The sequence below is a fragment of the Primulina eburnea genome, chromosome 9, assembly GCF_022965805.1.
Source record: "Primulina eburnea isolate SZY01 chromosome 9, ASM2296580v1, whole genome shotgun sequence".
Lineage (NCBI taxonomy): Eukaryota > Viridiplantae > Streptophyta > Magnoliopsida > Lamiales > Gesneriaceae > Primulina > Primulina eburnea.
Window position 1 is genome coordinate 1,072,453 of NC_133109.1, and position 55,266 is coordinate 1,127,718.

The following is a 55,266-nucleotide window of genomic DNA, read 5'->3' on the forward strand; positions in this document are numbered from 1 at the left end:
TGATACCATTTTGTGAAGCGCGGAGGATCAATTAAAGAAAATAGAGAATAAGGGTAGTTTTGTCAATTCTATAGGTTTAGGGAGTTAAAAGAGAGTTTTTGATGGCTAGGGAGTTAGGAACAAGTTAAGTTTGGGTTTAGGGATTTAGGAGCAATTTCCCCTATTATTATCTTATAACGATAAAAATGAAAGAAAAAATTAGCGTGGATAAAATAGATACATGTGTATGTATGTATGCGGCACATAGCGGGAATGAGAATTGCTTGTCCTTTCGATTTCGCGCCCCTTAGAAAAAGCTAATTAAGCAGTCAGCGACCAAGTTCCCATCTTCCCTCAAAACCCAATTCCTCCAAATCTTCTACCTTTCATTCATCATTTAATTTTTGAATAGGGGGGACTGTTGATTCAGCTTCCATGGATGGATTATCGAGCATTTGCGCTGGTATTGGAACACTGGAAGAAGACGAAAACGGGAATCGCATCGGTTACGAGAAGGGGGAGTATTGCTCAGGTGCTGTTTTTACCATCGTTTTGTTTTCATGGATTCTAATAAGTATTTTTGTTTGTTATTTAGAGGATTTAATTTAAATAGCCTTTAATTTTTTGGGTTTGGCAGATAACTTGAAGGATTTATTGAGGTTCTTAAGGCGGGATGAACCCGAGAAGCGAGATGTGTTCAAGCAAGTTTGCAAATGGAATATTGTGGGGAAAGATTTGATCCCGATTATTGAGTATTGCCAGGACGATCCAAATTTGATGCTAAATGCTGGTAATTAGCTTACAATTTTGCAACACTCTGGTTTCTTGATTGGAAGTGTAAAATGAGTACTTTTACTTATAATCTTATTTGTTTGTTTCAATATATATATTTTTTTTTTGCAGTGAAAATTTTGGTGTTTCTAACTATGCCTGTTGAGCCTACTTCCACTGATATACCACAGCAGATAGAGTATCTATGGGGACTGAAGTCTGCTATTACCTATAGCGATATAGTTCCAGTGGTGGTTTCTCTGCTGGAACGTCCCTTGGAAAACTTGGAGAAGTAAGTGGTGTTTCCGAATATTACTTGTTTTTCTTCTTCATATTTGGGTATGTGAACTGATTTTTTGGAAAATTGCGTAAGATTGATCTATTGACATTCATTTACGATATTTTTAAGGAATTTGGGTATGGTACTGTTTGTTGGGTCCGGTACCAAAACATTACATCACTGAACTCCAAAATTTACTCTCGGGAAAATAACTAAATGTAGGAGTGATGGATAGTATTTGGATAAAAACACAAAGCTAGAAGTTAAAATAAATTATGCGTTCTAGTTTTCTTTATTTTTTTGAGGCCTTCGAGTTTTTCTTCTATTTGAAATCCTCAATATTTGGCTTCAATATTTTTTTTTTGATAAGAAACTAATTTATTAATAATAAGAGATTAAAAGTTTACAAAAAGTAGTGGACCAGTGATCCACAAGAAGGAGTAGTGATTTTCCTAGTCCTTAGAAACACTAAATCAGCACAAAATAAATTTCCAATCCCTAGCTATATCTGATAAAAGTAAATGTTTAAATATTGTTTAGAGCTTTATTCTTGAATTACCAAATACCCTTTTATTTTGGGCCTACTTCAAGAAGTAGTTAAGCAAATGTTAGTCTTCTTAGGATTGGGAAGGGTAAAAGTCACTTGTTTCCTGCTGTGATCTCATTAATAATTCGACTAATAGATTCTTTTATGTTGAAGATACTCTAGCATGTTTAACTTTAATTTCCAAGTTTAATGTCATTGTTGCATTCTCGATTTTACTTGTCTACATATTAATTTTTTATTTGAAAAAAATCTGTCTGAGCTGGTAACTGACTCCACCAATAAATAGTGAATCTTTCACAGATGATGACTGGAAATTGGTCCAGCTTGTCCTTACATTATTTCGAAATATTCTAGCTATTCAAGACATATCAACTCAGCAGAGAGCTGTGGGTTCTGCTTCTCAATTCTTATCCCTTCGAGAAAAGTTCCTAGAACTGTTGTTCAAGGAGAATGTCACGGACATAATAATAGCATTGTCGCAGCACACTGGTGGTTCTCATGGGAACCTACGCCAAGACAACTTGCTTTTACTTGAAATTTTCTATTATACATTCAATGGTCAAGAGCCAGAATCAATTGCTAAGATACATTGCAAAGGGTCAAAGGTTTGTTTCTTGTTAATCTAAGTTATGCATATATGATTTTCAAAACAAGCCATAATGAAATTAATTTGGACAGTAGTCTCTAAATTGAAATCATCTAAAGAATGTATGGAACATTACTGAAAAGATCTAAATTATCTTAAAAATTGGTTCTATGTTGGCGACTTTTTTTTCTCGTTGCTCGTACATTAGTTATATTTTGATAGTTTTTCCTTCTCTTAAGTTGAATGTGTCTGGCTTAAAACCTTCTTCACCTCTACGTAGAATTGCCCATAAATCAGGATTTTCAGAAAGGCCGATCCCTAATTGTTTTGAAAGTTTAACTACTTGCCTTATTATTCAAATACAAATAAAGTTGCATTTTTTGTGGCTACTGTCAAAACATGCTATGATGTAACCATCATGATGAAACTTAAAGCAGCTCTCTCAACCACTGCTAATCTACTTCTATGTTCTATTATTTCTCATTTTCTTGCATTGTTTCTATGTATCCGGATAACCATTTAAGAAGAAATTGCCACATGGGTTGTGTTTCTTTATTTCAGTTTTCAACAACTGACTTCTTCTCTTGTACTGATGACAAAAATTTAGTTAGTGGGGGCTAAAATATATTTCATATAACCTAACAAAAGGGCATGAGCATATTTTATATCATAAAGTGCTTATTCCTTCAAGATAAAATTGGACTTTTCGGATGTGACAAAAAATTGAGGAAAATATTTTCTGGGGGCAAAGATGACATTGATTTTCAAGATCATAAAGGCATTTCCATTGAACAAGAAAGCCAAGAAAGGGTTAGCTGGAGCACTGGGTTATATGTTGATCTTGTCGGGCTTTCAATCATGGATAAGCTGTCATCAATTTTATTACTTGCTTATTTTTCTGTAATATTTTGCTTGTTCCAGGCTTTCTATTTATTGCACTCCCCTCCCTCCATACATGCAAATTCACATGTGAGGTAAAGTGTGTGCTTGTGTTTTTTATTTGCTCACCATAGGACACTAATGGAAATAAAATCTTGGTGGTAAAATTTTCATTAGGTGGAAGAAGGTGATGAAAATTCAATGACCAGCCTCCATTCAATAATGAAAGAGGAACAAGAGAAAAGAAAGTTGGCTAGATTACGTAATCTGAGTTGCTATTCGCAGTTTACTGGAACATATACCCGGGTCACTCTGGTATGAGCTTTATTCGTATCTTTGATTTTCAAATGAGTTTTTTATGGTTAAGAGATCTATGCTTTTGCATACTTGAAAACAGGATGGTTCTAAAGCGCCTTTCAAAGGAAATCCTTGTTCTGTTTCCAGTGATGTTCTGCGAAAAGCCCAAAAAAGTCACCGAGGTCCGGCAAGAAAAACAATCTGGGACCATGGACAACTACCATCTACAAGACATCAAATCCTGGAATTTCTTTATGAATTTATAAACCAATTTCTATCAGGGGGATACAATGGTAGTAATTTTTCAACTGCTCCAATTATTTCTGCTCTTCGCTCTTTCTCATACTTTTTGTCTTGTACAGTTGTACATAATCTCATTGTGCATTTCATGTTTATCAGTATTGATGCAGTCGATTCTAGAAGATATTGAGAAAGAACATCAGGAAATCCAGAGCACTGATGTTGTAGTTTTCTTTCACGTTGCTCAATTTGTCACCTCATTCCAATATTACAAGTCCTTAACTTCAAAGGTACGAAGGCCAAGTCCTAACAAATATAATTTTGACTAAGAACTTTGTTGTAGTTAGAAATCAATATACAGCTCTTTTTTTTTGTACCAATCAAAGATGCTTAGAAATTTGTTTTGGTACTGAGTCACAGCATTCCTCTCTCTTTCCCTCTCTCCCTCTACAAAATTGAAAGATATTTGAATCTTGAGGTTTTGTTTGCCGCCTTGGTATTATGCATCTAAGTTTTGCACCGCATTCTTGTCAGGATTTGTATTCCATTGTTTAATTCAATTGCAAATTATGTTTTTTTGCAACCATTAAGTGTGATATTAAGATGTAAGGATCGAAAAAAAGTTCTTCGAAGTGCACTCATACTCATTGTGTGGTGTCTCATCAACCTGGTTACTATTCGGAGATTTCAGTGTTAAGGTTAATTCATTATAGGGGACTTGTGGCAGGATTCACTTTTACTCATTATATGATGAGACAAAATTATTGCATTAAAAAATCATCAGATATGGAGATTTCAGTGAATAAGGTGATGCAACCATTGCTGATGATAGTAATGACAATTGCATTGTATGCTGCTTCTGTTGATCTGTTCTTTGTTGTCTCGGTCAAACTCATATATTATTTGTTTGACACACTAAAATTGTGTACAATTGCCAAGATTAACGTGTTCTTGTTGGATATTTGAATTTAAAATAAGGTTATGATAGTAATGACAATTGCATTGTATGTTGCTTCTGTTGATCTGTTCTTTGTTGTCTTGGTCAAACTCATATATTATTTGTTTGACACACTAAAATTGTGTACAATTGCCAAGATTAATGTGTTCTTGTTGGATATTTGAATTTAAAATAAGGTTATGCTCTTTAGTTTATGAGATAACTTTCTATTCATTCCGAATTATTCGTTTATCTCAAACCACATGGTATTAGAGCCCGGGTGTGGGCCTTGTGGCCAATGGCGAAGTACGGTACAGCCTATACCACCGCCAGTTCATCAACGTCGGTGATCGCCAGTTCATCAATGCCGGTGAGCAGTGAGCACGACCCAAATCATGGGCGATGCTTCTCCTCTCTCCACCACGTGCCACAAACTTACAGGCTTGGATTTTTTGCCTTGGTCACAATCTATCCTCGTGTACATTTGTGGACGTGGCAAGGAAGATAACCTAGTCATGTCTTGGTTGATTAATTCAATGACGCCTGAAATTGGCTAAAATTTTCTCCACTACTCGACTGCGAAAGACATTTGGGATGCGGTCAGAGACACATATTCGTGCAAAGATTACACGGCCGAGCTCTTTGCCATTGAATCATTTGTGCATGATCTCCGCCAAGACAAAAGCTCGGTTGCGAACTACTTCTCTTCCCTGACTCGACAATGGCAGATAATTGATCTCATTGAATAATTTCTTTGGACATGATGCACCAAGGACGAGAAATTCTATCACTCAATTGTTGAAAGTAAGCGTGTATTCAAATTCCTGTTGGGCTTTTATCAAGATTTCGATGATGTCCGTGGTTGGCTCCTGAGCACAAAGCCATTACCAAGCCTCCGTCCCTGCTTTCTCGGTGGTCAGACAGGAAGAAAGCCGTCGCACGGTGATGCTGGGTTCTTCACGGCACATTTCCGCAACCTCTGATGGTTCTGCCCTCACTCTACAACGCCAAGCCCCATCATTCACACTTGACCCTATGCATTCTGCTACACGGGATGGATAATGGTCTACATCCATGAATGGATGATCTGTTCCAAGACGACTTTGGTGTGAAAAATGCAAGAAACCTAATCAAAACATCAATTCTTGCTAGAAAATTCATGGCAAGCCCGCGGATTGGAAGCCTGCACAAGAACGTCGTGCTAATGCTACTGTCTCAGTTGCTGATCCTTCTTCTACTGAGTCAATGCCATTCACCAGCACCCAATTGCATGTCCTCCAAAAGTTATTCAGCTAGCAGGCCCAGGTGTCAGCAACCAGTGACATTGGATGAAGAAGTGCTGCTGTCCAAGGTGGTAATTCCCTTGCATTTCTCTCCCATCACGTTCCTTCACAATCGTAGATTGTTGATTCAGGGGCTTCGGATCATATGACTGGTCAGTTGGATTTGTTTATTTGTTTACATCATACGGCTCTTTTTCTGTCCCTCGATCGGTTCGGGTAACAAATGCTTCTTGCACAAAGGTGCTCGGGTCGGGCTCCATATGTTTATCATCTGCTTTGCACTTGAAATGTCATGTTTGTCCTTGCTCTTTATTGCAATATGTTATCGGTTAGGATGTTGAATCGAGATCTGACTTGCCCCACTATTTTTTCGTCTACTGCTTGTTTTTTTCAGGAACTAGCTTCGTGGAGGATGATTGAGAGTGCTGATTATTGTGCGGGGCTGTACTTTTTTTCAAAATGAAACTTGTCTCGAAGCCTTCAACTCCTAGTGTTCCCGTTTCTGCATTTCAATCCAATAAGAATAGTGAACTTTTGTTGTCACACTTTCGACTAGGACATCCAAACTTTATGTACCTTCAAATAGTGTTTCCACATTATTTGTTAATAAAAGTTCATTTTCCCTCATTGTGATGTGTGTCAGCTATTCAAACATGTGTGTCACACTTTCAAACAACAACCATATACTCAATCCAAACCGTTTGCTTTAATTCATAGTGATATTTGGGACCCTTCGCGTGTCAAAAATATAACAGGAGCGGTTTCTATTATTTGTAGATGATCATACGCGTCTCTCGTGGGTGTTCCTCAAGAAGGAGAACAGTGAAACTTCCTCGATATTTAAATCATTCCATACCATGATCCAAAGACAATTCTCAACCAATATTCAGATCCTCCGCTCTGACAGAGCTCGAGATTTCTTTAACTCCGTCTTAGGTGATTTCCTGATAAGTAAATGGGTTGTTCATCAAATTTCTTGCGTTGACACACCTCAGCAAGGGGCCGAACGAAAAAATGGTCATCTCCTTGAGGTTGCTCGGTCCCCGTTGTTCTCTCGTAATGTCCCTCATCATTACTTGGGTGATGCCATCCTCACTGCCACTTACCTTATCAATAGGATGCCTTCACGTATCCTTACCTTCAAAACACATGTTCAACATTTCTCGAGTCTTGCCCAATTTCCACATACTACATCACATTCCCATGCGTATTTTTGGTTGCACGACTTTTGTACATGTTCATTCGCAACATCGGGGCTAGCTCGATCCTTTTCTCTGAGGTGTATATTTCTTTGGCATTCCCATAATCAGAAAGGATATTAGTGCTATTCCCCTTTCACCAGAAAATTCTATTCATCCATGGATGTCACTTTTCATGAAGACGCTTTTTTACAATTTCCTCGATTCAAGGGGAGAGTGTTAGGAACGAACTTCCGGATTTGGAACTCATCGCCATTCCGAACGAACTCTCAAATAACCTATTTTCCTTAATCGTACCAGATAAAACCCAAACTAATCTTAAAAATCTTATCCCACCGTTTGAACATGTATACTCTTAGAGAAGACCACTAATTCATCTTGGGAATTCTCAGGGTACGCTGAGCTCTGACACACAAAACACAGATGAATTTGATGATTTACCTATTGCATTGAGAAAAAAGGTCAGAACATGTACCCAACATCCGATAAGTAACTTTGTCACATTTGATCGTTTATCCACCGCATTTCGTACCCTTTGTTGTGAATTTAGATCAAGTACTAGTATCATCAAACATCAATGAAGCTCTCCAAAATCCACATTGGAGAACAACTGTCATTGATGAAACTCGGGCCCTTGAAAAGAATAATACTTGGCAGACCACAGACTTTTGCCCCGGAAAATGTATAGTTGGTTGCAAATGGCTCTTTATAGTTAAGCACTAATGTTTCCTATCAAAAAAAAAAAGAAACCTTCGCGCCAGTAGCTATGCTGAACACAGTCTGTGTACTCCTATCCATTGCCACAAATTTAGCATGGCTTGTATACCAGCTTGATGTTAAGAATGCCTTCTTAAATGGGAACCTGGACAAGGAAATCTACATGAATATACCCCCGGGATTTGAGTCAGAAGACACTGTAAACAAGGTATGTAGGTTGAAGAAATCTCTCAATGGCCTAAAACAATCTCCTACGGCTTGGTTTCACAGGTTAACCAAAGTACTGAAATACAATAGATATCTTCAGTGCCAATCAGACCACACTATGTTTGTTAAACACTCCAACACAGATAGAATCTCTGTTATCATTGTCTATGTTGATGATATTGTGATAATTGGAAATCATGAAGATTAAATCACTCAGGTTAAGCGATTGATTTCAAAATAAATCGAGATGAAAGATCTTGAACCCTTAAAATATTCTTGGGAATGGAAGTGGCCAAGTTAAAGCACGGAATTGTTGTTTCCAAGGCTTGGATCTCTTAAAGGAAACAAGATGTTGGGGTGCAAGCCTGTTGATACACCAATGGACCCAAATGTAAGAATTGGTCAGAACTCAGAAGAGGGACAGTCCTCCTGTCGATAAAAAAAAAGATATCAATGATTAGTAGCAAGGTTGTAAATGGCGGGAGGCGGCGGCGGGGCGGTCGGTGACCGCCTACCGCCTCGGCCGCCTAGGCGGTGCCCAGGCGGTGCCTAGGCGGTTGAATTTTTTTAAGTGTTTTTTTTATAGATAATCATGCAATATAATCATTTACATGTAAATGTGCAACTAAATAATGTTTAAACACAAAATATAATATCATTTAGATAATGTGCAATTAATAAATCATATTAATTATCCAAAAAACTAAGTTTCAATCATCATATTAATTAATAAAGATCATTTACCAAAAAACTAAGTTTCAATCAATTATCCATCATTAGAACAAATAGTAGACTAAATATAACTAATCTTCCAAATCATCTACATATGCACCATCTACTACATCCATGATCCTCTCATCATCGGACTCAAAATCAACATTTTCTTCATTCTCCTCCTCCGATGTATGTAAATCTTCGTCAAGTTCTCTAATGGGGATGTTCCTTGCACTCCTCCTTGGATGTAGCACTTCATCCGCTCCCGAGGCCTCCGCTACCATTCTCCAAGTAAGTCCTGAACCCGGCTGAACCCGGCTCGACCTCATCTTCTTGCTTCAAAAGTGGCTCTCTCAAAAGATATTGACTTGGAGGTTTGTAGCCCGGACCGAATTGGCCAATCGCTTCTACAAGTTGTCTAAAACTTTGATTGTCAATTGAATGAAAAAGAATCCCCGTTTCGTATATCCATCTAGCAACATACTCATGCACATCATTTGTAAACTTTAACTTCAAGGCATCATTTATGTTTTGTTGTCTTGCCTTCGTTGGATCGATTGCGGATGTCCACTTATCAATAGGCCCGAGATTCTTTGGCTTTTTTTTTTGAATTATCTCCCATCACTTGACAATCACCATCCTCTTCATCAACACATATGTTTACCTCCGCCCTTTCTTCTATTAATTCTTCCACCCTTTGACGCTTTTTATTCTTGCTATTTTCAAGATAGTCTCTCACTCTTTTTTTGTCCTCATCGGATGCTTTAGGACATGCTTCAACTTGTCCTACAATACCCGCAATATGATGCTTCATCCTATAAACTCCTCCTTTAATAAGCCTCTTACACAACTTGCATGTGATCCAATCCCTTTTCTCTTTATTACACAACACTCCATATTCCCAAACAATATCATTAGACTTTGGCTTAAATTCTAACTCCGGTTGTTTTTCTTTTTCCGCCATTAATCTTCAACAATAAAGCAATAATAAAATAATAAATTAATAATAGGAAAAAAAATTGATTTTTGGAATCAAAAAATCTGAAATCTTAAAAAAAAGTATGAAAAATGATAAACATGCAAGACCTAACCTTAATATTCAGACTGCGGGCGGCGGCGGGTGGTGGCGGCGGGCGGGCGGCGGGCGGCGGCGGCTGCTGTGTAGTGGTTGAGAGTGGGGAGGGAGTTGGGAGAGAGTTGAGAGGGAAAAGTGAAAACTAAAAATAAAATAAAGAAGTTAGGTGGGTTAGGGTTTTAAAATTTAAAATTGTTGACTTTGACTAATTTTTAAAATTGTTGACCAAAATTTTAAAATTGTTGACCAGTCTTGTTGACTACAACTTAAAATTTTGACTGAATGCCTCGCCGCCGCCTCGCCCGCCTCGCCGCCGCCTCGCCCGCCTCGCCCCGCCTGCTCGCCGCCTCGACCCACCTCGACCCGCCTACCCACTGCCGTACCGCTTAAACCGCCTCAAACAACCGCCTCATGCATAGGCGGTGCGGTCGAGGACCGCCTACCGCCTAGGCACCGCCTAGGCGGCCGCCTCGACCGCCATTTAGAACACTGATTAGTAGGCTAATTGATATATCTCTCACACAGGACCAGATATTGGATTTGTTGTAAGCTTCGTAAGTCAATTCATGAGAAATCCAACAGAGGAACACATGGAGGCTGTTCTTCGGATATTGAAGTACCTAAATGGGTCCTGGCAAGGGATTGGGTTTCTATAGAACCACCCCAAGAGATATAAAAGTATACATCGATGCATGCTGGGCTTGATCTTCTACTGATAGACGATTACATCTGGGTATTGCTCATTTGCTTGAGGTAACCTAGTAACATGGCGTAGCAAGAAGCAAACGGCGGTGGCAAGAAGCAGTGTAGAAGCAAAATATCGGTCATTGGCCAATGAGATTTGCGAAGGAATATGGCTCCAAACATTGTTGTTTGAGTTGAAATTGGAAGGACATCAGACAATCGAACTATAGTGTGAAAACCTAGCAAATATGAGCATTGCCAAGAATCCAGTTCATCATGATCGTACTGAGCATATTGCGATCGATCGTCATTTCATTAATGAAAAAATTGAAATGGCAATCTTGAAAGTTAACTACGTCCCTAGCAAGTCACAAGTTGCAGATGTCCTAACAAAGACTCTATTCCCTCATTTGAAGACTTGATGTTCGAGTTGGACATGATTGACATATATCACCTAACTTGAAAGGGAGTGTTGGATATTTGAATTTAAAATAAGGATAGGGTCTTTAGTTTATTAGATAACTATCTATCTATTGTTTAAAGTTTAAAGTTTAAGGTTAGATTAGATTAAATTTCTAATCAATTGATTTGTCATGTATGAATAAGCAATGTACTCTTTTATTATGAATAAGAAATAAGATTTAAGTTCATTCCGAAATATTTGTTTTCTCTCAAACCACAGTTCTCATTTTACTTAACCAGTTTGGTTTGATGTATCATGTGTTACATAGTGTTATCATATGTTATCTCTTGTTTTAGGCTTCTAGTCTTAGTGCCACAGCTGATATCTCGGGCTCTCTACTTTGACAGTCTAGTAATGTTGCTGACAAGGAAGTACAAGTGACTACCCGTGATGATGTCACTTTGTTCGACGGTTGTGTATGCGGACCAGTTTCTAAAACACTGAATGAGTCAATGTTCTTAATGGTGATCTCAAAGTGGCGCTATGCATTTGAAGTCTTGAAACAAACAAATGACTATAAGCTTCTTTCTGCAGCTGGATCATTGGTGAAAACTATGGTATGTATATGCATCCCTCTAACTAAAATTGAAACTATTTAAGACATTTGCTGCGGTATTTTTCATATGATCTCAGCAATGTGTTTCCTGATTTATATTACCTTTTTTTACTGATATAAAAGTTCTCATCCAGATACGTATGCTAGATTTGGTGCTCAAACAGTCCACAAAAGATTCCGATGAACCCCGAACTGCTCGCGCCCTTCTATACAAGTTGTTCTATGATCAAACGGAGGAAGGGATGACTCATTTTCTTTTGAACCTGATTAAATCATTTGATACTCGTAAACAGTCAAAAAGGTTTTTGTTCTTATCTCATGTCATTGAATTTTTGTTTGACAATAAAGGAAGCAGTGGTCGATCTCTACCTCATGACTTCCTATTCAAACCATAGGACTTCTTACAATCAGCTTTTTTCCTCATTATCTGTTGCAGCATGCTTTCAAGTTCACTCATGCGTGTGGATGCCTATTCTACATGCTCTAGTTATAATTCCCGCAGTAAAAAAAATAAGGCTCGAGTGCTCTAATTATAATTTTTAGTGATAAAATTATCTACTGCCTTGAAATGAATGGGAGTTTTTGTAGCATCATTGCTTTATGTACATTTTTGGCACTTCTAGTTTGTAGTATGGGATAACTGTATGAAGTATGTTATTGCTAATTCAATTAACAGGATTGTGACAATCTACTTGTCTATAGAAATAGCCTGCAAAATAATGCAAATGATTTTCTGAGGATGAAACGGCTTTCGAGTAAAGTTGATCCTTTGACACGACATATTACACTTTCAGACGAAATTTTCTTGAAATAATTGTTTGCACAGAACTATGTTCTTTCATTGGTAATTTATGTTTCGCACTAACAAAGTGATCACTTCTCCTATCATGGCAACTTATTCTCTTAAAGCTCTTTACATATTTTAGTGGCATGAACTTAGTAGTGCAAACATTGTTTATTACATTCATCTTCCATGCTAAACAAATACTGTTTGTCTTTAATAATGTATAATAATAGCATTTTAGCATTTTGACAGTCTTCAAATAGATTAAGCAATCCTTAAACCTATCACACTTAATCAATTGGGTTTTGATCCATCTTATTTCCTTTTTTCTGTAACATGTGTTCTTATTCTTGGTAATTGATTTTATCTTCCAAAATATCCAGCTCTAAAATAAAATGCGAAAATCATCCCTGGCCTCTTTCTGAGTTACTTAGAATGACTTAAGCAACTAAAGTCACTGTTGAAAACTACAGCAAAATGCATGCAAAAATAGATGTTAGGAGACAGTTTATAAAATTTTAAGTAATGTCTTTTCTTTTTCCTATCTTCAAGTTAAACTAAACTCACGTGCTTTATAATTCTTAGTCCTGCTATTTAATGTTTTTAGGGATCTATCCAACTTGGTGGAAACCATGCATGTAATTATACGACTCATGGAGAACCTTCAAGCACGTGGGTCTATAAGGGTACATCTGTTTTAATCTATAGCTGTTACTTTGCACATTTGTCGATGGAGTTCCCAGTGTATTGTTCATCAAGCTTAGTTAAAGTTCCTGAGAAATTAGCTGGATTTCATTTTTTAAGAATGATTTCCAAAAAGGTTTTTAGTAGAGTTGATTGCAAGAATCTCTCCTATTACAGGTTGAATTTTAGTAGGTTTGGGCGATTTAAAACCAACCTTCTGATTTTATCGGATGCCTTTTTTTAGTGCTTATAAACACTCTCCATCTTGTTTCAAAGCACAACTATCTTTCAATTATACTTGGTTGGATAAGAAACAGGCAAGGAGTTTCTCCTGCGTGATAGAAAACAAGAAGTGGAGTCCGGATTGATAGACCATAATTCAAAGTGCAAAAGTTCACCAGAACAAGATAAGAGTTTCTTCAAAATTGTAGATGACCTGTGACCTTCTTAAGTCAAGCAAATTTTTTTTCTAGAAAATTACATTTCATTCTGTTCGAGTTTTCATTAAAAAGGTTCCAGGATATTAAAATACAGAAATTTGAGTTACATTTTAGCTTTTGTATGTTTTTCGAATTAACATATTTCTAGGAAGTTATTATATAAGAGATGCAATGAGAACTTTCATGCTGAAAAAAATAAATAGAATAGGATAGATGGATGAGTTCCATGTTGCTTATTCATAAATTAGCGACTTCTTTTCCAGATTTCATCTTGTAACATACTTTTCTTGAAAAAATTAAATAGAATAGGATAATAAGATGGATGAGTTCCATGTATAACGACTTCTTTTCCAAATTTCATCTTGTAATATACTTTTCTTGGCAAATTGCTTAATAAAATAAAATCAGTTACTTTGAAACATTCATACTTATCATTATCTCTAGAGAGTGGACTGATTTTAGTTAGTTCATATGCACAGGCTTTTAGGATGTGTTTCTATAGGACACTTGTGTGGGTACTGAGATGTCTAGGTTTGTTCACCAAATCTAAGTAGCCGCTTATTCCTAATTTTAAATTGTTCCATCATTAAATATGGAATGCTGATCCTGATCTCATTGCAGTGATTTCAGTTATACTTATAATAGGCTTTCTGTTAATATTTTTAAGACATAAATTGCAGTATTAGTTTAGTCTCAATTAGCTCGCCAATACATGCAACCAGAGATAATGTATCAAGTTAAAGTATAGAAATTTTTAGGTGATATAAATACAACTCAAGTTTTCTCAATGATGAATACCTCACGTGTGGTCCAAGCTTATCACGTCACAGTTTTCCTGATGCTAAAAGTTCAGGTACATCTAAGAAGAATTGCTTATGATAGTTGCCTGCTTATGATAGTTGCCTAAATTGCTATGAATTTGTATTTGAAGTCAAATTATCTGTGGTGACAGAAAACAACTTAGCATTTTAGTAACAGAAAGGAAGAACAATGAAATGATGGACATTTTTAATATTTCATTTTTCTGTTTCAAAGAATTCTTAAATACTATTTATCTATGCATTATTCAATTATTGGAACTGTTATTTTTATGAAGGTCTCTAAAAAGGCAAGGAAGAAAAACACAAAGAAGACAATGACCAAGAAGGAAACTGTTTGTGAACCAAGTATTGATCATGCTGCCGCCCTGAACAAGGTTGGTACCTCTACCTGTGAACCATCTGACAGTGTCAACTTGTTGGAAAAGGAAACTGTAACCACTCCGGACTTCGTGAAAAGGCCAGATGAAAGTGTCAGAGATTCTGATAAGGTTAATGAGCCTGCATCGAAGCCTACTAAGTTGGGAAGCACCCAATTAGAGACAGAAGACACAGTTGTAGGTGATAATAATGATGATCTTTATCTTGGAACTGATGATTCTTCAGATGATGAACAGCTAGTATTAACCGATGAAGTTGACTTTAAAGTATCTTCTTTGGTTTCTGCGCTTGCTAACCACACCATAGTTTGGAAGCTGTGTTGGTTGCTGAAATTTTATCGGAGCAATCCCATTAGCACAAATCATTTTGTTTTAAGCATATTTCAGAGAATATGTTATGACTTGGAGCTTTCCCCAATGCTATACCAGGTAAACACTGCTACGACCAATTTAGCTGCCGTAATTTTGGAAAATATAGTACTGATACAGAGAAATATCTGGAATTGATGTTGTGTTAAATAAATGGACAGTTATCAATCCTAACAATGTTTTACGAAATCCTGGAAGAGCAAAAGTTAAAGCCATGCAAAGAATATGAGAACATTGTTACCTTTCTCACAAGCTTCATCAGGAGAATGCTACGGACAATAAAGAATTACCCCCTTCTTTTAGTAGAAGTTCTTTTTTGGAAGACACGGAAGGAATGCCACTACATCAGTTGTGGATCTATGCTAAAAGAGCTCAAGAGTATGAAAAATAATAATGTGGAAGGCGGAAGTGGCACCATGGATGGTGGAAATTACTTTGTTGAAGGGCAAAAGTGGGTTCGCAGGAACATAGCCGATGCCCTGGGTGATGACGATTTTGAAGAGATGCGTCATGAATTCCAAGAGTAAGATTTTAAACACTTAATGGTAGTTTACATTTTTAGCGTAAAAGCGAACTAATCAAGACATGCTTTAGCATTTTACTTTTCAAATAAGAACTTATTTATTGGAACCACAAGGTGCACTAAGGTCTAAGGCTCATAGTGTTGTAGAACCTAAGCACAATGCCCAAGGAACGTTTGTAATTTATTAAAGTGAAGCAACATAAAGGATGGTTCCCTTGTGTACATAAGCAAAAAGAATTACTTTTATCTTGCATTTTATCTTAATTTACAACCTCTACATCTAAGTTGTGCTTAAAAGGTGCTTTGAGCCTATAAAGAGCTCTAAGACTCGGTCTTTCTTATTGAGGCAGAGATTTGAGCCTAGTTGCACGTGTTGTGGGCTTTTAACAATTACGAATTAGAATGAATAAACTACACAAGCATGGTCATTTGGGGCTGATATAATTTATTATTGGAACATTTAATTTCTCAAATCTCAGCATTGATTTCCTTTTTCATTTAAAATGCATAGCTATGATGATTGGGATGAGTTAATGGCATTAGAAGGTTGAAGGCTTTTCATTAGGCATTGAATATCATAAATAACTTGCAGGGAAAATTATCCTTTTAAACCCAAATTTCAGTTGATCAGGCAAAGTTCTGGGGAATTAAGGAACAACATCAGGGCTGATATAATTATTATTGGAACGTTTAATTTCTCAAATCTCAGCATTAATTTCATTTTCATTTAAAATGCATTGCTATGATGATTGGGATGAGTTAATGGCGTTAGGAGGTTGAAGGCTTTTCATTAGGCATTGAATATCGTGAATAACTTGCAGGGAAAATTATCCTTCTAAACCCAAATTTCAGTTGATCAGGCAAAGTTCTGGGGAATTAAAGAACAGCAGCAACTCAATTCTAAAGAAAGGGATTCATGCAGGCGCATTCTCTGATAGGTATGGTCAATATTATTGATTTGCTCTATATATAAACACGCTTGACTTATCCTTTGTTCTCCGTCTTAGGGAGGAGCATTTTGGTGAAGAAAAGCTTGGCGGAAAGCCAAATGGAGGCTACCCTGTTCTTGATGATGAACTCCAAGGCAAACTCTGTGATCTCTATGAGAAGTTAGTCTCCTTATTCATTTTCTATGTCTAGAATCATTCTTGTAAAACCTTGTGGAATAAGTAAAAAGCCCACAAAATTTGACATGGTTTTAGTGGTTCACATAAGAGCACCCAAGTGATCTAGTATAACCCCTACTTATAATGCTAATCTAGAATATGATTCTGTTATGGGCCCAAATAAACTGGGTATTGTCTGTTATTGCTTGCTTATGCTGTGGCAAGAGAATTGATTATCTTCTCTCCTTTAACAAAGATGATTTCCTTGGCTAGTATTACTGTTTAGATGTTTCTTATCGAATCAATTTACTTTCAATTATTATGTTCGCTAAAATTGCTTGATTCCTTGTTCAATTTGTTGTTGATTTTACTTGCTTTTGAGTTGTGGGAAAAACAGTAACATATTCTCTTTATTTTGTGCTGTAGCTATTATTTTACCAACTTCGTGTGCTTTTCACATTGTGATTGATGGTTTAAAAGTACAAATTGAAACTGTTTTACTTACTATCTTCCTGTGCTAGGTTTAAAGATAACTCAGATTGCTGTCAGCTCATTGCCGGAGAGCTGGACCCAACTGGAAATATTTCAGCAATGCGAATTTCCAAGATGCTTAAACAGCTTGGATTTAAAGTTCCAGCTAAGAAAAAGATGCAAAATTCTGGTGCCCTTGATAAACTTAAGCAGGGCAGTAGTGGAGATCTTCCGAGGAATGCCATGCAGCCAAATTTATCTATCTTCAACAAAAGTTCTTCATTGAGAAAACCTATGTATGTGTCTGTTTCAAGCATTTAAACTCTCTATCTCTCATATATATGTATATATTATGTGCCTGTGTGGCTGTCTGAGTATATAATATGGATGTCTGCTGTAATGCCGTTAATGGAATTTTGAAGGCCTCAATTTCTATAGGTTGATAGATTATCGCTTTTCTTTTTCAGCCACTCCAGAAAAAGAGTGCAAGCATTTAGCGTGGATCAGGAGCAGAAGATTAAAGAGTTATTTGAACAGTAAGTGCATTTTTAAATGGATGCCTTAATTTCATTAGTGTGTTTTGCAATTATATGATTTTAATCTGAAGGAGAATATTTTCTGGAAGGTTTAAAGATCACAGGAGGTGCAGTTACATGATTGCTAGTGAACTGGATGGCATGGGCAACATTTCTGCAGCTCAGGTCTCTCGCAAACTAAAGCAACTTGGCCTTGTTCTGCACAAACCAAAGAGGAGCGATATTAACTTTCATTTGAGGGATGAGGGTTCTAATGACCTGTCTTTAAAAAGTGCAGGAGAGTCTGATGATGAAACATTGTTATCTCTGCGAAACAGGTAATGTCAAATTATAAAATAAGTGTTAATGTAAAATTTGTTTTGTTCTCATCCTCTCCAAAACCCTTACAGCAAGAGGATTATCCGTGTACCTGGCCTTTTGGCATTACAAGCCAACTTTGAAGCAAAATAAGTTCATTTCCTAGTTAAATCAAGTGCCAGAAGGCAGAAACTCATTTTTCAGTAAAAACAGCAATATAAGTATAAGAGACCCAATTATTGGTCACATGCTTCATTTATCATTTATATTTTTCCCAAATGAAAGAAGATTATTAAATTCAGTAGATGCTGATCAAAATCATGGGACCTCTTTTTGTCTTTCAAGGAGCAAACACGAGCCTAATGAAAACCATAATGAAAGAAAAAAACAGAAGATTGCACGAAAATCATCTGAAAGCTTGATGGATGATGATGAATCGCTCAGCTCTATTTTCATGTATGTCTCTGTCCTTTCTTCACTTAGTCACTTTCACTATAGATTTTGATGTTACTCCATTTAAGTAGCTTTTTATCGAACAAAACACGTACCGGGTGCTCAACAAAAAAAAAATCCGCATTCCCCATCAAAAGTCAATGGAACATCTATTTAAGCATTCACTAGCATAACTTTTTCTTACAGCATGATCTGGACAAATAGATGCGAACTATTAATGTTGATTAAAGATCATAAAGAACTCATTCTGGAAATTAGTACTGCATTATTCCTTGGTGTTTTGCAGTATAAATAATTTTATACAAGTTTCTGGCCAACGAATATACTTCTAAAACTGTCTTATATTTCTAATAATAAAATATAAATTGATGAAGTCTTTATTAAGCTGTTACCGTGTCATTTGTGGTGTCAGATTCATGTATTTTTTTCCACAGTTCTATGTTGAACGCGTGAACCTATTTTTGGTTCTTCAGAATTTTGAGTATTTCATGTATCATCTTTGCAAATTTTCAATCTTTCATTGCTTTGGGAAGCGTTGATGTCGAATAAAATTACAACTCATGGATGAATGTTAGAAAACCTCGTTGTAAGAAAAATGCATCTTCTTTTATGATGTTATCAAATACTTTGGCGTTGTTGCAGAAAAAGGAAGAAAAAGAAGAAAGTATGTCAAGAGAGTGAAGAAGAGGAGCTTATGGCCGACATAACGAAGAAGAATGCTGATGGAAATGACATCCAATTCAGGGATATTCAGGTTTCAGAAAGGTACTTCATTGCTGTTTCTTCGACTTTTCATTTGGTTGAATGCTGATTGCTGCAAGTAGCTTTACAGTTTTCAGTGTCTTGGCGGCTGATTTTGGAGAAATTAAGTTAATCGTTTCCGTTTTCACTATTTATAACTCCTAACCGCTACACTAGTTTGGTATTTTAATTTGTTCTACTGAATTTTGGAACAATGATGTGTTGTGTTGATTTAATCCCAGTAGGTGACTAAAAATCAGGATACATTTTGCTTGGAATTATGATCACTTTTATTATGATGTTCTTTAATTGCTGCTAATTAAGTAGGAATTGTTTGATAACTTTTATTATGGTGTTCTTGATTGGCTATATTTTTCCTAACTAACGTTGTTTTCTAGGGATGAGGTGGATGCCACAAATATTAACACAGCAAATATGAACTATTCAAATGATTCAGAGTCCGAAACAATGAGGCTGGGTAGTCTAAGTGCATCAGAGATCGAGACTTTCGAAAATCCTGACACTTCACAGGATCCACTCTTCGATGACGGGCTTGTTGATGAGTTGGTGGATTTTGATGAGAACACAGATTCCATTGGCATGCCAAAATACAATGTAAGAAGACGGGCACGGATGGTAATTGATTCTGAGGATGATGATTAAGGTAGTTCTAGTTATCCCAATTTGTAATTTAAGGAAAAAAACTGCAACAAAATACTTCTGGAATACGTCCTTTTCTCTCCTGGGACAGGTCTCATTTAATATTTGATTAATGTGGTATAAAATATAATTTGAGTTTGATTTCATATCGCCAAGATTTTACCTCTCATGAGTAATCTAGTTTTTCCTGTATACATATCAACGTGCATATGAGATTATGATCTAAGAGCGAACCCAGTGAAGTCTTTTTTCGAACAAAATTTTTTCATGTTCAAATCCGCTTAGAAACCTCATTCATCAGAATCTCTGGGTCCGCTCATCACTTGTCAAGTATTTTTTCTTGGTGTTGATGATACTATTTTTATGCAAGCAATACAACTTTAGCCTTTTTCTCTCACAACTCGACACACAGGTTTCTGCGGATTTGGTATGAACACAATCATGTTTCCTATGTATGCTATGCACCTTGTTGTTCCGTTCAGTCAGCCTACCTCAGCTTCATTTATCAGAAACTGGCTTGTCTGAACCTAGAATGAGTCGACGTAGTCTATTGGATTCACTTAGAAAACCGGGATTGTTTTGAAATCCAGCAAAACTGTGTGCACAACGCCTCTGGTTTAGTTGGGAAACACTACACTATTTGCAGTTATCCTCAGTGTTTGTCTTTTATTAATCTTGAAACTTTCTTTCAGATGATAATATATCAATAATTTCTGATAAAAGAAAAAGCAGTCTGTTTTTGAAAGGGAACATGAAGGGGGACCAACTGGTTTCAAGTCAATTCCAGATTCTGTTTTTTGCTGCCTAATAGTTACTTTGATGTCTACCTTTTTATCAGACAAGCAAGGGGACCTCTGTCTGGTATTTTTGTTTGTCTAGGTTGTTTGCAAGTGTTATAATAGAGGCTGGATTTTAAAGTAAAAGACAAGCCTTTAAGCATCTATAACTTTGAGGAATTGGAAATCACCACCACCCGGGTTGTGGTGGATATTAAAGCTTGAAATTTCCATTACCAAGAAAATTTCTTGATATTTCCTTATTGACGGTTCTTGATTTGTCTGCTGAACTTGATTCAACCACGTCAAAATATAGCGGTTTGAGTCGGTTTGCAAGAACAAAAATCTTGGATAAGTATGAGATGAGGCTTGATTTTCAGTCGTCAATTATATTTGCCTCAATCTTTGTTGTACATGTTCATAATCATTAGATATATATATATATAATTTTATTGTTGAAAAGAAAGGAGAGAGTGGAGAATATATTTTCTAAATAATTTTTGCAAAGTTATTTATTCTAAAAAGCGGATATTTTGTTTATCCTAACGCTTACGTTCTTGGACACTGAGATTGTACTTAGGTGAATAAATATCAAATTCCTTGATTTTCTTAGACGGACAAATTGAAGTAAACTTCAAATCAAGGTATGTAATTTCAATAACAATTGTGGTTATCGAATACAAGAATGTCATTTGAAATTCATCTTTCAATTGTGCCAAATAAATATATCAGTCAAAGCTGTAGACTAGTCTTATTTCATTTGTTAGCATCAATGGACAAACCTCTGGTCCAAAAATAAATTTCAATGTGGTGAATACAATTATACTTGTAACAATTACCATGGTAATTTCCATCAAATTATGAAGCAAGAAGCTAGTGATACATGTTGGTAAGCACACCTTATATTTATGATCTCGCTTAAAATAATAGTCCCCAGTTGATCCTTAATCCTCTTTTATTGAAGGGCCAAAGAAAGAAGAGAAAAGAATATAAAAACAAGAAGCTCCATTCTTTTCTTGTCAATTATTAATTACACTTTGTCTGAAGTTTGAGCACCACAAATTTTATTGTCAGCACATATAATAAGAAAAACACAATATGTCTGATATATATATATATATATATATATATATATATATATATATATATATATATATATATATATATATATATATATATATATATATATATATGGTAGGGCCACAAAAAAAAAACACTCCTTTACAACCTAGCTAGCATGTACAATATACTACCTTAAAACTCTAAACAACAATTGGTCTTGTTCTCCCATTTATCTTCACAACAAGAACCTTCAATGGACGCCACCCTTCAATCCCCTTCCATCGAAAGCTTCTCATATAGTTGGCTAGCTAACTTAAACGCTACATCGTTCGACCCCGACTTGTATCTAGCATCGAACGATGCATCCTACTATCATGATGAATCTCCCTTTATAGAAATGGATCCAAGATTGCCACCTTCCAAAAGATTCATCAGAGTTTCATCGGACTTTGGATTCGATTTCCCCGTGTCCGAAGCTCAGTTATCCCTAGTCCATGCTGATGAAGTCATATCCAACGGCATTTTAGTGCCTATTCTTGTTAAGGACTCGAAAAAGGATCGACTTGGCACCGAAGATGGTCACGTTACAACAACGTCCGGACCCTCATCGGCCCAAAACACGCTGCACTCGTCGAGTAGGGTTGTTTGTGTATCGTCGAGGAGGTGTCGAAGATTGTCGAAACGCTGGTTTCACAAGTATTTGAAGTTCTTGTTTAGGCCTTTCTTTTGTAAAAGGAGATGGGTTAGCAAGTTCGAAAACATGAACAAGAAATGGCCTGGATTTTCGGCCGCAACATCTCCTAGGAGTAGCAGTGTAACGTATTCTGCAGATGATAATTGGCGCAGATCTTGTGATTCTGAGAGCTCCATTTATGAAGCAGTTCTCCATTGTAAAAGAACTCGTGGTAATTAATGAAAGTCAGATTTTAATTATATAGTTTTGTCCTGAAAATCTAGCATAGATTAACTAAATTCTTGGATCAATGTACTATATATATGATACATTTTTTGAAAATTTTGTGCTGATGTTATTTCTTTTCTTCTCTTTTGTTTGGCAGATTTGGTTATTTCAAGAGAATAAACTAGCCCATGATTGGATCCTGAAGCAATCATTCATTTTTCTTGTTTGTTCATGAAATTATGGGAGGAAAGAATGTGTTTATTTTTTATTTTTTGGGTTTGGAAATTGTCAGCCATAGAAATCTGTAGCCTGAACTTATTCGAACTCCCATTTGAATTTTATGAAGATTGAAGTGAAGTATTTATTTATATCCGATTATCATGAAACATAAATTTTTATTACTTTTTTACTATAAAATTCAATTAGATATGCATGTAGGTTCTTTTGTAAGAAAGTTAGTAATTTTGGGGAGATTATATTTTGAGATGGTAATTAGTTATGGATTTTAAAAATGACAAAAACTTGTGTGAGACGGTCTCACGGGTCGTATTTCTGAAACGGATCTCTTATTTGGGTCATTTATGAAAAAATATTACTTTTTATGCTAAGAGTATTACTTTTTATTGTGAATATAGGTAGGGTTGACCTGTCTCACAAATTAAAATCCGTGAGACGGTCTCACAAAAGATCCACTCTTTAAAAAATGTGTATATGATTCAAGATTTCTAGCCTAATAAAATTAGGATAATTAAAATTATTTATTATTGTTAATTGTCCTACATCGGTTGGATAGATAACCTGGGAGTTGTATATATTGGCTTAGACAATCCTCCCCCAAAAGCTAGCTCAAGGGGGGAGGATTGTCCAAGCCAATATATTTGTCTCACATCGGTTGGATAGATAACCTGGAGTTGTATATATATTGGATTGGACAATCCTCCCCGCTTGAGCTAGCTTTTGAGGTTGAGTTAGTTCTGCCCATAATTGGGAGATGTGTTAATTATCCCACATCGGTGGGATAGATAACCTGGGAGTTGTATATATTGGCTTGAGCCCGGGTTCCACTATTATGTGTTGGACTGCCTATAATTAGGCCACTCGTTCTGTCCATAATTGGGTTACCTGGGCGTGAGAGGGGTGTGTTAATTATCCCACATCGGTTGGATAGATAACCCGAGAGTTGTATATATTGACTTGGACAATCCTCCCTCTTTGAGCTAGCTTTTGGGGTTGAGTTAGGTCGAAGTTCAAATATTAACAATTATCAATATATCTTCACAAAAAAATATTTATTAGTATCGAGCTTCCACATTTTTCATGGAAATATTACTTCATTCAAAATAAGGCCAAAAATCAAGTTTATCGAAGAAAATATCTCTATACATTGTGTATCCAAATATATGGTTTCAAAATTATTCTCAACTTAGACTTACAAAGATATAAAGGGTAATCTTAAAAATAATCAAATACATTTCAGATTTATTTTTATTTGTTGAGGATAAACAATATTTAAAAATGACAAAAGCTTGTGCGAGACGATCTCATGGGTCATATTTGTGAGACATATATCTTATTTGGGTCATCCATGAAAAAGTATTACTTTTTATGCTAAGAGTATTACTTTTTATTGTGAATATGGATAGGGTTGACCCGTCTTACAGATTAAGATATGTGAGACATCTATATCAGATATTATTGTAAACTGGATATCAATGGGTCAACACCTATATATTTCTCCATCATTATAGCCATTACAAATGTTACGCAAGAAATTAAAGCCTGTTGCCACAAAGCTGCAGCCATTCCTTCTACATTCTTTAAAGCTATTTAAATCTTGCGCATGCTGTAAAAATATTACACTTTTATAATTTTCTTTTTCCCATTTTCCAATATGATATATTTTGACTAGTCAACCAATCATCATTTTATTATAATTTTAATAATAAGATGTAAATAAATTTTGGAATATTAGCTATTAGCCAATTTTATCCATTTATTCCCCAATTTCTAAAAATTATCATTTTTTAAAAAAATTATTTTATGTTGGCCCCTACTAAAGGACATGCTGAAAATTCTTATCCCTATGTTTTCCTCAAATTTGTTTGCTTGCTTGCCTTCGGTCCTTCAATTTTTATTATTATTGTTATTTCATGACGATGATGATTACATAGTTTATTGGTTCTTGAAAGTTTGATAACCATCGAATATGAATGTCAAGTGAAACTTTTGATAGTAGTTGATACCTATATCCTTTTAAAAGTCAGTCATTTTAAACCTCGACAATTGTATTTTTCTCTAGTATGAGACCGTCTCACAAATCAATTTTGTAAGATAAATCTTCTATCCAATATTATCTATGAAAAAATGTTACTTTTAGTCCCAAAAATATTGATCTGCATTATCCATATGTACCGAGTTTCACGGATCTCACAAGAAATCTAATATTCGATCTACTAATCAAGATGGATATTATAGGACCGAACGATTGTCGCCTTATCAAAAACTATAGTGGATGGTAATTGTGCAATTCAAATCTTTTAAACAGTACAACAACTCAAGTATCGCGGTTCGATCACTCTCTCAAAAGAGATAATTATTGCAGCCGACAATTTTCCGCTCAATAATCGCACTTCTTGCATTCAATGAGAATTGAACTCTTGATATTGGCTCTTATACCAATTCTAGGACCGCGCGCTTATCGTTTTACCAAAAATTATAATTTATGATAATGATAAAACTCAATATTTTTTAACCGTACAACAGTTCAAACACTACTATATAATTTGTCATAACACAAAGAGAAAAAAATAATAGAAATGCAAGTTGTGAAATGTATTATACGACGGACGCGTCTCTAACTTGAAAGACTCTTACCCTCATTAGTGGCCCATATTGTCTTTGGGTCACCAGAATTGGGCTGAAAATTTGCATGATACTTACTGGATCGAAAATATATAATGGCTACCTATTAATTATGACAAAAACTCACGTGCCACAATCTCACGAGTATTATTTTGTGATATAGATATCTTATTTAGGTTATCCATGAAAAAATATTACTTTTTATGGTAAGAGCATTAATTTTTATTGTAAATATCGGTAAAGTTGACCCGTTTCACAGATAAAGATTCGTGAGACTGTCTCACAGTAGACCTACTCATTAATTATTGGGGCTTTTAGAAAAAAAAATTCTCGTCATACATTAAACTTCAAGTTCAGTCTTTATATCAATAAAATTTATTTTACACTCTCTGATACCCCAAAAAATTTATTTTCACTTCCTAATTGACATATTTACCCATTTTTTCTATTATTTCAATTTTGCATTTGTTTTTATATTCAAATTATTTTTTCTTTATTAATTTATATTAATAATAACATTTTTATAAAATTATAATTTTTATTGAATTAGTTAATTTTTTTTACTATTAATATTGTATTCTTTATTATTCTATGATTAATGTTATATTATTAATTTATCTCTTATAATTTACTGTTATTATTTTTTTCCAATATGTTTTTATTAATTGTTTGATTATATATTCGAGAACAAAAATATTCGAAATAAAAGGTTTTGGATTATTTATTACTAATAATTTTTTTTCTTATACTTAATTATATTATAATCTAATTTTTTATATTTCTTCTTTCAATTCAATTAATATTTTTTTATAATTAATAATAAAAATAATAATAATATTGTTATTATTATTATTATCGATTCGATATATATTTTTATAATAAAAATAATTATTTTAACTAATTTTTATTATTAATAAAATTATAATATAGATTTTTTATTTGTATTAATATAACAATATTATTATTTAAAAAAATGATATTTAACAAGATAATTTTGTTTTATTATTTTGGATTGTAATTCTAATTTCAGTAAATTATACTAATTTATTGAAATGGAAAAACGAAAATAAGATGTGTATATTAAGATGACTTATTAATGTTATTTATTTTTTTAGAAATAAACATGTTGTGTAGCTATCATAGAATATTTTTATCATAAAAATATTTATTTTATCTAATTATTATTATTACAAAATTATAATTTATTTTTATTAGTTGTATCAATATCACGATGTTGTTATTATTATTATTATTATTTAAAAAATTATGTGTAACAAGATAGATTTGTTTTAAATATTTTAGAATGTGATTTTTAATTTAAGTAAATTCTTCCAATTTATTGTGATGAGAAAAATTAAAATAAGATGTGTATAGTAGGATGACTTGTTAATTTTATTTTTTTATAAAAAATATACACGTTCTGTAGTTATTATGGAATATGGTCAAATATTTAATATGACCTAAAAATTACTTAATTTGATATAGCCGTTATCTGATTCATCCATGTCAATACTCAAATTTGATGAGACCACTATAAATGAAATTTGTGTTAGTGTTGCCATGGAAGATGAATTAGGATGTCTTATTAATGTTATTTATAGATTTAAATAAATATGTTGCGTAGTTATCATCTAATACAGTTAAAAACTTAATTCAGTTTAAAAAGTAATTAACTACATATATATGATTTTTGTCATGTTAACTCCTTCTAAAAAGTACTTAATTTGATATTAGGTGGTCACTATAAACAAAGTCTTCTTAGAGTTTCCACTGAAAATGTATTAGAATTAGGTTTTTGTGTGATTTAATACAAAAAAACACACATTCTCAACTAACCATTGAATACAAGTATGTACTTAAATTAACCTGTAAATTACTTAAATTAAGATATTACATACATGATTTGGCCTATTTGATACCTATATTATTTTAAAATACATTTTATATTTGAGTCGTCAGCATATATGAAATCCTCTTCGAGTTTGATGCATTACGATGAACTATTCAGGTCATTTAAAAAAAAAAGACATTCCCCACTAACTATCGAACACAAGTACTTAATATAACATACAAATTTTCTAAATTGAGATGTTAGATCCCTGATTTGGCCTATTTGATACCACATATAGTTTGAAAATCCATTTGATATTTGAATGATCATTATAAACGAAGTTCTCGTTGAGTTTCAATTGAAGATGCATTACGATGAAATATTCATTTGATTTAATATAATAAAAAAACATGTTCCCACCATCAAATACAAATGAATATTAAATTTAATTTAACAGTACCTAATTAGGATATCAGATACCTGCTTTTGCCCATCCGATGCCCTTTTTTGTTGGAAAATAATATCTTATTATACTTGATAATATTCATTGTTATTCATGAAAATACAAGAAAATGATTAATTTAACTGTATTCTATAACTATGAAACATATTTATTTTTAAAATAAATAATATTAATAAGTCATCATAATCCATCTTCCATGGCAAGACTAACATTGAATTCATTTATGGTGATAACTTAAATATCGAGTATTTTCTCACATGAGAAAATCAAGTGTATGTTAATTCAAATTAGGTATGTTTTTGTTCAAATAAGTATATAATCGTATTCCGTGATGAGTACGTAACAATTTTATTTTAAAAAATAAAGAGAATTAATAAATAATCTTAAAGTCTCAGTCTTCAAATGTAATTAAGGGAAATAAAAAAATTATTTATTCTAACCTGTGTTGATAGTCTATTCTTAAAAATATCTTTGATTACTAAAAATTAGATAATATAGAATTTTGTGGTTAAATCATGCTAATATATATATATATATTGATATAATTTACGAAAATTAAAAAAACATTTCAAAATAATTAAAATAATTTTATCTTTTCATACATTATTTCTTTTAATAATAATAATAATAATAATAATAATAATAATAATAATGTGATATTAGCTTGACTAATAAAATAAATATTTGTTTGATAATTATAATGATAATATTAATTAAATAAAATATATAAAGAAGTATAGATAATTAGATGATAATGTTAGGATCCGAAAAGAGAATTTAGAAGACGATTAGATGATAATGTTAGGATCCGAAAAGAGAATTTAGAAGACGATGAACAAACTCTTTAAAAATAGTTGTTTTTAAAATTTGTTTTCAATCGTTTTTAGGCAGTTGAAAGTTTTTCTCGAACGGTTAGAAATATGAACCATTTAAAAAGTGCGTGAATTATTCAAAATTTCTAATGATAGCTATAATCGGTTGGCTGGCTTGTTAATAAGAAACGATCTTAAATGTAAGTGCTCGCAGAAAGTAAAGACACGGGATTTATGGATGTTCAGAGATAAAACTCATATATGATCCCTTCTTCCTCTTTAGGAATGATTCTACTAAAAGATTTTGGCTTTACTAACTATTGCAACAGCCAACTTTAATCAATACTTATCACACTTCCTGTTTTGGAACTCTTTGAGATCAATTTAAACTTCTAGATATTTAAGAATCATCGGTTCACCAGACAACCCAATAAATCAAATACAAAATGTTACTGATGTAAAGAAACATTATGTTTTGAGTATCACGAAGTTGATCATTGAATGATCAGATATCTTTCTGCTGAGTCTGTGCTTGATGAGCGATGAAGTATATGAACTTTATGTGCGTTTAAAATCTTGAAGTATGCAAGCTTAGTGATGTGTCAGCTGCGAGGTTGAAAAGCATGTATTATTGATCAATATTTATTTATTCTTCTAACTCTTCTTTTATAGACTATCATTACAATCTTCCAAGAGCGATTGAAAATAAATTTTAAAACAACTATTTTTAAAGAGTTTATCCACCCTCCCCTCTAAATTCTTTCTCATTCCTAACAGATAATATAAATAATTATACAAAATTTATTAAGTACATAATCTAAAATCGTTATTTCAATTAATTTTGTCTCAAATATATAATTAATAACTAATTTTGAGAACAACAATAATAACAATAAATGATATGAGATAAATTAATAATATAATATTAATCATAAAATAATTAAAATAAAATATCAGAACTAAAAAAATTAACTAATTCAATAAAAATTTAAATTTTATTAAAGTTTTATTATTTATATAAATTAGCAAAAAAATTATTATTTGGGTGATGATGTTTATATTTAACATCCTGTATTTATATAATATAAGAGTAAAAAGTAAAAAGTGGTCAACAGGGAGTTGAAACTAAGACATTGTTAGGTACCAATTCACAAAAAATAATAATACATAGAGACTAAATCTAATGGAAACAAAAGTTGATAAATTTTTCCAAATTTACCGTTAATTATTTTACTTTTAAAAACTAATAAATATATAGAAATGACTTGTTTGCATAGAGTAGTGTATTAAATGATTCCAGGTTTCATTCCATTTTTTCTTGAATTTTGTCCGGAAAGTCCTCAATCCAACAAAACTATTTGAAATTCACGAAAAAGAGCCAGCCAATAATTTCCAGGATTTCGAAATCGAACCAAATTTTCAACTAAAATCAATTAATCGCCTTTGACTGATTCCACAAAAAAATAATCCAATCAAAAAACGCATTTCCAACCAAATGCACAGTGACTTAGACTTGACTCCAAAGGCGAGGACGCCACTACTTAATATACCGTTTCAACTACGGTCTCTACACTCCCATTTTCCTATTGATCCGTTGGGTTTCAAGACTTTTCTGCTTTCCATCAAATATACACAATATCAGACAAATCACATTAGTAAGATAAATCGCATAAAACAAATCATGTGTGATAGGTTCATCCGATAAATTGTTGATAGGAGATTGAGGATCTTGTGAGACGAGTTGAAGAATTTTCTCATTTTTTGTGTGTAATTGTGGCTCAATGAAGGATTGAATGTCTTTTCAAAACCAGGTGTGGGTCATGCAAATCCTCGTGGGTTTGAATGAATCGTATGCTCAAATTCACGCACAAATTTTAGTGATGGATTTTAGTCCTGTTATTGGGAAGACTTTCTCACTCATTGTGCAAGAGAAGAGACAACGATACATACATAGGACACTTATCACATTCAATCTATATGCCTATAAAAATATTGATGATGAGAAAATATTTTACAATATGATTTTACTATATTGCCCAAAAACTATGTATTATTTTTTTCGATTGCATGAGCATTGGTGGAACAAAAATAAAAATTTTAGGGTCAAATTCAGGATATTGAATTTGTAAAATCAATGTATTTCATATTCATTTAATTGATGCATTTATTTTTTGAACTCATTAAACATATGATGATCATTGTAGTGTTTTTATTTTTTAAAAGAAAATTTGAAAATAATGTTACGTAAAAATTGAATAAATATTTGATAATAAAAATATGTTAGAGAAATAAAATTTTCCTGATACATATTTATTTGGAAAAAAAATTAAAAGCATAGATTTTTGAATAAAAAAATAAATTTTTCATAAAAATATTAAAAGAAAAAAGAATTTTAAAAATATAAATTTATATAAATTTATAAAAATATAAAAAGAATGACAAAATTTTTAATTGTAAATTTTTTATTATCCCCTTAAATTGTGTATTGTTAGATTAATTGCATGAAAATTTTCTACGTAATTTTTGGAAAATCTAATAACATTGATGTATTAAAAGATAAAAATAACCTCTTTATCAATACAAATCTAAAACTCAAAAAGGATATATATGTAAATTTTGAATTATTGTAAGGACAAAAATGAAATATCAAAATTTTATATTTATTCCATCTAATATATAATTAATTAGTAGTCTAATTATTTCACCTATATATAATTAATGTCTAACAAAATGCTAACGAATCATCATTACAATATACATTGATTGTAGTAATTTATATCACTTCAAGAATAAAATGTAACTCCTATATTAATTTTATCAAATAATCCATCTTTATACTACTTTTAAATATTTTATTTTTTAATTTTCTCTCTACATGTTATTTTATGAATATAATGCAATTTTTTAATTATATTTTTAGTGCAGTTTCTAATAAAATAATAAATTATAATATCACAATAATATATATGAAAAAATAATTATTATGCAATAATAGAATAACATGATAATTATATAATAATTTAATAATATGAAGTTTAATACTAACATACTTTATGATTTTTAACTAAGAAATGAAGAGTTTAATAAATTATTTAAGAGAATTATATCGATAATTATGAATGTTAATATATTAATGATATCATAAAATATGAATCTCTTAGAAGAATTTGTTGAGTTGAGCTACAATAAGAAATTTAAAGATTTTATAAATTTTTTTTAAAAAAAATATATATCCAATAAATTTAAAAATTTAATAAACAAAATTTGATAATATTTGAAACATTTACTAAAATGTTTAAGACTTAGGCATTAGAAAAAATCCACAGCCCAAGTGACAGAAAGTGCAAGTAATTTATATGTTATTTAATTATTTATAAATTACCATTTGTCAACGCCACTGTGATCTTCAACTACTGATGTAGGTATGCTTGGATGCAAATCTCACTCCACCCCCACAGAATTTGGATCCAAAGCTAAATCAGGAAGAAAGTAATTTACTTGAGGACCCCTCTCAGTATCCAAGGATGATTGACAGACTATTGTACCTCTCAACAAGTTAATCCAATATGTAGATCAAAGGGACGGTTGGTCATGGATTATTCTGCAGCTTTTCCTCTGATATTTGGATTAATTCTTTCTCAGATTCCGATTGGGCAGCTTGCCCGGACACCCGTCTACCCGTCATTGGTTTTTTTGTCTTCCTTGGTGGATCCTTGGTGTCCTGGAAGTCTAAGAAACAACAAACCATCTCTAGATCATCCATTGAGGCGGAATATCGAGCAATGGCCAGTGTCATTTGTGAAGTAGTGTGGATTCTTTCTCTTTTAAAGGACCTTCGTGTTACTCAAAATCAACCCCAGCCACTTTGTTCTGTGACTAGTGACTACCAATCAGTAATACATATTGCTTCTAATCCTGTTTTCCACGAGAGAATAAAACATATTGAAATTGATTGTCATCTAGCCTGCAAAACACTTCAGGCCAAGATCGTCGAGGTTCTGAATGTGTCATCTGCTTTACAACTGGCTGGCTGACTTACTAAGCCTATGGTGCCAATTCAGTTCCAGCTTTTGTTATCCAAGATGGGATCAATCAACATCCATGCTCCATCTTGAGGGGAATGTTGGAAATAAGAATAGGAATTGGTAATAGTAAAAGTCACTACACTGTACACACAACAAATAAGAGAAACATGCTTTTTACTCTGCGTATTTTTTGCGTTATGTCTTTTTGTATAAATACCAAAATCTTAAGTCAGAGGATTTTGTATCTAAATGATCCTTAATCTTCTCATTTTGTAGGACCGAGTGATTACCGTTTTATCAAAAAACTATATCTGGTGATAATAATGCAATTTAAATATTTTAAACCGCACAGCAGCTCAAGCATCACGGTTCGATCGCTCTACCGAGTAAGATATAATTAGGAATATGATTAGGAAGATGATATAAAAAAAATTTAGGAAGATGATATAAAAAAAATTTATAAAAAAAAATCGAATATCTAGATTTCGAGTGTAATCACAAATCAAAGTCCACAATGATTCTCTTCAATTTAATGCCATCGCTTGCTTTCTTCTTCTTTTTTTTACAACAAATCCTACCTCTGCTCACTGAACATTCAATATTGCCCACCGGCCATTTCAGTTTTTTACAAAAAAAGACGATATTAATATAATTATAGCTCTCTGAAATATGACGTCATCTCTTCGTAAGCGTTCTTCGTATTCCCGCTGTGCTGCTTCTCTCTGTGGTCATTCAAAGCTCCGTTTAAATGCTGCATCTTTTTTTCTCTTCATTTGGGGGACGAAATAATTGTGAAAATTCTGAAATTTTTTTTAAAAATATTGATATTAGGAAATTAATTATTTGATGAATTTAGATTTCAGAGATCGAATAAAATTTTAAATTATTAATTTAATGATTGATTTAGAGATTCAATTGGCATGTGTATGTACCTTTGGATGAAGAATTATAGGATTTTTTGCAATGAAGTATGGCGCCTTGGATGCCATCATGCTGTTCCAGCAGCGAGTCGTCTCTACGACGGGCAGACAACGGCGCTAGAGACATTGCAGATGTCGCTGAAGCTGATCGGCTCTTCACCAAATTCCTCGCCACGATCTTGAAACTTCTGACTGATCTGCTTCCCACGGAGGATTTTCTTGGAGACAGATTGACCGGCGCTGTCACCGGAGAGTGTGACGGCGTAATGGAATTTGCGACCTTCACCTTCTTCGATGCCTTCATTTGGAAAGGTCGAATAAGTTTCAGATACTTTGGAACGGATTTCACCGACGAAGCGCCGCCGGTAATGTTAGTTTCGTCATCGTCATCGTCATCGTCATTGTCTCTTAACAGCCTGCTTCTCAAACTGTTCTCTCTACCTAAAACCGACGGCAATCGGCGTTTCTTCCAGCGCGCACTTCACGGACAAACGATTCCCCCTCTCAAGTCTCGAAGGCTTCGAGGATGGATTCGACGGACTCGCCTTCGATTCGCCACAGGACTGATCAACCTTCTCGCATTTCGTCGTCCTTTTGAAACCTAACATGAAGACTTTGAACTTCGGTGTCGATCGCACGAGAGTAACCACCGGAGACAGAGGCTTAGGAATCATGAACTCGTTTTTGCTCAGAAAAACATCTCTCGGAGATTCTATGAACTCAAAATCCTTCTTCGAAGCTTCATTTCCTCCTCCGTAGCTGGAAGGCGATTTGAAAACCAAATCGAAAAACGAGTCATCTTCATCAGTTTCTTCTTCGTCGGTGACCAACGCCGCCCCATGCACTTCATCTCCGGCGAAGGAATTTCGCCAGAATTTGAGAATTCCTAGAGCTTCCATGAAGAGATAGAAATCGAGAGCTAGTTGAATATGGACGGAGAAAAGCTAATGAAAAGAGAGTGAAAGCCACCTTCAAGAAAAGCCAAGTATTACATATACTCCTAGTCCCCTTTTTTACTTTATTGAATTTGATTAGTGATACGCATAAATGTTAATCACTAAATATATATTCGGAAATAATTTCGTCTAAAAATATATTAAAAATATTAAATTTATGATTATTAGTCAAATATTTATCTACTCTATCGACTCTGACATATCATTGAGATAAAGAATAAATAAATTTATTTAGTGAAATTAAAATTTGATGTAATGGTACTAATGGAATTCATTTATTTTGATTTTGTATTTTGCATAGTTTCCTTATTTTTAATTTAAAGAAATTCTCTTATGATTATGCTGATTCATTATTTTTTTAAAAAAATTGGATTCAATGGTAATCAGACCCTTACAAAATTTAAAAAAAAGACTTGAATGTGTTATATTGTATACAAAAAAAATATTATTTATAAATTCTAATTTATATTAAAATAACATGTGTGCTAAGAAGTATTAGCTACTAAATGTGTGTGTGTATATATATATATATATATATATATATATATATATATTTAAGTAAGTTACCTATGGAAGTAGCTAATGTCGTGTATGGATGAAGATAAAAAGACAGAACATGCGAGACATAGGAATAAAGGAAAAAAGTGGATAAAAAATATGATGCCAAACACTGTATAGGTCAGAGGCTCAGGCTTTTGAATTTTAGGTCCATTTAAGGGGATGACGATGCTTCCAAAGAATTCTCACCAACATCCAGAATACCGTATATTGGTAAAGTAGACCCTATCCGTGCGGACAGTGTCCGCAGGGTAGATCTAACGGCTCGGAAAAATTTGAGCCAATTTTTTTTTTTTTTTTTATACATGGTGGTGGGCCCGGATCACTCATGTGGAGTGATCCGAGCCGTTCCCTTCCCGTGCAGGCAGTGCCTGCACGGGCAGGGTGAAATAATCCCCGTATATTACCCATTTCCACAATATTCTTGAAAATGGCTTTGGTTAAGGAATTGTTTTTTTTTTTGTTCATTCAATTTAAAAAATGATCTAACCAAATAAATTAAATTATTTTTAGATGATTATATTTCCACGACTAAATTTACAATATTCTCTACTCGGAGATTATATAAACAAATGACAAACAATTGTTTCATTATTATTTTTTGAATCCATGATCATCGAATTCATCTTTGTGATAAAAAATGCGTAGTACTAAGTGCATGACAATGTTTGAAAGCAAAAATTTATGTGAGATGGTCTCACATGTCGTAGTTTGTGAGACAGATCTCTTATTTAGGTCATCAATGAAAAAATATTACTTTTTATGCTAAGAGTATTACTTTTTATTGTGAATATCGATTTATTTAGGTCATCCATGAAAAAAGTATTACTTTTATGCTAAATTATTATTTTTATTGTGAATATCGGTAGATTTACCCGTCTCACAAGAGACCTACTCATGTTTGAATTGAATAACATATAATCTTGATTGTAGAATGATATTCAAAAACAGAAGTCCATATTTGATAATTATAATGTACGGAGGGTGTCATATTATAATTTAAAAAATCTAATTTTATGCATAAATTTTTGGAAAATACATATGAAATCAAACAATGGTGCAAGTGATGAGATAGTTCCAAAAAGAAAGTTAAAAAAAAGAGCCAAAAAGAAAAAGAAAATAATAAAAGAACAAAGAAAAAATGTGTGAAGTGTTTGTGCTTTCAACTTTCAAAGCTTTGCTTTTTACCAGTCTTTCCCTAATAAATAAAATAATAAAAAAAATCAGAGGGGTCAGACTTTGGGGTGTGGGCTTTAGCAAAAGTGCAGAATGAGTCGCACCTTTATTTAAAGGTTTGACTTGGTTACTTCATCCAATATAGAAAATAACAAGGATTCATTATGGCCCTTCTTTTATTTATTTTTTTTTTAAAATTGTACAATATATATTTAAAATTCTAAATTTAATTTTTTAAAATATATTTTGATCAAAATTTTCCTTATCTATGAGATAATTTTTTTTATTTTTCTCTTTTTTTGTGTGAGAGAAAAGCTCTCGAGCAAAGCCACGTGTAAAACAAAAGGGAAAAGGAAATAAAGTTTGAAAGACTGTAAAGGGGGAAATAAATTTGCTAAAAAAATTAGAGCTTTTTCTGTGCAAACATTTGTCACATTTAAGATGCTTACGTTTTATTACATACATTGTCCTTTTCTGTCTCGAGTCATGTGACCTAGAGCGCAATCTCTATTTTTTAAAATAATTTTTTAAATTCCTGAAAAATATAGCCCAACTCCATGTATCCTAGCTTTAGGTATCTATCTCATCGTGCGGTGAGTTGATGAATGATATATATTATAAATAAATGATAAACTCAGTTCTCTAATTTTTCTATTGAACGAACTCGTTACATATGTCATGATCTATTAGTTATTATATTGTTAGAAATAAGAAAATTTTATTGTCGAGATTGTTTTTGACATTAGGCTTCGTTTGGTATATGTGATGGGATAAGTAAACGATTAGTAATTAGGGTGATTAAAAAAAATGAGATATATGGATTAATAGTATGGTGGGATAAATAACATGATTTTGGTATGATTTTAAAATGATGGATTAATTTTGTAAATTTTATTGTAATAGCCAAAATGCCCCAAGTATTAATTAAGTATATATTCTTAAAATAATTGGATAGATAATTAAATATTTATAAAAATTAATTTAAATATATTTATTAAAAATAAATTTGTAAATATGCATTTACTTTAATAATTAAAATATCAATAATATTTTGAATGTTAGTGTTAAATAAAGTTTAGGAATAATTACAATATTATTGTTTTTTAAAATAATTATAAATATTTTAAAATAATTTGATAGATAATTAAATATTTATAATTATTATTTATATTTATTAAAATTAATTTAAATATATTTATTAGAAATATATTTGAAAATATTACGATAATCATTAAACAAAATAAATTAGAATTTAATAAATATTTATTTTCATAAAAGAATTCATTAATAAGATTAGAAATTTATAAAAATTTAATTTAAGATAAATCTGTATCACAATTTGTTTTCTTTAAAATGATGGAAAATAATAAAAATATATGAAATTAATTTATAAAAAAATATAATAAAAATTTACATATTATATTAATTATTAAATTTTCACTAATTTTAATTTTTATATTATATTGAAAAAGACAATTCAAGAGTATTATGGTCAAAATACAATTTTATCATTATCACTATTCAAGAATTATACATTATCACACATTTGAAGAAGGATATTTAATAACACAAATAACATAAATAATGAGGGATTTCAACCATAATCAAGGGCATACATGCTAAATTAAAAATGAACCAAAAATGAGATAATAGATGATTATTTAATAATCATTCCCTTATCATGGCTACCAAACATAGCCTAATAGTATTGTAAGAATAGGAGCGCTCAACAAGAGATGTTCTAGAGAAATCACTATCCTCGTATATATGATATCCTTATCCCACATCTTACAAATTAAAGATTTAAAATGAGTTTATAATGGGTTTACAATGGACTTCTAAAGCAACTTGGGTTAATCATTTTCGTAAAACAAGGACGAATACGAAGTAGTTGTTATATGAGTCCATTGTGCAGTCACACAGGCGTGGGCTCGGGGCGTGACAGAATGGTATCAGATCCAGTCATTGGCATGGAACACCGGGAAATAAGTGCTATGCGGGGCAAAGTGCTAGTCCATGGGAGCCACTTTTTGAACCTGCGGGGCAAAGTGTTACATGACGGGAGCCACCTCTTGAACCTGTAGGAGCCATCTCTAGATTCTCGGCGCTGATGGATCGAGGGGTCAGGCCGCGACGAGGACGTTGTGTTTTGAAGGAGCCGTGATTGTGATACCTTGTCCCACATCTTAAAAATTAAATATTTAAAATGAGTTTTTAATGGACTTATAATGGACTTCTATAGCAACTTGGGTTAATTATTTTTTTTCATAAAGTGATACGAATATAAAGTAGTTGTTATAGGGGGTACATTGTGCAGTCACGCAGATGCGGGTCTGAGCTCGGGACGTGACAGTACATGCACTTAAAATTTTTAAATGTACCGAAGGCGAATTTTGATAAAAATAGAAAATGTCGGTTTCTGCAAACGGTATAAGGAACTAGCAAGAACACATGTTTAATGCTTCAAATTACATCTTTTTATGAGTATTAGGGGATGGATTGATTGTGATTAATAAATGCGTGTTGCCATTGGTACAATGATCGAAACTTGATATCCGAATCGTTTTATAGCTTAAAAGATTCGAGTTACACTATATATGAACGATAATCATACATTTTCAAACATTCAATCTTACATCTTAAAAGAAGTATTTAAAACTTTTTTTTTTCACATTTCTTCTTTTATTTTGACCCATTTGGGAGCGTGCACCACTTTATCAGCATATAAATCAACGACAAAATTGATTGCAAATGGAATGGAAATGCGACAATTATTACATCCACGAAAACATATGGAACGTGCAATTACAAGTTAGTCGAATTTCTTGCATGGAAGGGACCCTACATCCAAATATCATTCATGCATGACTATCTTCTTCATAAATAAAATATTAATATTTGGCCAAAATTGATGTACAATATTTTTAAAAATGGCCTGGTCGTCCAAATATAGATCAAAGTCATCAAAATATGGATATGTAATGTGCATTAATATTAATATGGACAATGAGGGGTTACACCTATCTCGATGTCAGCGAGTTAGGTTGTTATACATATGAGTCCGAAAAAGAGTGTGTCTTGCTATTAGTGTTGTCTAATATTACACAAGACATACCAAATTTTATCTATTTTGTTGTTTGCGTTGTCTTTATCAGATACCAATATTAGACATTAAAATCTGGTGTTTTCATACGACCTCTTTTTTTTGCTCAAGCAGTCAATCGGGTCATATAACACAACCTATAATAAAAAATTTCGTGATGTCACTTGTCTCAGTACTTCTTTTATACAAATTTGTTGAACCCAACACACATTATAATAAAGAGTAATCAAACTCTCTTGGGCCAAATTGGATATAAAATTATAATTATCCCCACTCTTTCATGAATAAAGTTTTCCTAACATAATTATTTTATCTAAACAAACACAAGGTAAAGAGCAAAGGGTGAATAAAACTTATGATCTTTATGCCCTTTTGCAACCAATGAATTTCTCCCTATTTGCACTCAAAAGCCTAATACAACTTAACAAAATTTGGGTAATCAAACTAATGGGCTATCTATGTTCTCTTTATATATGTCAAACATAAAGACATATTGCCAAGTGGTTATGATGCATTTTAGTTCCAATTAGGAGTAAATTCTAAATTTCATGATAATTTCTTATATTCAAGTTGTACTTTCGTCCCTTTGTTTAAAACAAGAAAACCACATCCATTATCTATAGGTGCACACTGAATCTGCAAATAACGTCAACCAGATAAATTATACTAAGCAAGCCTTGTGTGACTTGCTTGTTGAAGTCATTTTCATCAAATCATCAAAACCATGACTAAATTATCAATATCTTCTGTCCCCGCCATAATTTTTGAAACATACTTATCCAAATATTTAGAGTAATTATACATTTAAGTATAAATTTAAACCTCGTTTTTTAATTTTTTTTAATTGGATATTCAAGTATTCGAGTTTTTCACGAATAATATGAGAGAAATTTTTTTATTTAATGTAATCTATGTTATATTATTAAGTGTGAAACCTTAAGGTAACTTTCTCAGAGAACACCAAAATATTTAATTTCAGAATTACCCTTCTTATCTTACTAAATCTCCTCAAGTCACTCCATATTTTACATAGGACAAAATCTCAACGAACTTTCTTTTTAAATCAAACAACTCTTCTAAATTAAAAATGATTTCGTTTTAATTATTTAGTATTATTTGATCATATTAAAATAAACAATAACACATGTAACGAGTGTTCATCTTTTATTAATTTAAATTGATGCTTATTTTCCCTTTTCAATTAATTTGATCCAACAACATTTCTCTTTAGATCCAATCGAAATTGGAATCGTTGTATGTAAATAGAGGGATAAAAATAGTTTTTGGTTTTGGCAAAATAGAAACTCGAGTAAAAAAATTTGATTCCTCGTGTTCTTATAGAAAAGAATTTGATACAAATAACAGAAACGAGAATGGTGGACTGTAATAAGTACCATAAATTAATCTAAGTTTTAAGATTCTCGAAATTTTATAGACACTAAAAAAAAAATCAGGTGTTAGTGACGGTTTCTCAACAACCGTCGCAATATTTTGGGACGGTTTAAAGAAAAACCGTCGCAATAAAAAAAATTTCGACGGTTCTATAAATTTGGCCATTTCGGTCCATTTTCTCCAGTACGCCTCTTCACATCTGTAATTTTTATCTCTTAAGCGATTTTGTTGTTTGCTTATTATCGCAAGATTTAATCATTTCATAAATTATTTACAAATTCGAAAATCATTAATTTAGATGAGTTGAGGAGATTATTTAAATTGTTTGTATAAATAATATAAAAAATAATTTTTTTAACATATTAAAACAAATTTTTTTTATATAAAAAAGAAACAATTATCGACGGAATATGAAAACAACCGTCGTTAATTATGTCATATTCAGTCGCTGATTAACGACATTTTGGTCATATTCCGTCGCTAAATTGGTAACGTTTATATCAAAACCGTCGCAATATGTTTGCAACGGTGACTTAAGCGACGGTCGTAATTTCCATCGCTAAGTATAATTTTTTTTTTTTTTTGTAGTGAGATAAATTGATTTTATAAATAAAACTGTTATTGATGATTTTAAATTCATCTGATATTGATGCTTTAAGTTTGGACGATATCTAAGTTTGAGACTCACTTATAACATTTATAGTTGTTATAAAAGCCCAGTAGAGCTACAACGCACCATTTGGACATGTTGGGATAGCTAATCCAACCCGTCTATTTGGTTGGGCGACACGTGTTAATTCGTCAATTTTTAGTTATGTTTGATGGGTTGCGACAAATTGGCAACCCGTTACAATCTATGGTGGGGCTGGAAAGCCTGCCAATTCGATATATCACAAAATTATAATCTAATCCGTTTATTTGGCCAACAGGCCATTCTAGCAAGACTTAGGTCCATTTAAACAACTATATAGTAACATACTAACATTCCTCTTTCCCCATTCAAATAAAAAACTAAACTACCTAATTTATATAAATTACTTCTATTTCTCTCTATAAAACTAAAGGTTCCTAATATATTTTTTTATAGGAATTAGAAATCGTCGGTTTAAAAATAAACGATCAGCTCGAGTTTATTTTCAGACTAATATTGTTCATTTCGTTTGCCATGGGAGACAAATTCTCGGGCTTCACAAACTGGGAAGATGTCAAAACCATGCCACAGTGTTCTCTTGGACAGTACTTAATGTGTGTGTGTATATATATATATATATATATATATTAAATGAAGAACTCACAATCACTTATATTCTATATGCGTCGTCAACTTTTGGGTTAACGCAATAATCTATAAACAAAATTAGTTAGGTAAATCGCATTAAATGATAAGTTCTTATGAGAAAATGTTGGTAGAAAAAATCGAACTCGTAAATTACTAGTCACTTTCTGATTCACAAACTCGAACATCTCAATAGCGGATATTAATTAATTTTTCGTTACGGTCACCATTAATTCATATCACGTATAGACTTCTGCGATATAATATCATCACAATAAAATATCTATCATTAATTTCACCAAAACATTTCACACACACACACACACACACACACACACACACATATATATATATATATATATATATATATATATATATATATATATATATATATATATATATATATATATATATATATATATAACGAGCAAATTATTTTAACGAATTTCAACGCAACGATTGAGGGCAATTTTTTTATATGATAATTAAGTTATATGTGAGACGGTTTCACGAATCTTTATCTGTGATACGGATCAACCCTATCGATATTCACAATAAAAAGTAATACTCTTATCATAAAAAGTAATATTTTTTCATGGATGACCCAAATAAGATATCCGTCTCACAAAATACGACCCGTGAGACCGTCTCACACAAGTTTTTGTCTTTTAAGTTATACTATGTGAATTAAATAAATGTTCTCCTCAGCGCTAGTAAATATTAAGTATGAAATTTGGATACAATTATATATTCCAATTTTACCTTTTCCCATCTTTAGAAACATATATGGAGTAGACTTAAGTTTATATATAATTATATTCGTTATATATAATATTTAATGAAATAAAACAATATTTATTGAACAAAGAAAATTTTTTTTTACAAAAAGTTCACACGTCACATTTATTAACATGTAAATACAAAATTAAAGTACAAGAAATCAAACTGGCCAGCCTGAACACATCGTTCTAACACCAATACCCAAAAATAATGAAATAATTTGAAATAAAGCATATAAGTAAAAAACAAAATTTAATGATTTTTTTATTATAAAAATATCAAAATAAATCAGAATAATATAGAAAATCATCGGCAGGTGAGATTTTCAATATTCTTAGAAGATATATTGATGTCCATTGTGCAGTTCATATTAGAGGACTTGTTCTTTTTCATCAATTTCATGATCTCCACCTTTCCCCTCACGGTCGATTGACTAGTCAATGGAATTATAGGACGAGACCTGAACTGGCCCGAGATCACCTCCGAGGGCACGTTCGTCGATGACAAATCGACCGTGACCTCGAATTTCCTAGTCGACCGGGACTCGGCACTCGCTCGAGGCACGACCGCCTCACCAACTTTATACATGTCGAGATAGTAGAACTCGATCGTGCTGTTTTGGTACTTATACTTGCCGAAGTTCGGGTTTTTGACTCCCAACTCGGCTATCATTTTGATGCTGAACGATGAGTTTGTGTTTAGTGTGGCGACTTCGAATGTGTTGAACGTAGCGGACCACAGGGGCGGAGCCAGAAATATGGCTCTGCCCGGGCTAGAATTTTAAATTCTAGAATCTTCTAATATTTTAAATTCATCTACCTTAACTAATATCATATTATTCCAACATTTATACCAAATTTACATATTATTTTTAAAAAAACCCCGAATATGTTAACTTGTACCTCCGCCCCTGGCGAACCGGACCTGAATTTAGGTGACCGGACTTTCATGATGGTGAGGCCGAAGATGAGAAAAACGCATGTTTGAAGTACGATGAATGCTAAAACGTACACGAAGCATTTCTTACGGTTTCTACGTCTCTCGTCGCTTATGGCGACTTCTTCATCGACACGTCCATACGGGTTCGCTTGGGATGGAGTAGAGGGTTTTTCCGCCATCGGGATTTGATTTGAAAAATGAATTTCGATTCTACTTGTAGAAGATCAATAGGAGTTAGGTGGTGGAGGAAAATTGAATGGTGATTATGTTTTGAATAAAATATATTTGGAGAGTTGTGTATTTATATATCGTTTAAGGGGACTACTAGGTCGTTAAGATTACCTAATATATTTATGTTAATAAGAATGTTTTTGCTGAAATTTCTTTGAGAAAATAGGTGGGGACAATTTTTCAAACTCCATTTTCACAAATATCTATATTAAAACACGTATATTTGTTTGTACAATTTAAAAGATTTGAGTTGATTGAGCTGTTATACAATTTAAAAGATTTGAATTACATTGTTATCGGCTATCACTTTGTTTTTATGTTAGCTTTTTGTGATATATATATATATATATATATATATATATATATATATATATATATATATATTGTTCTCCTGTTGATTAAATGTGAATATAAGGAAAATCAATATGGGAGGACGATAACGACTTATCTCACTTAAAAGCGAAATTACATACTGTTCTATGGATGGAAAATATGTACTCAAAAAACATAAAATTAGTCCTATTTACTTTTAAGAACCTATCACGCCCCGGGACGAGGGTTGGTTGACACCGACGTTACTTTCGAATTTACATTCGAAAACAACAAGCCTCGGAAGTACAAAATTCAGAAACCAGTCTTTTATTCATAATAATCATTGTTCGATACAAACTGAATGACAAATGTTTTACAGCGAAAATGTAAAACCAAACATAATATTGTCTTAACAGATGCAACAGAATCTAATTACATAAATCAGAACTGAGAAAAATAACAATCTTTTTCACCAGCCCCAGAACTGATATTATTCTTCTTCTAACAATTCTTCCTCGCTCTTATCTGAGATGTATTTGGTGGGTGAGTGATATGGTTGTCACTTAGTAAACGGGGGCGAGAATAACTCCCAGTTTTTGAAATCATTTTCATACAGAAACAATGATACAAATAATATATAGAAATTCTTATTTTCATAACAGAAATCAGTATTCAGTAATCAGTGTTCGGTAATCAGTAATCAGAAATTTAACAAGTAAGCACTAATCACGTTCGTGAATTTCATGGCTAAACTGATATCGGTCCGCTATATGTTCTCTCCTCTAAAGGGTGAGACCGGTAATCAGTAATGTTCACAATATATATTCCTACCATTAGTTCACTAGGTTTCAATGCTTCAAAAATCAGAGATCAGAAATACTTAAAACAGGAATTTTCAAACTGATTTCAAGATATTTATACATAGCCCACTTACAGTAATAATTTGCTAAAAAGTTTCGGTTGCAGTCTTCTGGAATCTGATTGCTCTTTCTACTAGATTTTACAGCTCGAAAATAAGCAATTTCTTAACTCGAAAATTCAAGTGATAACTCGGGATTTGTGTAACATCAATCAGAGATTTGAGAGTGTTATTTATAGCCACATTTCTGACTGTTGGCCTCTCAATTAATGACCATAATCTGACATTAACAACCTTTATTCCATGTTAAATGCTTCAGTTACAAGTCATAAGCTGAATTAGTAACTGTCTGCTGGAATCCCGCGCTGCTGAACTCCTCTGCTGTTGGATTCTATCTGTTGTCTGCTGCTGGATTCTATCTGCTGGAAAAATACCAGCTTCTGAAATAGCAGATTCTGCTGGAAATTTTGTATTGCTGCTGAATTTTGATAGCATAGCTACTGAAAAATTCAGGTTCTCACAGAACCGGAATCGAGTCGGAGAAAAAACATAAAAATTGGTTTTGTTTCGTTTTTTTAGAGGCGATTCCGATTTCGATCCATAACCAAGAAAATCCAAAACTTGCGCTCACACACATAAACATATTACTCTCAATTTAATATATATATATATATATATATATATATATGAAAGAAATATTTTATTCTTTTATTATTTTGTTAAATTGATATTATAGATTTCAGATTTTGCCTAACTAGATTGATTTATATCTAAATATTATATGATTTGTTTTTAATATAATTTTTATCTCCAAGATATTTTATCCATGTTTAAAAGAATTTTATCCCTAATGAAAATTTTATTTCTATATTTTCTAAGACTCTTTTATGGAATTGTTTTTAGGTCAAAAATTGGATATAAATATGGAGGGACTCATGGCCGCGGGATGTGACTTGGAGAAGAGAGAGGGTTGGAGAGAAGAAAGTCTTTTTTTGTGGGAGCTTTTCGTGTTTTTCTTTTCGAAGGGCTTTTCATAGTGTTGGACGGGAGAACTTTTCGCAGAGAGAAAATCACAAGAGTCCAACATATATTTGCTCTATATTTTTTATGTGATCTGATGATCACTTTATTGTGCTGTTGCTGAAGTTTTATGTGATCAAGTGATCACTTTTGTAGGTGTTTTTTGATGAGAGCTTTTGAGAGGATCGACTGACAGAGTTTTTCTAAGAAAAATCACTACATAGCTGTTGGAGATTTCCATGTGAAGGATTTGTGTGATTGATTCATATACTGTCTATGTTGCTGATTGGTATTGACAACACTCGAAAAACAACACTGACGCAGAGAGTTGATCGAAGAGTATTTTTGTTTGTTTTAAGCAATAAGTGTTTTGAGTTTATGCATATAGTTTTTATGTGGTTTATTTTGATGCATTTTAATTTTTTGGAGTGTCAAGTAATCTTGTTTTGGTATTCTCACTAGTATTGTTTTGATGTAAAGGATTTACATGATTTTCTAATGATTTTTTTGTCATGAGGCATCACATAAGTATTTGTTGTGATGTATTTGTACTTGTGCATAATTTAAATACGGTGTTTATTCATTAAAGTTTACGTGTGTGTTAAAAATAAACTTCCGCTACATGTTGTGTCTTCGTGTTGACAACATCATAGCACAACACTAACTTCTGATACACATATTATAATATTTTAATTTCATGTTCGTTTATGAGCAACATTCTTTTCAATATATATATATATATATATATATATATATATATCTATATATATATGTGTGTGTGTGTGTGTGAAGAAAAAAAAATCTAAGTCAATAATTTCCACTCGGACTTGGAACTGTTTGCCACAAGGGACTTACAAGCTTTTATAAGTTTGGCATGTTTGACTTCCTACGTTAATTTTCGACACCAAAGTTGTATGTTGACCTTTGTTTATTTCAAAAAGACTTTATAATTTAAAGAATTTATTGTATGCATACATAAACGTGTCCAAAATGTTCTTTGTAAACGTAAGGCTTTAATAATTTTCTGTAATAAGCAAGCTAAATGGATTCTGACTAGAACAAGAATTCAAATTTAAGAATATTATACTTTTTATATAAATTATCATATAAAGTTTAAATTAATGATAGAATTAAACATCACACTAGCTATCAGATAAATATATTTATTACAAACGAAGAAGTATTATTACAAAAAAAAAAAAACTGAATTAAAAGGGGGGAAAGAATTTTAAAAAGCCAAAATTTGTCTATAATAAATACAACAATAATTTCAAAAATATATATTACACCCCGAAATCACACTACAAGTAGAAAAATTTTCAATTGCAAACAATATTCCCCAACTGCTGCGAGCCAGTCAAAATTTCCATAGAACATTTCATATCAGTGGATTTTTTCTTCTTCATCACAAACAAAAGCTCCACCTTTCCCCTTACCTCAGCTTGGCTCGAAATGGGTACGACTCCGGCATTTAGGTCACTAACGAGCCGTGGATCCGATTGCGCACCCGTGAAGTCCAAATCCGCAGCCACGACAAATCTCTTCGTCGATTTCCATTTAGCGTAGGAATTGCTAACCAATGCCTCCCCAATGGACGTGTCCCGATAAGAGAAGTAAATGGTTGTGTTCGTGTACTTATAACGACCGAAGTTAGAGTTCTTGAGTCGCAGCTCGACGTTCATCCTCGTGCTGAACGACGGCTTTGTTGTCGAGTTGTCGATGTTGAAGTTGTTGAACGTTGCCGAGCGCACGCTTAACTTCGGTGTTCTGATTTTCATTATGGTCAATGAGAATACCGCGATGACCGCGAATTGGAAGATGATGAACAACACTACGTAGAGTAGGCATTTTTGGCGTTTCTTTCTGCGTTTCTGCCTAGCATCATGGGAAGCTGCGGAGGCCGCCTCCGCGTCTCCGCGTTCGTGGCCGTTGGCGGCAACGGGAGGGATGTTTGGAAGCTCTTGTTCCTTTGAAGCCATTAGAATTTGCTGCTTTGAAAAAGTAAGAGATGGTGTTTAAACATGGAAAGATTGTGTGGGCTGGCTACTCCTTATATATACGGGAACAAATTGACTTCTCTTTGACATAACATATAGAAAAATAACTAAAATTGTTTGTCCTTACTATACAGCTTGTGAGTTTGATAAATAATATATTTTAATACATCATTGATTTGATAATAGATGTCCAAACATAAATAATTACGTAACTTATATTCGTCTGATATCAAGATCTTGAATTTATGATAAAATTTCGGGTTTAAAACTGTTACTCAACTAAAAATATACATACAAAACTAAAATTGTAGAGTTCTTATGAAGTAAATAAAATTACTTATATATATCAACAAAAAAAAAATAATAATTTAATGCATAATTATGTAGTCTTACATTATTATGTTGTCACACGTTTCTTGCATTCTTTCCGGTGGCTTTCCTTTTCACGAATGTCCACTCAATTTGTAGACTTTTGCTTCTATGGATGGCACTCTTTTTCCCACTCGGCATTTATTCAAACATATCATACTAGGTTTCATACAACAAAGTTTCACTTAATTATTTTTTATTTCCTAAATAAATTTAAAAATATTAAATATCAAATTAATTTAGGGTTTTCTTGAAATCAATCAAAAAATAGATTTTTTTTACCATTTCCACTTAAAAAAATCAGTTTGATCTTTCTTAGCTTCAGATTTTGTTTCTGAGTCTGATCAATTTAATTAAAATCTTAAAGCCTAATTCTGATTCCAATTCTTAAACAAAAAAAAAAATCAGTTTGATGTTTCTTAACTTCAGATTATGTTTCTGTGTATGATCAATTTAATTAAAATCTTAAAGCTAGTTTCAAGTTAATTTTGATTCTGATTCTTCAAGAGTGATTATGATATTTTTAATAAAGAGTAAGTCTCATGTGAGACCGTCTCACGTATCATCATCTGTGAGACGGGTCAATCCTACCCATATTCACAATAAAAAAGTAATACTTTTTCATGGGTGACCCAAATAAGATATACGTCTCACAAATACGATTCGTAAGACCGTCTCACACAGGTTTTGCCTTTAATAAATAAATAAAAATTGGTCTCGACACTTTTAACGTACAATATTTTTATCTAATCCAAAATTATCACTCACATTCAAATAAATGAAGAGAGATGTTATTGATAATAACGATAACTAAAAAACTAATATGCAAATCATTTATTTATCAAATACTCTATCATAAAAAAATTTACATATCGCCCACTTTTGTTTTTTCTAATTTTCATAATCTACAAATATAATGGCTTCTACAAAAGCATAATTTTTTTGTGTGCAAATACACCCTTAATATACTATCTCATTATCATTTTAAATACTACCTTATTTTATTAGAGAATCGACTAGATTATTCTTTTGAAGAGTAAGCACAATTTGTTTTTAGTCGATTTACGTTACAAATATTTTTATATTATTATTCTATGCATTTATTGTTTTTTGGTTTAAAAATTTTGCTAGAAATTGAATCAATGATTTGCAAGGACTTCAAATGGTCTTCGAACTTGATCGGGTCCACTCGTGACCAAATCAAAAGAGCAACGGTCTTTGATTTCTTGGAAGAAGCTTCTATTTTATTTAAATTCATAAATTGGTGAAATATCACAATTCCAAAAAGTCTTGGTTAGGCCCAATCATAATTTGACAAGTGGGGGCTTGTGTTCCTTTTTTAGGTGGAGTTTCAACCGAGCTTTGGAATTATTCTTGGTGCATATATTCTATCTTGTAGATGGGCACAAGGTTAATGGAATCACAAAGCCTAACGATGGTGGAAATCATTTATCATATTGTTTTAAAATAAATAATCGGGTAATTTGCATCAGCACTCCGAAAAATCTCAAATATCACGGGTTCTCCCCGAATATTTTGTTGTTTTCGTATATTCGCCCCTGAACTTTTTGATAGATACCCTTAAACTTCTTTTTCCTTCCAAAAACTTTTGACATACCTTAAGAACCGAACTCATAGCTTAAACTTGAAGCTAATAAAAAAAAATTAGAGTAGGTCTCATGTGAGACCGTCTTACGGATCTTAATATGTGAGACGTGTCAACCCTCTAAATATTCACAATAAAAAATAATACTGTTAACATAAAAAATAATATTTTTTTCATTGATGATCCAATTAAGATATTCATCTCACAAATAAGATCTATGAGACCGTCTCACACAAATTTTTGCCAAAAGATTATATCCGGCTCATTTATCATCGTGGGATATTTCTCACTTTCTTTCCATCATTACAACAAATTAATTATGACACACCATTACTATTAATAAAAATTTATTTACATTTCAAATCTCTGACCATTTTCTTATTCAAATCGACGGCTAGAATGCAATCCATATCCGTGGATTTCTTCTTCTTCAGTAGCTTCAGTAGCTCCACCTTCCCACTCAATCTCGACCGTCCATTCAGCATCAGAACCCCCGATCTCAGATCACTCCCTAGCTGCTCGCGGCCGATCAACCCGACCGCCGAAAGCTCGACCACCACCTCCCACTCCTTCGTAGATCGCGCCCTGACCCGCGAATCGGGGACGATCGCCGAGCCCACGCGCTCGCCGTTGTAATAGAACGCGATGTCCGAGCTCGGGAACTTGTACTTAATGAAATTCGAGTTCTTAAGCGTGAGTTCGGCGCGCATCCGGGCGTTGAACGATGGAGTGCCGACAGCGGCGGAGAAATCGAAAGTCTCAAAGGCGGCGGACCGGATGCGGAATTTGGGGGTACGGAATCTGAGGATGGTTAGGAGGAATAATAGCGTGATTCCAGCTTTGAAGACCCCCAATAGGAATGCGTAGAGTAGGCATTTCTTACGCCTCCGCTTGCGTTGTTCTTCGTCGATTTGGGTGCCGCCATTGTTGAAGGATACTGGAAACCACCGTTGATTCTTGTCCGCCATTGATTTAGCAAGAAATTGGAGGAAAAGTGAAGAAATTTGGCACGTCGAGTTGTGGAATCAAAGTAAACATATTGGAAAAGTTAGCATCATAAACCAGAAATCGTGAAATATCCCAAAATCAAGAATCAATTTGATTCATATTCTATGAAATTTTACCAAAAAATCCCCAGCTCTAAATAAAAAATCCTTTTTCCTTTTAGCATACATCTCTCGGACGAATGAGTCTCATGTGATACTGTTTCACGTATCTTAATCTGTGAGACGGGTCAACTCTACTTATCTTCACAATAAAAAGTAACAATTTTAGCATAATATTTTTTCATGAGTGACTCAAATAAGAGATCCGTCTCATATTTACGACCCGTGAGATTGTTTCACACAAATTTTTGCCCTATCGACCAGTGTTTTAAAATTTTGTTTTAACTCGAAAAATAGGTAACTAAAATGGAAATCAAAATTGATTTTTTTTTTCTATTTTGAATACAATTTTCTATTTTGAATGCAAATTTTAAATCGAAATTTATATGATTGGTTTTGAATGATATATATGAAAATAGCACGACAGAAAAAATTAAAGTTTAATTAGATTAATATTTTATTTTATTTACATTATACAATTTAAAAAAATTTATTTAATGAATTACCTATATTTTTGTTAATTTTTAGTTGATTATTATTTGTTTATTTTTTAAGATTTTAAATATTTATAGAAAGAAATTAAATAAAAAGATTTCATAAATATATGTTAACTTGTTATCTATACTTTTATGCTATTTTATTAAGTTTGAGAACTTAGAGTAACTAATTTTGGTGTCATGGTCTGTTTTAATAATTATATATATTAAAAAAATGTTTAAATTTTAATGCAAGTTATATGTAGTTCAGCGAATAGAGTTATTGTTTCGTGGTATTTAGGTTATAGGTTCAAATCACATTGAAGTCATTTTGTTATTCTTTTATTTTTTAATTTATATATCAAAATTACAGTGTAGTCCTTCACTATTTCTTATCATTTTATTTTGATTCTCATTTAAATATAAATCAAATGAATTATAAAAAATATTATACAAGCACGTAACGCATGCATCGATATACTCGTTTTAAATAATTTTCCAAACCGAATAGATCAAATGTTTTAACACAAAATCAAATCAAACCGTAGTAAAATGGTTCAAATATTATATATTTCTAAATTCAAAAATCAAATAAAATTGTATAAAATCTGTGGGGCCCTTAACTCCTAATCGTTATTACAATGCAATCTGATTAGGGTTTAATTAATCACAGCGGAAAACGGGTTTAAAATTTCTTTACAATGAGCCCAAAATATCTCTTCTGATATTTAAATACTAAAAATAGTATCTAAATTCAAATCATAAACACGCCCACACGTAATCAATCACATACAAACATCTCATATCCTCGGGACATGCCCCGGTATATAGATACATATACATATATACTGGGAATCAGACATAAACATAAAACCTCAGCCCAAGCTGTGGCTCCCACCAGAAGTACCCTCTCCGGTCTCCTGATATCCTGGAGTACCTGCCATTGTCCACACACAAAGACAACAACAGCCCCCCTTGGGGGTGAGCAAAACTCCGTATGGAACAACCACAATATATACCACAAGTATCTAAACAATGATATATGGTATGCAATGCATGTATGTCGTGGAGGTATCAGGTCAAATGCCCATCCACTGAGCACATGTCAGAATCAATCGAATCGCTATCAAATCAAATCAATGCTCGAGCTGGCACACCGGCCGATATGGGAATACACATATGATAGCGTCGACGAAGCGCCATCAATCCCACATCTCATATCCAATCATATGGGGCCACAATTGTCTATGCTTTACGGGTCATATAATACCGACATAGCGATTGTGTTTACAAACCCCGGAATCCAATCCAATCATATCAGGGTATCCAAGGATCATAGCTCAACGTGCATGTCATGTATCGATGTATGCATAAAATGATGTGTGTTAACAAAACATTTATTTTGTACATCGATACTCAAATCTCAATGTCATGTATGCACATCAAATCATCAAATAGGCACATAGACATGTATTCTAATCCAATCAATCCAATCAAACCGACATATATCATATAATACAGATACCTGTCGTATGTTACCCGGTCGCAACATACCTCAATTCTTCGTTTCCAGTTGATGTAGCCTGAAGATATTGATATAACACTTTATCTACATCAATAACATACTCATTCCAATCAATAACATGGTCCAAAATCAATAATATGAGTTTCAAATATCATTTGAAACTTCAATAATTCATATCAAATTCAAATCATATCATAATTCAATTCCGACTTCGAATATACGTTTATTGTCGGTTATTCTACTAAATATCAGAAATTCAACTTCAAATACATGCTATTCCAGCACTTTAATATTTCAAGGTGCTGGAACTAGCAGAAAATTACCTCAGTCTGAAGCCCTCGACGCGCAGATTACAAATATATAATTTGTTTCGCGTTTAGACGGCGTTTCAAAGTCGATTTGGAAGAAAGAAATTTCAAAATCTCGAACTTCCTCTCGAAGTTATCGAATGAAATGAAGAAAAAGAGGAAAAGAACTTATTCTTATCTCCACCGATCTCGCGCTCGGACGGTAGAATTCTCGCGCCCGAGCGCGAGACATTCTGCCCCCGGATCGCATTTGTGCCGCGCTCGAGCGGTCAAAAACTATCGCTCGGGCGCGGCATGTTCTGCCCGAGAACACGCTTCATAAGCCCTGGCGCTCGGGCGGTAATTTTCTACCGCCCGGGCGCCACTCGTACTGTACAAATGTTTTATTTTTGTACTATTTTTGGCGTCCGGCCTCCAATCGAGCTCTTACAACGTCAATTCATATCTAATATTCATTCTCAATTCCATTGTCACGATATACATCAAATACCTAATCCATGACAATTTCATTAATTATCGATAATCAACATAAGATTTACGATAATACGATACACGGTCCTTACATTTCGAACTCTTGGAGATGGCATTTTGGTATAATTTAGAAGCATATTAATAGATAGTCATACATTTATTGGTTTCATTAAGATTTTAAAATGACAAAAAGTTGATTCTGAAATTAAATTCAAAGATGTAAAAATATCGAAATTTATCCCCTCAAAATTTTTATTTTAATAATATGGAAACTTTATGTATAGTAGAAATTTAATCCCAAATTTTTTGGGGCTTGTGCTGCATTTATGTGGATGTCAATTATGATTTTATTTTTATCTGACAATGTTTTTAACATTATCGTACGTAAAATCATTATCAGATATAAGTTTGAACTAATCATTAGAGTATTCACATTGATTACATTTATTAAATCTCATTGTCTCAATAAAAAATTTGAGGTCCACATATTATAACATTAACACCGAGTTTAATGTGAAACTGTCCCATGAATCTTAATCTGTAAAACGAGTCAATCCTACCGATATTCATAATAAAAATTAATACTCTTAACATAAAAAATAATAATTTTTCATAAATAAACCCAAACAAGAGATCCGTCTCACAAATACGACCTGTAAGACCGTCTCAAACAAATTTTTGCCCTTGTTATATGTGAGTTTAATTGTCCATTCATTTATCTTTATCTTTATTTACGTTAAATAAATATATTTTCAATTTTATTTATACAATATAAATGATTAATAATAATAATAATATTTTTAAATATATTTATTATTTAAAATTATTTTATCTTATTTTACGAGAATCGTTTATTTAAAATTAAAATATTATTTGAAATAAAGGAACAAAACAGGTAAAAAAATCACATTTGTATAAATTTGAAAACATTTTTCCCCGGTATTTTTAGATAATTTACGAAAGTTTAAAAACAACAACGGTTATTTTCATCAACGTTTATTTTTATTAAAATAGTTGTTAACTATTCGTAAATTAAAGTTTTTTTAAAAAAAAATTCAACTGATCAAATTGTTTTTCAATAAAATATTATTAACTTTTAAATATAAATCATCAAAAAAATTAAAATAAAAAACAAAAATTAAAAAGAAAGTAAAAGATGCGTGGGGTGGGCCGTGGGCCAATATCGGGCCCCCTCCTTCACGTCCTTTTTCTGGCACGTGCAAGCACATGTAAGACACATTGCTCCATAATTAATATTTTTTTTAAAAAAAAATTGAAATTTGGATATTCAATCATTTGAACGCCTAAACTTAGATGGATTTATGGGCCCACCATGTCTATCAATTTGTAGAGTGAGTTTCATGTGAGATCGTCTCACGGATCTTAATCTGTGAGACGGAACAACACTACCTATATTCACAATAACAAGTAATACTATTAGCATAAAAAATAATATTTTTTCATGGATAACCCAAATA

General features: G+C 32.7%; 3 protein-coding genes and 1 pseudogene across 5 annotated transcripts; 2 read left to right on the plus strand and 2 right to left on the minus strand.

Annotated features, from left to right (window-relative positions):
- Nucleotides 1-227: 227 nt before the first annotated feature.
- Nucleotides 228-19,836, plus strand: LOC140841021 (uncharacterized). Of its 3 annotated transcripts, none has more exons than XM_073208180.1 (20): nt 228-511; nt 617-769; nt 883-1,042; nt 1,864-2,182; nt 3,220-3,357; nt 3,440-3,632; nt 3,739-3,869; nt 11,206-11,415; nt 11,549-11,715; nt 12,806-12,884; nt 14,419-14,949; nt 15,051-15,412; nt 16,273-16,350; nt 16,420-16,521; nt 17,040-17,285; nt 17,457-17,525; nt 17,615-17,842; nt 18,168-18,278; nt 18,918-19,040; nt 19,415-19,836. In XM_073208180.1, the coding sequence occupies exons 1-20, from the start codon at nt 415-417 to the stop codon at nt 19,677-19,679; spliced, it is 3,762 nt and encodes a 1,253-aa protein (XP_073064281.1). In that variant the 5' UTR covers nt 228-414; the 3' UTR covers nt 19,680-19,836. The 3 variants fall into 3 exon arrangements, with proteins under 3 accessions (XP_073064281.1, XP_073064280.1, XP_073064282.1); XM_073208179.1 differs by having other exon boundaries at nt 16,234-16,350; nt 19,415-19,835; XM_073208181.1 differs by lacking the exon at nt 18,168-18,278 and having other exon boundaries at nt 16,234-16,350.
- A 1,834-nt stretch (nt 19,837-21,670) lies between these two features.
- On the plus strand, nt 21,671-22,790 carry LOC140842142 (probable membrane-associated kinase regulator 6). Its single transcript, XM_073209952.1, has 2 exons — nt 21,671-22,419; nt 22,573-22,790. Exons 1-2 carry the CDS (start codon nt 21,768-21,770, stop codon nt 22,593-22,595), a joined length of 675 nt encoding a protein of 224 aa, XP_073066053.1. The 5' UTR covers nt 21,671-21,767; the 3' UTR covers nt 22,596-22,790.
- A 10,090-nt stretch (nt 22,791-32,880) lies between these two features.
- Nucleotides 32,881-34,346, minus strand: LOC140841022 (probable membrane-associated kinase regulator 2; annotated as a pseudogene).
- An 8,339-nt stretch (nt 34,347-42,685) lies between these two features.
- On the minus strand, nt 42,686-43,810 carry LOC140841023 (late embryogenesis abundant protein At1g64065-like). The gene is made up of 2 exons (XM_073208183.1): nt 43,494-43,810; nt 42,686-43,332 (listed from the first exon to the last, which is right to left on the minus strand). Exons 1-2 carry the CDS (start codon nt 43,685-43,687, stop codon nt 42,876-42,878), a joined length of 651 nt encoding a protein of 216 aa, XP_073064284.1. The 5' UTR covers nt 43,688-43,810; the 3' UTR covers nt 42,686-42,875.
- Nucleotides 43,811-55,266: the final 11,456 nt, after the last annotated feature.

Coding starts and splice junctions, on each gene's coding strand:
- LOC140841021 (XM_073208179.1), top strand. CDS start 415: ATGGATGGATTATCGAGCATTTGCGCTGGTATTGGAACACTGGAAGAA. Junction 3,358..3,439: donor CATATACCCGGGTCACTCTG/GTATGAGCTTTA, acceptor ACTTGAAAACAG/GATGGTTCTAAAGCGCCTTT. Junction 11,416..11,548: donor GATCATTGGTGAAAACTATG/GTATGTATATGC, acceptor GTTCTCATCCAG/ATACGTATGCTAGATTTGGT.
- LOC140842142 (XM_073209952.1), top strand. CDS start 21,768: ATGGACGCCACCCTTCAATCCCCTTCCATCGAAAGCTTCTCATATAGT. Junction 22,420..22,572: donor CCATTGTAAAAGAACTCGTG/GTAATTAATGAA, acceptor TTTGTTTGGCAG/ATTTGGTTATTTCAAGAGAA.
- LOC140841023 (XM_073208183.1), bottom strand. CDS start 43,687: ATGGCGGAAAAACCCTCTACTCCATCCCAAGCGAACCCGTATGGACGT. Junction 43,333..43,493: donor GTCCGGTCACCTAAATTCAG/GTCCGGTTCGCC, acceptor TAGCCCGGGCAG/AGCCATATTTCTGGCTCCGC.